The sequence below is a fragment of the Cupressus sempervirens genome, chromosome 8 (assembly GCF_028749045.1).
Source record: "Cupressus sempervirens isolate cs-2001-9-10 chromosome 8, ASM2874904v1, whole genome shotgun sequence".
Lineage (NCBI taxonomy): Eukaryota > Viridiplantae > Streptophyta > Pinopsida > Cupressales > Cupressaceae > Cupressus > Cupressus sempervirens.
This window is the reverse complement of record NC_143125.1, coordinates 592,282,060-592,347,197: the sequence shown is the minus strand read 5'-3', so window position 1 is coordinate 592,347,197 and position 65,138 is coordinate 592,282,060. Positions and strand designations below refer to the sequence as shown.

At 34.5% G+C, this 65,138-nt stretch overlaps 1 protein-coding gene across 1 annotated transcript; it reads left to right on the top strand.

The window, feature by feature from the left end:
* Nucleotides 1-4,557: 4,557 nt before the first annotated feature.
* LOC149543825 (uncharacterized) lies at nucleotides 4,558-34,018 on the top strand. Its single transcript, XM_089795846.1, has 6 exons — nucleotides 4,558-4,639; nucleotides 30,262-30,422; nucleotides 30,552-30,627; nucleotides 31,169-32,595; nucleotides 32,740-33,366; nucleotides 33,853-34,018. Exons 1-4 carry the CDS (start codon nucleotides 4,558-4,560, stop codon nucleotides 31,309-31,311), a joined length of 462 nt encoding a protein of 153 aa, XP_089651972.1. The 3' UTR covers nucleotides 31,312-32,595; nucleotides 32,740-33,366; nucleotides 33,853-34,018.
* The last annotated feature ends 31,120 nt before the right edge of the window (nucleotides 34,019-65,138 follow it).

Genomic DNA, 65,138 nt, shown 5'->3' with positions numbered 1-65,138 from the left:
CCACCCACTACTCCTCGCATTTCTCCATTAATCTCTTCCCTCTTTTATAAGAGAATGTTGAATTACTAAGATTAGAGCTACCATGCTGTGCTTGGAATAGTCCATGGTTGTGGACCCACTTCCAAATGGGTACTTAGCCAACAAAAGACACGTACCTTTAGAGCTTTTAACTACTGTCGACAAAAGATCATTTCAATACAATCTCTATGACTGTTAACATATGTGAAACATAGTATGAGCCCACCGTGAATTGATTTTGCAATCATTAAATGTACAGATTAAAGACTAATGTGTTTCGGTGTGTTGATGGTGTACAGTAAATTTCCATTTCAATCATTTATGACAGTTGTGCAGAACCTAATTTAGACAATGGAATGCCTTCTTTCACACGCAACATAATGTTCTATTCAAGTTTAGAGTAATCAGTCCTTTCAGATTCCCAATTTCCCCTGGAATTTCTCCTCTGAGATTGTTTGCAGAGAGGTCAATAACAGTAAAAGCCGCAGGAATTGAAGAATAGTCCAGCTATCCTCAAACGTAAGAACGAAAGTCTTGGCCATTTAAGGGATTCACAGTTTGAAATATTTCTTCACGGTTTCCATGCATAACAAAGGTGGCAATTTATTAAAAGAAATTGAGAGTGAAAACATCAATGAGAATACGAACGGATTCTTTTTTATGTACATTGTAACTGTCGTGTTGTGGCTGTATAGAACGCCTCTCGGCGTAAATATATACATATATGTATACGTGTATATATACATATATGTACATGTAATGTATATATGTATATATCCATATATGCATATGCATATATGTATATATACATAAATGCATATACACATATATGTATACAGACATATATGCATACATACATATATATACATATACAAATATCATATATGTGTGTATATATATACACAATACATATATCTATCTATACAAAATGCATGTATATAAACAAAAAACACAAAAAAAATATAAAATATAATTAAAAACATTAAAGAGGGTCTAAAAAATGAATTTTTATACCTGATTTGATGGTTGATGAGTCAAATGCCCCTCTTATAGTTAGTTTTGATCAAAATTCCTAACTCGAATTGTGAACATGACTAGTGGGGTCGCGGGTGGGTTTTTTAAATTGCACTTGGCTCATCGTAGTTTCAATCAAAACTTTTAAGACAACTTCTATCGAAACTAGTTGCCTTGTTTAGTTTCGATTGAAACTACCTTCAAAAGTAGTTTTGATTGAAACTTTTATAGTTTATATTAAAACTATATGAGTACTTTTTATCAAAACTTTTGGGGCCAAAACTTTGTCTTGCACTTTTTTGGAGGAACTTCTTCCTCCAAAAAAGTGCAACCCACTATTGTGGCTCTCCTTCTAGATCTCCCATTTAATGATGGAGGAAATAACTTTCCACATTTGAAAGAATATCTCCTAGCTTAATCCTTGGCCAACCCAAAAAGAAACTCTTCAAAGTGGACATCCATAGACCCTACCATCCAAATTTGCCTTGCACCATTTGCCAACACGTGGATGCAGACTCATAATTAAGAAGTAAATGGTCAACAAACTATTCATGCCTATTGCACATAACACATTTAGTTGGGTCTTGAAACTTAATTCTCTTCCTCCTTTCACCTATGAGAATCCTACCTTGCACTTCTAGCTAAGCAAAAGCACTTGCATTTGGGAGGAAATCCTTATGCCAACACAACTCCCTAATCTCAAAAGCTTCCATCCCACCTTTCGAGACCAAACCATAGCCCAACTTAATAGAGTATTCCCCTGAGGAAGAAGCACATTGATGCATTTTATCCTCTCTATCTATCAAGATAACATCCCTACCTTTGAAAACACTCCTCAAAGAAGCTTGCTATTGATTTGATGAGCCTTCAACTCTCCAATTCTTCCATCTCCATTCCCAAAGGGCCTTCAAAATCCATCATATAGTCCCTCACCTTGACACCCTATCTTTCACAGAGGGCTCTAATAAGATCCTCATCCCTAATTTCCTCTTCTAGATTTGGATATTCATTCCAGGGTAAAAGCACAGATTTGTGTCACCATTTAGGATACCAAAACCTGTTTTGGTCAAATCTCATTTCTCTATCAAAACTCAATTTTTTTCAAAAATTAAAAATAGCCTTTCATGGATCTCAGATTCAATATCATCATTATATAAATTTTTGTGTGTTTTTATTAGTTATAATATGTTATAATCTCAAAATAAAATAAGTCAACATTTCAACATTTCAAAAGATGCTCCCTCAAAAAAGGAAAAAAAGAAAAAGAAAATCATATAAATAAAAAATAAAAAATTATATTTATCTCTAAAAGAGAGAATCATTTTCATGAATATGTAATCTTTTTTCAAGAAGGTATAGATTTGATAGGGAAGTTTTTACGAGAGGAAAAAACTGTTGGATTCTGATAAGGTTGAAATTGAGTACTTATAACAAAGAAAATATACATAAAAAAAAATTATTTCTTTTTTTTCTCCCTAGCTATACATGTCATCTATAAGATATTTTCAAATCAGAACAAAAAAAAGATGATTTGCATATACTTGTTTGATGGGAACTGCACCCTATATTTTTTACAATTAAAAAATGGACTTCAAAATAAAATAAAATGAATAAATTTTTACTCAAAAAAATTATTAAAAATATAGGCTTAAAATTCATCAAATTCTACATATTTCATCAGTTTACATCATCTTCATATTCTAAACACAAATACCATTTTTTTTGTCATTAATGTTGAACTGTCGCATTTTGATATCCCATTTCTTTATAAAAGGTGACATAGGTTTGTGCTTTTACCCTCCAGGAGTCCTCCAAAAAATTGCCTTTTTTCCATTCCCTATTGTCCATGAGATATGGTCAATGATCAACATGCCTACAAGACATAATAAAGTTCCAAATTGTTGAGAAATTTTGAGGGTTCCTAATAGTGAGAATCCTATCCACATCACTAGAGTCCAAATATTTAGCTCTTAGAATTTTCACCCATAACTACTCTGAGCTCCTATGTAAATTCCACACTAGATTTGCTCCTAGTGCTATATTTATCAAACTCCAATATCTCAAACATGCTCCACCATACAACTTTGTCTTACAAATTTTCTCCCATGTAAGCAAAGGAAGTTTATCCTACTCTTGTGAAACATTCCCAAAAAATATTCCTCATCTTTTGTTTTGCCATCTTGATCACATTTTTAGGGATGTTTAGACACATCATTGAAAAAATAATAATTGCAAACACTAGAGATTTAAGCATTAGAATTTGTCCCATAGAGGTAAACCAACACCCTTTCCAACCTTTTAACTAACCCCCTCCATAAATCATCTTTATTTCTCCCTTGGAATAAAATAATCCCTAAATATCTAATTGGAAAAGCTCCATTCCTAATGTTTAAATTCAGCTTATAGCCCTTTGTTTACAAAGAGGGGTGTTAAAGAAGAAGATTTAAAACTTATACCAAATTATTTTTTTGTCCTGAAACCCCGCCATACAAATCAAGCATCCACTTCATCACCCAAACCTACCTTTCTAATACATCCCCTATTAAAAAATTGTCATCCACAAATTGGAGATGGTAGATTGCCTCCACCCCTTCAATAACCTTCACCCTCTTCCAAGAGCCATCCATCCATCTTTTACTAATCAATCTACCCAACACCTCTGCCAAAATGATAAATAAAAAGGGGGAAAGAGGGTCTCCTTGCCTTATCCCTTTTTTAAATTCAAAAAAAACCTTGGGGGCTTCCATTGACCAAGATAGAGAAACATGGAGTAGAAATACAACTATTCACCCATGTCACCCATAATGATCAAAACCAAACCTATCTAATGCTTGCAGAAGAAAGCCTCTATCCACCTCATCATGAGCTCGTTTGATATCCAATTTCACCATCATTTTCTCCATCTTCTTTAACTAAATGGAGTGAATAATTTCATGAGCTATGATCACCTCTCACAAGTAGAGTGGTCAGGAGAAAAATCACTTTGTTCAATGGAGATCACCTCATTCAAAATCCTTTTCAATCTATTTGTAATTACTTTTACAATGATCTTATATAAAGTGTTACATAAAGCAATGGGTGTGAAATCTTCAAAGTTTGTCACTTCATCCTTTTTAGGTACCAAGGCTATAAATGTTCTACGACCTCTTTTCTATTTTTCCCCCATCTTGATCTTTTCCAGTTGTTTAGGACAATGTTCTCATTTCAAACAACACTACATTCTTTGTAAGGCCAATCATCTACATGTTCCTCTTCCTCATCCATCTTAGAATCAATGTCTTCTGAATATCCACTACAATCTCTTCCAACATGGAAAGAGCCCTCTAAATTTCTTATAGGATAAATTTCAATATCCCTTACTTGAGCCTCCTTATGTCCATCATCAATTTGCACAAGCATTACGCTGCCTCCATTTAGATCTTTTGCACATAAACAAACCTCCTTCTTTAACTTCTCCATTGTTGTGATGTGGAGCTTAATCATACTCCAAGGTTTATTTGGCATGATTTCTCCCTAGTTATTTCTATGGGGGTTTGGGGACAGCGCCCCGATGGGGTACTGGGGCAACGTTCGAAGTGCGCTCCTTGTCCCAATCCAAGATGCGGAGGTTTTTAGGGGCAACACCCCCAAAGCCAAAAATGACCTTATATTGTAAAAGGTGTCGGCTACTATTTTTCTATTAGACAACTTATCTGAGCCCTAATTTTGTAAGTGGCAAAAGCTTGCATAAAATAGCTTAGGATTAGGAATTCCATAGTGTATGGTGATATTGTAGCTTCTAGCAACAATATTGAGCTATAAGAGTTGCAGATTGTAATTACTAGATAATAATAATATTGGACTTGTTGTTGGTGGACATAGCCTAGGGATTGGGTGAACCACGTTAAATCTTTGTGTCTTGTGTTCTTTTCTATGTGATCTATTATTTTTTGATATTGGTTATATTTGCATGTAACTATTATTTCTATCTATGGTTTATCCTAGCAAGTGGTGTCAAAGCTAGACTGTCATTATTTTTTTTAGCAATTCTGTGTAGGAAGGTCTCATGATTGAGTGGGAGAGATGGAAGACGAAGGTAAGCTGAAGGTTGAGAAGTTTAGTAGGCAAAATTTTTAGTTATGTAAAATGCAAAAGGAGGACTATCTTTATCAGAAAGATTTATGGAAGTCATTGGAAGGAAAAACAAAGAAACAAGGAACTATGATAGATGAGGACAGGGAGATTTTAGATATAAAGGCACTTGGATGCATTCGATTATGCCTGGAACCATTAGTGACATTTAACATTACAAAAGAAAAGACGATGGAAGAGTTGATGCAAACCCTAGTGAAATTGTATGAAAAGCCCTCCGCTTCAAATAAGGTATTTCTCATGAAGCATTTATTTAATATGAAGATGGAAGAAGGTGGATCTATTGCAGATCATTTAAATGAGTTTAATACTATTAATAGTCAGTTATCTTCTATGAATGTTAATTTTGATGACGAAATTAGGGCTCTCTTCATTTTGTGTTCTTTGCCAGAAAGTTGGAATGACATGGTAATGGTTGTGAGTAATTCTATTTCTAGATCTAATACCCTAAAATTTGATGATGTGATTGGTGTTATTCTAAGTGAGGAAACTCTTAAGAAAATCTTAGGTGGATCTACATTAGGAAGTGCTTTGAATGCACAAAGCAGAGGTGGAATGACTAAGAGAGGAAGTAATTCGATAAATCATGGGAAATCAAAAGGAAAGTCAAAGGGGAAGAGATCTCAATCTAGAGGACCAAGAGATTGCCAGTACTGTGGTAAGCCAAGACATAAGAAGAAATATTGTTGGACTCAAAAGAATAATGAAGGAGATGAACTAGAAGGGAGCAATGAGGTAAATTTGGTAAGTAATAAATCTAAAGAGGATGCTTTGCTTCTTTCTTTAGAAAGTGTTGATGATTCATGGGTTCTAGATTCTGGTGCTTCATTTTATGCTACATCTCATAGAGGTTATTTTATTGATTATGTCCAAGGGGATTTTGGGCTTGTTTATTTGGGGAATAAAAAACCCTAGTAGATTTTTGGAAAGGGAAAAATTAAGATTAAGTTCCAGAATGAGAATCATCGGCTGCTACATGAGGTTAGACATGTTCCAAGGTTGAGTAGGAATTTAATTTTAGCAGGGCAACTCAGTGATAAGGGTTGTGCGATTACTTTTAATGATAAAAATTGGAAGGTTTCAAAAGGTTCTCTTGTAGTAGCAAAAGGTGTGAAAGTAGCGCCTTATATCTTTGTACAGGTCATACTGTTCCTTCTACTTTGATTGTTTCAAAGAAAAATGAATGTTCAGGAACAATTGTTGTAGTTGAGCAGGAAGAACAAACAAATGCTATAGATTATGATACAACACTATGACACCACATACTTGGGCACATGAGTGAGAAAGGTATGAAATTACTTCATTCAAAGAAAGTCTTACTATGTTTGAAATGTGTTAATATGAATTTAAGTGAAAGTTGTGTGTATGGAAAATAAAAGAGAGTGAGTTTTGTGATTTGTGGGAAGGAAAAGAAAAATGAGAAATTAGAGCTTGTGCATATATATGTATGGGGACCAACTCAGGTATCTTCCCTTGGTGGATCTCATTATTATATTACATTTATTGATGATGCAACTAGAAAAGTATGGTTTATTTCCTTAGATATATATCTGATGTATTTCAAACATTTAAGAAATAGAAATGCTTGGTTGAGAATGAGATTGGTAAAAAGCTAAAATGTTTTAGATTTGATAATGGTAGTGAGTATTGTAGTCATGAATTTGAAGATTATTTCTCCACTAATGGTATTTGTAGACATAAAAATTTTCCAAGGACTCTACAAGAAAATGGAGTTGTTGAACACATGAATAGGATAATAATGGAGCATACAAGGAGCATGAGGTTACATGTTGGGTTGCCCTTAAACATGTGGTAGAGGCTAGCAATACTGTTGTATATTTGATTAATAGAGGTCCCTCTACTCCTTTGGGTTATGGTATTCTAGAGAAAGCATGGACTGGTAAGAAGGTGAGTTATTCTTTTCTCAAAACTTTTGGTTGTGAAGCATTTACACATATAGATTATGAAAATAGAATCAAGCTAGAAGCTAAGCCAAATAAATGTGTATTTGTTGGATATGGTATTGGCGAATTTTGTTATAGGCTTTGGGATTTTTTAAAATTGTAAAATTATAAAAAGCAGGGATGTCATATTCAATGAAAAAGCATTGTACAAAGATTTATTGTAGCAACATGAGAAGAAAGAAAGAGATTATGTAGTGTTGGATGATACTCCAAAAGATGATGTTCCAGCAATTCCTTATGATTTGCAACAACCACAACAACAAGTACGCCACACCCCAGTGAATGTTAGATGGTCAATAAGGCTAAGTAAACCTCTAGAAATATTTTTTCCTTCTTTGTATTATATTTTACTTATTGACGTTGGTGAATTTTAATGTTATGATGAAGATGTGCAGGTGGATACACAGATTCAATGGGAGTATGCAATGGAAGAAGAAATGGACTCTTTGCTGCAAAATAAGACATGGGATTTATGCAAGTTGCTTGCAAGTAAAAGGGCTTTATAGAATAAATGGGTTTATAAGTTGAAAGAAGAGGATGGAGGTAAGAAAATATTTAAAGCCAGGTTAGTTGTAAAAGGATTTGCACAGAAAAAAGGGCATTAATTTTGATGAGATATTCTCTCTTGTTGTTAAAATAACTTCTATTCACACTGTTTTAAGTATTGTGGCTATTGAAGATTTGCATTTGGAGCAGTTTGATATTAAAAGAACCTTTCTTCATGGTGATTTGGATGAAGAGATATATATGGCACAACCATAGGGATTTGAGGTCAAGGGTAAGGAGAACTTAGTGTGTAGATTGCAAAAAACTTTATATGACTTGAAGCAAGCACCTCGACAATTAATCTAAAATTTGATAGTTTTATACATGAGCATCGATATAGTAGGTGTCATTCAACTCATTGTGTTTATTTTAAGAGGTTAGATGATGACAACTACATTATTTTGTGTTTATGTATTAATGATATGCTTGTAGATGAGTCTAACATGGATCATATTAATGTTGGAATCACAATAAGAAAGGTAAACTTCTGGTGGGGGGGGGGTGTGAATCAACAGTTGAAACTTGGACCCATAAAACTTTCACCACACATCCATCTCATACACTCAATGTATAAATGAAACAACATGTAAAGCATGCATATCTAAATCATGTAAGCAAGTAAACATTCACACACATATAACATTAGATATGATTACCTAGAAACCCTCCAAGTGAGAAGGTAAAACTGGGGTGAGGATGACAACCACAAATCTTCACTACTACAGTAATAAAGTGTATCCAATGAAGGTTATAATGTTTTGATCATGAAACATAGTCTACCCTGTGAAAGGTCTACCCTATTAAAGGCTTACAAAGACTGTTAGGTCTCACCCTGTTAAAGGATTTCAACACCCTATTAGAATTGTGCCTTGCTAGAGGACTTTAACTCACAATTAAGTAAGCACCTTGTTAAAAGATTTTAATACAACCTGTTAGGACTACTCTATTAAGAGATTTTGACTTAAATCACCTGTTAAAATGTCTTAGCATTGATCTTATGGTTACCACTTGATTGCTTGATAATAGATCACCTCTAAATTGATGCCTTCTTGATCCTTCTTGATCAGATGTCTCCTTGTTGTATTCTCTTCACTTTCCTCCATTCTGCTCTAACTAATTCTGCAATGTAATCTCACTTCATAACTCCTTAGCCACCATGTATGCTCTATTTATGCATGCAAACCTCTTTCTAGGCTCCTTCAACATTCTTATAAAGTTTAGGGTTTGTCCTCCTTAAGAAGACTTTGGTGACTTAGGATTAGGTGTGAATCTACGACTGAGATTCATCCATTTTGTTACTTAATCCTTCCCATTTTTTGATTGGTTCCATGTAATTACATTGGGAATCTAACTTAAGATTCATCCTTATCTTCAAAATATTTGTAATTCATCTTTAAGTTGGCTCAAAAATGGTTTACATAGTTGTTTATGCCATTGCAAACAAATATGTCACAATTGTCTTACTCAGCACCTAAAATCTCTGATGCTCGGCATACACTAATCTTTGTGTTGTCACTCAACATCTATATCACTCGAGATCCACTATGAACTCAGCTCTTGATCACTCGGTATACACTACCTACTTGGCACTTGAGTGACTCGGCACATGAGTGGCTCTACACTTACTGTGGACTCAACATGCTCTATAATATACATTTTGTGCTTGACATGTACTATTTTTTTGGCATGAACTAAGTAAATAACTTAAGTGTATTGACACTCACATTTCAAAACCAATATGAGATCAACAATCTCCCCCTTTGACATGAGTGTCAAAAACACTTGAGTATGCATTAATTTCCTTAATCTCATAAGCATAACATATCTTTAACTCGACTTATATACAAAACATCAAAATTTCAAAAGTTTGTAATAACTTGGATACCTCAAAATTTGATAACTCCCCCTGTGTTGATAGGTCTATTTTCTATCCAAAATTCTTTACTCCTACTGAGTAAATATACCTCAAATGATACTCTTTGACTTCATACTATCTTGTGCTCACTCCCCCTTTAGCTTAATTTGTCTTTTCTCTATCTTGTTTCTTCTTTTGTTTTTCTTGTCTTTATGTCTCCCCCTTTGCTTGCTCTCCCTCATTTCTCATTCTCCTTATATCTCCCCAAAATTCTTATTCTCCCCCAAAATATTTCTCCCCGTTTTTGACACTTGTGTCAATGGGATATATACTTATAGTGTGTTTGTCCATAAAATATTTATGGACATCCAATATTATCTTGAAAGTTGCAACCCAATTCTCACATGCTACATCTAAAGACTTGATTTGGATAGCTAGCTCATCAGTAAGGTGGACTAGACCATCTAGTGTAGAAAGATTTGGGTCTTTCTTCATTAGGGTTCCAACATAGCCTAGTTCCTTGTGCAAAATTTTCATATGGGGGGTGAGAGTGGTCTGGATGCTAATCAATTCAGCCCTTATGTTGTCCTCATCTATTGAAAATACAACTAATTGACTCTGGGTTTGAAGCAATGTCTAGAAGTGCTTCTCACTCTGAGCTGGATTCATTGGTAGTTTTGCATCTGATGAATTCATCTAACTTTCCAAGATCAAGATGCAACTTCTAGTTTCTTGGGTGAAGATTTTTGGATTACACAATTTGGTGTACAATGAGAATATATTCTTAAGTACCTTCTTCACATCCTCAACCTTAGTTGCCAATGCAACTTGTGTTAGTGCTATACCACCTGTCATCTTTTCATTTACTTTGCTTTTAAACTTCTTTTTTGACCATTCTAATAATTTTGCATTTGTATCTAGGTCTACATCACTGACCTTCTCCACTATGTTTGTCAACGGTTCAATCAATGTCTTGGTCTCATCTGGAGTTGACAAACTAAATACATCTAAAAAGATGTCTTTGATATCCTGCAATGCCTGCTTCTGTCTGTGCTCCCTTCTAAGCATTTCTTGATGCTTCTTCCTTGCTAGGGCTTATTGGAGTATGCCCATTTGTTCTATGGTCATTGTATCATAATCATAGTTGGGAAAAATGATCTCTTCATCAAGGTTCACATCTCTATATTGTATGACTTCTTCAACCTTTGATGAACTCGAGCTCGTCACTGAGATCTACAGTGGAGTTGCATTTGTGCTTGGCTTCTAAAGAGCTTGAGTGGAAGGAGTGCCAAATGCTGGTAAGGTTACCAGGGCTTGGATGGCAACTTGCTCCTTCACCTTAGGCATCAGCCACAATGACTTGACTTGCATCTTGATTTTCTGTTGTAGGTGCATATGACTCTATCTGACCTGTTTCTTGTCATTCTTTAGTAGTGGCTTGTACTTCCATTGTATCCTTCTCAAAAATATCAACCTTGTCTGATGTAGATTCAGGTTCTTTGACCAAAGTTTGTGCATGAGTGACTTGAGGGATGATAGAAGGTGGTTCTTGTGGATTCGCCTTTTCCCTTGCTATTCTGGTCACTGATTTTTGCAACTCATCCATATTGACCAGTACAGGATTATCAAAATGTTTTGCCTATAGTGTGGATTGATCTAGTATCTTCTTGAGATCTTCCTTAGTAAGGGGATTGATGTTCTGAGCTATGACATCAAAAACATCCTTAAAGGTTGTGATGTGAATATCAGGATTTAACTGTGTGATTTTTGAGTCAAACTCGATGACCCATGTTTCATGAGTAGTGATTCAACATGAATCCATCTCTCATGAGAATAAATGGAACACTTAGCACTCATTGGATCTAGGTGATGCTCACAGGGGTGAAGCACCGGGACTTCCCGGGAGGTCACCCATCCCAGTACTACTCCAGCTTGAGCGCGCTTAACTATGGAGTTTCCTCCACAGTTAAACCCAAAGCTTGCAACCCCATTTGCAAAACCTTCACCAAGTGTTGTGCCTTATGAAACATTCATTAGAAAGCCCCTTAAGCTCATCAATTGATAAGTAGGAGATGATTTCCACAGCTAGTCAAATTGTGATGTGAATATCAGGATTTAACTGTGTGATTTTTGAGTCAAACTCGATGACCCATGTTTCATGAGTAGTGATTCAACATGAATCCATCTCTCATGAGAATAAATGGAACACTTAGCACTCATTGGATCTAGGTGATGCTCACAGGGGTGAAGCACCAGGACTTCCCGGGAGGTCACCCATCCCAGTACTACTCCAGCCTGAGCGCGCTTAACTACGGAGTTTCCTCCACAGTTAAACCCAAAGCTTGCAACCCCATTTGCAAAATCTTCACCAAGTGTTGTGCCTTATGAACCATTCATTAGAAAGCCCCTTAAGCTCATCAATTGATAAGTAGGAGATGATTTCCACAGCTAGTCAAATTGTGATGTGAATATCAGGATTTAACTGTGTGATTTTTGAGTCAAACTCGATGACCCATGTTTCATGAGTAGTGATTCAACATGAATCCATCTCTCATGAGAATAAATGGAACACTTAGCACTCATTGGATCTAGGTGATGCTCACAGGGGTGAAGCACCGGGACTTCCCGGGATGGGTGACCTCCCGGGAAGTCCCGATGCTTCACCCCTGTGAGCATCACCTAGATCCAATGAGTGCTAAGTGTTCCATTTATTCTCATGAGAGATGGATTCATGTTGAATCACTACTCATGAAACATGGGTCATCGAGTTTGACTCAAAAATCACACAGTTAAATCCTGATATTCACATCATAATTTGACTAGTGTGGAAATCATCTCCTACTTATCAATCCTTAAAGGTTACTATTTTTGTGTTCTCACCTGTTACACATTGAGGACTGACACTCAACAAATATGTGTCTTGCACACTCTATTCTTCATTCTACTCTTCCTTAGTTGTTGCCTTGTCATCTATTTGCATTTTAGTTCCTCCCTCAACTATGTTTTCTTGATCATCTTCTTCATCATCCTTGACCTCTATGGGCTCTTGTTCTCCTTCCTTGACTATAGTTAACCCATATGTTACTTTCCACATTTGTGTGGACTTCTTAACTACATCTTCAATATTATTTTGTATAATGCTAAAGGATCTGTAGTTAGGTACAAATCTAACTCCATACTTCTTCACAACCTTAGCAATCTGTGCCTTAGTTAGTTCAGGTATCACTTGTGCTAGAGATGTTTCTCTAATTTTGTCATGCCCACAAATTCTACAAGGCAAAAGCACAACATTTTTTTTTTAAAGATACATTAATGTTTACAATTTAGTCAAATGACTTGATGTTTAATTTGATAAGGTTTACACTTTTATGAGGTTGTGGTTGTACTTGAATGGTACACTATTATAATTGGATGTACATAAGATATACTTAAGGTAATGAGTTACGAGGGAAAATTTGGTCATTGACTGACTATTCCAAATTCTAATTAGAGAGTAGAGAAAATTCTCAACTTCGTTGGTTAAAGTAGTTCCTTGCAAGTTACATCCTAGATATGGGGTAGGGTTATGATGTTCTTATCATAACACATATCTGTGTTCAATTACTTCCAAATTCTATTTAAGATTATTTTTATATTTGTGTCTATTAACTAGCAGTTAATTCTTGCCTAGTGATGGCAATTCGATAGTCTTAATATCGAGGTTTGATCTCGTAAAATACTCAGTGAGTGTACATTGATCAATCAATGATTATTACATGATATATACTAACTACACACAAATTCTTATCATATAAAACCTACTAACTACCATTTCATTACAACACTACTAACCATAGTTAATTGTATATTACTAAACTACCCTATAGTTAATTGTATATTAGTACACTACCCTACTATAACTAAACATTAATTTTATTTTCAACATAATTTCCACTACAATTCTTACACCGTACCCTTCTTTCGACCTTGATCACTTTGATAATTTACTAATTAGGTATTTTAATTATCTATTTGATTTTTTAATTTTTTTTCCAATTGATAATTTATTTATCCGTTTAATTAAAGTCATATCAATTCCTCACTTATAAAAGTCAATCTATTCACAGCATACTTTACCAATTAAATTAACCCTTAATTATACTTCCATTTATTAATATCAAAATTTCTAAATCCTAGCCTTATCTCTATCTAACCATGACAAAAAGAATAACAAAGCAAAAATAACTAACTAATATAAACATATTTAAAATTAAATTGCCTATCTACCTATCTACCCCCAACAAATCTTAATCTAAAACAATATACTTTACACTCCCCAAAAAAAATTTCCTAAAGCTATCCTAAACTTAACATCTTTTAACTTATGAAATATAAAACTATAATTTTTTAAGCCCCCCCTTAACAAAATTTCCTAAGCTACCTCTTTTTCCTAACTCCTATCTACCCTACTCCCTCCTAGCTGACCTAGCTACCATCCAACCCCTTACTCACGTGGGAGAAGTCTAAGGAGATGGCTTGGAAGGGAATGGGAGGGCCCACCCTTGTCTTTTAACTTCCTTAAGGGAATAGAAAGTGGGGAACGCCTGAGGCTAGTTAGGTGGGATTTTTTTCCCAAAGTTCTAAATGCATTTTTTTTTTTGAAATCTCTCCACTCCAACATAATGCTTGGTCGCCCATTTTGGGCTTTTTTTTTATTATTAAAAAATATGGTTGCTGGCTTTTAAGGTACCGTCATCTCCTTCTAGGAGGATGAATGCCATTTAATTTATTTATTATTATTTTTTTCTTGGGCTGACAATGTACCGAGCTCTTTATTTTTTTGACTCCTTGTAAAGGCAACATTATTATGATAGGTGACATCTTAGTTATATATATATATATATATAGTTAAGGAGAAAATGTTTATTTTAATCTGGTTGTATTATTTTATTGACTATATTATGAAAAGAGTTTTTTTTTATTGTCATACATTTTCCAGCAAGAGAATATGCACCTACAGGTCTCATTTTTAGAGTTAAACTTGTTTGCCTAGTTTTCTTCATATGTTCTCTATGACTATTTATAATTGAGTTGATGATATTCTAACATTGTATAATGCATTCCAATACTTATTCGATATAGCAATCTAATGTATTGCACATAACCACTATCATATTGCTATCAAAATTTAGTTTCAAGATACTTGTATATGAAGCACAAATGGAATCTTCTTGCTTGTGATTTCAAGAACATCAAGTATTCCATTATCATTATTACCATCCAACTCATGACTATAACTAAGGTGAATTCATTAGCCATAAATTTTCACATCCTACATTTATCTATATGTTTGTAAGATTGAACATAAAATACATCCAATGGTTTAATTGAGACTTTTGATAGATGGAATGAAAAAGAGATAATCTTCTATTCATTCTTCTAATGTATATCATGATACATGATTCTTTTTCTTCAATACATTCCAATAAAAGTAATGAAACAACAACATCAATACAATGAAAATCTCCTAAATGTTCCTCTCAGGACTTGCATTCAACACAAATATCAAGCAAGCAAATAGGGCGGTGAAATCATCATATCAAGATGCACAATGGAAGGACCTTTGGCAAGCATAGATGATTCACAGTCTCTCTATGGGCATATGTATGAGATCAATAACAAAACTCCTACAATACAAATAAATTCACATAATAAGATGGAGTTGTCTTCCATTTCAATACAAATACAATAGTGTTCTCTCCTTCTATGCAAAGGTAAGACTTCACAATTTTCCAAATGTCCAAAGCCTCAAGAAAAAACTTGCAAATGAGAGACAAAATGTAGAACCATGGAGGCTCACCTCCCATCCTAGGCCTCAAGGAGGCCACCCACCGAGCTTGGGAAAACAAGGCACAAATGGTTGCACATCTTCAAACTCACATATCATGCAAAGCCACAACAACACATCTCAACACAACACAACACAATACAACCCATCCCAAGGCTTGCACAAAGATTCAAATATAGAATCAAGATATAGGGTGAAGGTGGGCTTTCTCCATGAGGAGAATTTCAAATCCATGAATCTCATATATTCACATATTCCCATAAGTAGCATGCCCTTTCAAGGCTTAACAATATCTTCCCTCTTCATACACCTCCTTATACCTCCCAAGAATGCAAGTAATCATGAAGTCCATACTCCATTGAAACACATCAAAATCATCTCCACACATGGGAGAGTTTCTCAGCTACATGGGTGAGCCCAACTAACCCCTTCACCCAAGCATCTCTTCCCTTCCAAGGGTGAGCCATCATGAGTGAGCCATCATGAGTCTCCTCTGTTGAAGATCATGGAACTCCTCAAGTTGCCTCTATCTAAAATGCTTCGATAAATATTTGTCTCTGAATCGACCTACAAGTGACTCCCATGTGAGTTTCTCTATATCTACTCCCCCTATAGTCTCCTCTTGCTTACACCAATTGAGGCATCCTCTCGTAATAGGTATATAGCCAATCGAGCCTTCAGATTGCTCCTATAGGTGCACAATCCAAAACACCTCTACAAACTCTATAGCCATGCCTCTGTACATGTGCCATCTTTGGTACCAACAAATATGGGTGGTTGGAGCCATAGTAACTCCCTAACCTCGTCCCCGATATCTCTAGGTGCTCTCACTGGTGCTCGCTCTAATGTAGGGGGTGGCTCTATCTAGTGTACTGATGCTTCCCCCTGATCCTTTGCAAGTCTAGGGGGGGACTCCTACTTCTCTCCCTGATATCGGCCGCATGCCCCTCTACACCCTGTTGTCCTGGTTGTGGAATGACCACTGGTAATATCTGCTACATTATCCCAATAAGACTATTGATAGCATTCAAAACCTGACCAAGGTTTGGAGGTTGCCTCAGTGGGGGTCCTCCCACATCCTGTCCTGCCCCCTCTTGGCCTATTGGGTTTGCTCCAGGACCTTTGGTCGTCTGATGACCATTGTGGGTGATTGTGGGCATCCTACACAAGGTTGCAGTTCATAGGTTAGACGTAATGGGTTAGGATCCTAGTGTTGAAACTGGTGCTCTGATACCAAAATGTCATGCCCAAAAATTTTACAAGGCAAAAACACAACAATTTATTATTATTTAAAGATACATTAATGTTTACAATTTAGTCAAATGACTTGATGTTTAATTTGATAAGGTTTACACTCTTATCAGGTTGTGGTTATACTTGAATGGTACACTATTATAATTGAATATGCATAAGATATACTTAAGGTAATGACTTACAAGGGAAAATTTTGTCATTGACTGACTGTTTCAAATTCTGATTAGAGAGTAGAGAAATTTCTCAATTTTGTTGGTTAAAGTAGTTCCTTGCAAGTTACATCCCGGATATGGGGTAGGGTTATGATGTTCTTATCCTAACACATATTTGTGTTTAATTACTTCCAAATTGTATTTAAGATTATTTTTATATTTGTGTCTATTAACTAGCAGTTAATTCTTGCCTGGTGATGACAATTTGATAGTCTCAGTATTGAGGTTTGATCCTGTAAAATACTAGTGAGTGTACATTGATTAGTCAACGATTATTACATGATATATACTAACTACACATAAATTAGTATCCTATAAAACCTACTAACTACCATTTCATTACAACACTACTAACCATAGTTAATTCTATATTACTACACTACCCTACTATAATTAAACATTAATTTTCTTTTCAACATAATATCCACTACAATTCTTATACCTCACCCTTCTTCCGACATTGATCACTTCAATAATTTACTAATTATGTATTTTAGTTATCTGTTTGATTACTATTTGATTTTTTTCCAATGAATACTTTATTTATTTGTTTAATTAAAGTCCTATCAATTCCTCACTTATAAAATTGATGCAGGAGCATCCAGAGGTATAAGGGCAATCCTGTGTCACCCAAAAAAATGTACTTAGACTTAGTTTCTATTTCATGTGTTTTCATTTTTGGATACCCATTCGGGTCAAATAAAGGTTCCAACTCTCACAGTTCCACTATCAGTGTGTTTGAAAATCCCGAAAAAATAGGAGCTTGTAAATGGGCCATCATTTTGGTAAACTAGAAGGTGTGAATTGTCAGATGAATGTAATCATGATTTAGAGCATTCCAGAAAAAGAATCAAGTCAAAAGGCCCCACGGTTTGAAAGTTATTGCAATTTTTCGAGTTTTGGAGACCTCCTAAGAATGCTTCAAAGTCAGGTTAGGGGCATTAAATGACCTCAAAAAGGGCTGAAAAATGGGGGACGAGCGCAACTGGTCCACAGGGCTATAGAGCGCTTCGAGAGCTTTCCAAAAATGTAAACGGTTCGTCAATCAAAGCTATGGTTCAAAAGTTATGCCTCCCGGAAGTTCGGTTACCGTTTCTAGATTCTTCTAGATTTGCACCGACTTCTAACACAGCTTCTGGAACCTTCTATTCGATCGGTGGATGCCTACTAGCACTTTCTAGAATGTACTCCTAGTCCTTAACCCTCTGGGGTCTATTTAAGGAGATTCCTGGCATTGTAAAAGGCAGTTCGGAGTGGAGTTTGAGAGGAGGTATTGAAAGGAGAAATTATCTCCAGATTTATGCTATTGTAAGCCCTTAGGGCACGTTTTGAAGTTTATTTTCTCTGTACTGTTTGTACTACCTTATTTTCTCAGTTAATACAATTTCCCTTTTCTATTGTGTCCATTCTGTTCTTGGGTTGTGTCCCCATCAAAAATTCAATCCTAATCAATCCATTCACAACATACTTTACTAATTAAATTAACCCTTAATTATACTTCCATTTATTAATATCAAAATTTCTAAATCCTAGACTTATCTCTATCTAACCACGACAAAAAGAATAACAAAGCAAAAATAACTAGCTAATATAAACATATTTAAAATTAAATTACCTATCTACCTATCTACCCCCAACAAATCTTAATCTAAAACAATATACTTTACACTCCCCAAAAAAAATCTCCTAAAGCTATCCTAAACATAACATCTTTTAACTTATGAAATATAAAACTATAATTTTTTAGCCCCCCCTTAACAAAATTTCCTAAGCTACCCCTTTTTCCTAATTTCCATCTACCCTACTCCCTCCTAGCCGACCTAACTACCATCCTACCCCTTACTCATGTGGGAGAAGTCTAGGGAGATGGTGTGGAAGGGAGAGGAGAGGGCCCACCCTTGTCTTTTCACTCCCTTAAGGGAATAGAAAGTGAGGAACGCCTCGGGCTAGTTAGGTGGGATTTTTTTCCCAAAGTTTTAAATGTAATTTTTTTTGAAAGGTCCCCACTTCAACATAATGCTTGGTCACCCATATTGGGCTATTTTTATTATTATTAAAAAATATGGTTGCTACTTTTTAAGGTACTATCATTTCCTTCTAGGAGGATGAATGCCATTTACTATATATATATATATATATATATATATATATAATTTATTTATTTATTTAATTTTCTTGGGCTGACAATGCACTGGGCTTTTTATTTTTTTGACTCCTTATAAAGATAACATTATTATGATAGGTGACATTTTAGTTAGAAAATGTTTATTTTAATCTAGTTGTATTATTTTATTGATTGTATTATGGAGAAAGTTCTTTTTCGATTGCCATACATTTTCCAACAAGAGAATATGCACCTACAGGTCCCATTTTTAGATTTAAACTTGTTTGCCTAGTTTTCTTCATATGTTCTCTATGACTATTTATAATTGAGTTGATGATATTCTAACATTGTATAATGCATTCTAGTACTTATTCGATATAGCAATCTAATGTATTGGGCATAACCACTATCATATTGCTATCAAAATTTAGTTCCAAGATACTTGTATACGAAGCACAAATGAAATCTTCTTGCTTGTGATTCCAAGAACATCAAGTATTCCATTATCATTATTACCATCCAACGTATGACTATAACTAAGGTGAATTCATTAGCCATAAATTTGTACATCCTACATTTATTGATATGTTTTCAAGATTGAACATAAAATGCATCCAATGGTTTAATTGAGACTTGTGAGAGATAGACTAACAAAGAGATAATCTCCTATTCATTCTTCTAATGTATATCATGATACATAATTCCTTTTCTTCAATACATTCCAATCAAAGTAATGAAACAACAACATCAATACAATGAAACTCTCCTTCATTTTCCTCTCAAGACTTGCATTCAACACAAATATCAAGCAAGCAAATAGAGTGGTGAAATAATCATATCAAGATACACAATGGAAGGACCTTTTACAAGCATAGATGATCCACAATATCTCTATTGGCATATGTATGAGATCAATAACAACACTCCTACAATACAAATAAATTCACATAACAAGATGGAGTTGTCCTCCATTTCAATACAAATACAATAGTGTTCTCTCCTTCTATGCAAAGATGAGACTTCAAAATTTTCCAAATGTCCAAAGCCTCAAGCAAAAACTTGCAAATGAGAGACAAAATGTAGAACCATGGAGGGTCACCTCCCATCCTAAGACCTTAAGGAGGCCATCCATCAAGCTTGGGGAAACAAGGCACACACGGTTGCACATCTTCAAACTCACATATCATGCAAAGCCATAACAACACATCTCAACACAACACAACACAATACAACCCATCCCAAGGCTTGCACAAAGATTCAAATATAGAATCAAGATATAGGGTGAAGGTGGGCTCTCTCCATGAGGAGAATTTCAAATGCATGAATCTCATATATTCACATATTCCCATAAGTAACATGCCCTTTCAAGGCTTAAAAATATCTTCCCTCTTCATACACCTCCTTATACCTCCCAAGAATGCAAGTAATCATGAAGTCCATACTCCATTGAAACACATCAAAATCATCTCCACACATGGGAGAGTTTCTCAACTACATGGGTGAGCCCAACTAACCCCTTCACCCAAGCATCTCTTCCCTTCCATGGGTGAGCGATGCTTCACATCCATTTTACACAAACAAACAACATGGACCAAACAAGATTCAAGGAAGAAATCACATAAAACTTCTCACATTCAAGACACAAACAACAAGATTCTTCACAAAACCACATCTACACCATAACAAATCTATAATGCAATGAAGAAACACCATGGATCATGGATACCAACCTTACTCCAAGCAATGGCAAATGAAAGTTGTTGTAGAGCTCCTTATCCTCTTCCTCCAAACCCTAAATGTCTCTAAGTTAGAGAGTGGGTAAGTGGGTTTCTCTCCAAGTTCAGACAGTAGTGCCATTTTTGTTCAACTCTATCATATAAACTCTTTGGCATTGAGTTGGCAATCTCTAGTGGAGTAGTTTTGAATTTTTCCATCATAGCATATATGGCTTCCTCCACTTGATTCTTTTCAACTTTACCCAAATTATCAAAATCAACATGTGTAAATCCTGATAAGTCTACACTATTCTTAACATTTTCACATAAATTTTCTAAGTCTGATAGTGGATTGTGACTCATCACCTTAGATTGGTTGTTGTCATCTAACTCTATTTTCTCCTCATCAGATTATGCTTGTGCCACATATTTCTTTCTTGGCTTTTTCTGCACTTGACCTCCTTGCTCTGTTGGTTTGGTCTTTTCCTAAGCCTTTTGAGTGATTACACGAGTACTAGCCCTTGTAGTAGGTGTAGTGGGCTTGGGCTGACTTGGCTTTACTACCTTTTTGGCTTTTGTCACTGGTTGGTCTTTAGCCTTCCTCTTCTTTTGCTCTGTGGGAGTAGGTACTTCCTCGACTTTTTCTTCCTTAGCAACTTGAGTGACTTTAGTTTGTTCCTCTTCCTGTTGGTCCTCTCCCATACCTTGTGTTAGTGCAAGAGGTGCTTATGTTTGGGAATCTTCTTCCTCTTCATCCTCCTCCTCTTCTTCTTCCTCTTGCTCGAAACCCTCTTCATATTTAGCTTTTAGCTTCTTCACCAGCTTATCCTTCTTCTCGATAACTGAGGCAGTTTTTAGTTCCATGGTGATTTTGGACTTTGCCATTTCATAATTTCCAACTGTCTTAGCATTTTTATCTACCTCTTCTGCAAGTAAAGTTGTTATAGCTACAGAGGCTTCATCCACATTTATTTCATATCTTAAGGGTCTCAACCATCTCACCCTTGGTGTAGCAGCTTGCACAAAAGTATAGTTGGCATCCACTAGGAAACAAATGTCATCATAGTGTTTCTCTGCTAAGGATATTGGTATTCTTAGTCTCTTCTTCATTGACTACTTGAAGTCTTCAAAGTAGCTTGTCATCACAAATTCAAAATTTTCTCCTAATTGTTCAATGCATTCACCAATTTGCACTGTTACTGATCTATTGGTTTTCCATACAACTGTTCCAAATGTTGGAAAGGTGTTTTAGACATAAAAGAATATACATATCAATATAGAACCAAATTTACATTGTGCACTCTTTGTCTTTTTGATTGCTCCTAGGTTCTTAACCAATTGTTGCAATTGTAGCTCTACTAGATCATATGTATGATCTTTCTTGAAAATTTTGTATCCCACATCCATAGCTATACAGGGCACACTGTTTAATATACTAGATTGGTAAAACTTGTGTGATATAACCCTTACAGAAAATTCTATTAATGGATCAGTAATTGCATCAATTGTCATGCCTCTCTTGTTCCATATAGCTCCAGTATTTTTCTAGAAATCACCTCCTTAGCATCACTTCTCAGTGTCTTAGGCCAATCTAGGGTTGGGTAATGAGTAACCCTATGGATTATCCTCTTAGTAATTTTGATAGGACCATTATCTAGCCATAATGAACTATCATGAATTCAGTTAAGCACTATCCTAATCCACTCGGTCTTAAATACATTTAGAAAATCTAGGGCATGATTTAACCCTTTCCTCTCAACTATTTTGAATTCTTCTTTCAACACACCATTGTCACAAAGTTTGTTGTATGCTTTCTATAATATCCATATCACCAATGCTACCAATTTTACAGTTATAACATTTTCTCACATCTTGCACCATTTTAAAACATTCGGTGGTATCATGGACAACGCATTAGAAGGGTCTTTCTTGTAAGCAGTATCAGGAATAGCTTTGAAAATTGATTCATTAACTTCATTACTCACTAATTTAACATTCAAAACTTCCTTTCCCTTTACATTCTTCAAACTAGAAGCAATTTGTGCAAAACTCGATTTTATGAAAATATAAACTACATAGCTTGGCTCTTGATAAATACCTTATAAGATCTGATGAACTGCTGTAGAATTGCTGCTAAAATCTTCTGCAACTACTTTCAATGGATTTCTAGAATGCCTTCTTCTCTCCTTGCTTTTTCTCAAATTTGAAATGATGTGAAATGAACTAAAATCAATCAAATACCCTTTTGAAAACCCTACAATAAATGTTGAGTGCTTATATAGCTATAAGCTCAACATCAACCAATTTCAGGCTCACTCAACATCTATTAACATTTCATTCACTCAATGACCACTACGATCTTGGCATCAACTAGCTAGTTTGATAGCTCGACATCTTTTAGCATTTATTTGGCACATACAGGAAATATTTCATGCTCAGCAGTAACATGAAAAACTTAAAGATTTATCTTGGATTTCTAATAAAATCTTACATCTTTATTCATGCTAATGTAATATTTTTAGTACTAAGTCCTTTGGAACTAATGTATGATATAACCTTTAAATATCAGTCCCACATACCTCTTGATTACCTAGTTTGATGAGGTGTGATCACCTGACCCATTGGGTGAAGTGATCCCTTCTCCATTTGATGTGTTGCAATCATCTTTCTTCTTCCATGTCTTGTTCATTTCATTTATGATATTTTCAACATTTGCCTTTCCTTTACCTTTATCAAATTCACAACTTGGTGTCTTTGACCTAGTTTGACAATATCTACTAATGTGACCAGTCTTCAAATAGCTAAAACATGTGGTTTGACTCAACCACCTTGTGTAGTTACCCCTGAAGTGTGTCCTAATACAATTCTCAGGAACATGTCCATATTCTTGACAATAGTGACAACTATACCTTGTATTATAATCCTAGTTATAAGAGTTGCTATTGTTCCTTACCTTTTTTTGCCTGTTTGATGACCACATGGGTTTGGATCTAAACTCAAAAGCTCTATATCCATACTTCTGACAGTTGTAGCAATATCCTTCAAATATTTGTTTGTACATGGTCTTGGTTTTGTATTCATGTGCCTAATGACCTTGTTTGTTGCACTTATGATAATGAACCATGCTCTTATGATTAACATTCTAATTTGTGCTTTAGCAGTATGTCTTTTCTTACCACAATTATGACAAGTAGGTTTGGAATTCTTACCTTTGTTGTTCTTTTCTTTAGTACTTTTTGATAACTCTCCTTTTTCAGTGCTTGTGTATCCTAGTCCATAAGTATCTCAATAATTGCTTATAGTATTTGATGGCTTCATTTGGCTTATTGAAACTTTCAAAAAACTCCTTTTCCCTTTTAGGTCACTCTACAATTACTCATTCTACAACTTCAATGTAGTTATCTCAATGTCCTTGACATTCAATTCATAGTTGGCCTTCATCATTTGACTTAGACTATCCAATTGCATGTTGGAGATCTTGATTAGTTCCGATGATTTCTCTTCCAGTCTATTGGCCAAAATTCTTTTATCTTCTTCAATCACAACTTTGTCTTCCATGGATTTTTTCTTTTGTTCAGTCACCTCACATAGTAGTATGACTTGTGATTCTTTCTCTAACTTGAGATTTCTGATTTCCTCAGCTTGGGCTCTATTCTTTTCCATTAGATCTACAACTGTTGCATCAAATTCATTGCAGTCTCCATCAACAAATAGCTTAGTAGTGTCTATCTATTTGTATTGTGTGTCATTCTTTGCAATAGCAACTTCCTTCCTTCTCTTCAAGGATTTCTTTAGTTCTTCTCTTGCTTCATTCAATTGATGTAGAATGAGATGTATCTCAATCTCCTAATTCTCAATAGTCTTTCCCAACTTGTAGACTTCTATTTCAAGATCTTTCCTCAAAGCTGCAAAGCTTCTCTTTCAGAGAACAATGCTTTGATACCAATTGTTGGAATCACAATAGGAAAGGTAAACTTCTTGTGGGGTGGGGGGGTGGTGAATCAATAGTAACTTTCACCACACATCCATCTCATACATTCAATGTATAAACTGAAATAACATGTAAAGCATGTATATCTAAATCATGTAAGCAAGTAAACATTCACACACATGTGACACCATATATGATTACCCAAAAACCCTCCAAGTGAGAAGGTAAAATTGGGGTGGGGACGACACCACAAATCTTCACTATTGCAGTAATAAAGTGTATCCAATGATGGTTACAATGTTTTGACCATGAAACATGATCTACCTTGTGAAAGGTCTGCCTTGTTAAAGGCTTACAAAGACTGTTAGGTCTCACCCTGTTAAAGGATTTCAACACCTTCTTAGAAGTGTGCCTTGCTAAAGGACTTTAACTCCCAATTAAGTAAACACCCTGTTAAAGGATTTTAATACAACATGTTAGGACTACTCTACTAAGAGATTTTGACTGAAATCACCTATTAAAATGTCTCAGCATTGATCTTGTGATTAGCACTTGATTGCTTGATAAAAAATCACCTCTAAACTGATGTCTTCTTGATCCTTCTTGATTATATGTCTCTTTGATGTATTCTCTTCACTTTCCTCTATTATGCTTTAACTGATTCTATAATGTAATCTCACTTAATAACTCCTTAGCCACCGTGAACACTCTATTTGTGCGTGCAAAATTCTCTCTTCGCTCCTTCAACATTCTTATAAAGTTTAGGGTTTGTCCTCCTTAAGAAGACTTTGGTGACTTAGGGTTAGGTATGAATCTGCGGTTGAGATTCATCCATTTTTCTGCTTAATCCTTCCCATTTTCTAATTGGGTACATGTAATTACATTGGGAATCCAACTTAAGATTCGTCCTTATCTTCAAAATACCATAATTCATCCTTCAATTGGCTAAAAAATGGTTTACATAGTTGTTTGTGCCATTATAAATAAATATGTCAAAATTGTCTTACTTGACACCTAAAGTCTTTGATGCTCGACATAAACTAATTTTTCTACTATGAATCAACATCTATATCACTCGACATCCACCGTGAACTCGGCTTCTGAATCACTTGACATACACTGTTTGCTCAACACTTAAGTGACTCGGCTTATGAGTGGCTCAACACTCACTATGGACTCGACATGCTCTATAATATACATGTGCTTGGCATGTGCTACTTGCTCGGCATGAACTAAGTAAATAACTTAAGTGTGCTGACACTCACTTGTCAAAAGCAATATGAGATCAACAATTAAGGGGTTGAAAGAATAGTTAGCATATTCATTTGCTTTGAAGGAATTGGGGGCAACAAAACAAATCCTTGGTATGGAAATTATCTCCTACTTATCAAATCCTTGGTATGACAATTTATAGAGATAGGAAGAATAGAAATTTGACTTTATCTCAGGCTGATTATGTTGCGAAGGTGTTGCAAAGTTTCTCTATGGAGAATGCTAAAGCTGTCAATACACCTTTCCTTGGTCATTCAAAGTTGACTAAGGAGGTGTGTCCAAAGACACAAGAAGAGGAGGATAAGATGTCCAAGACACCTTATGCTTCAGCTGTAGGAAGTTTGATGTATGCTATGGTATGTATAAGGCCAGATATTATACATGCAGTTAGAGTCGTCATCCAAGAATTGAGCATTAGAATGTAGTTAAATGGATTCTCAGATATTTGAGAGAAATATCTAGTAAATATTTACATTTTGGGGGCTCTAGTACTGATTTATAGGGCTATGTTGACTCAGATTTGGCAGGGGATATTGATACTAGGTGGAGTACTATAGGTTATGTATTTATTGTTGGTGGGGCAACAATGAGTTGGGTTTCTCAGTTACAAAAGGTAAATGCTTTATCCACTATAGAGGCAAAGTATGTTGCTGCTACAAAGGTAGCCAAGGAGATGATATGGCTTTAGTTCTTCATGGAAGAATTGGGACACCCATATAGGGGTAATTATTTGTTCACATATAGCTAAAGTGCCATTTATCTTGTAAAGAATTTTGCTCTACATTCAAAGACAAAACACATACAGTTGCGGTACCATTTCATTCGATCAGTTTTGGATGATGAACAGTTAAAGCTAGAGAAGATATATACATATGATAATCTAGAAGATATATTTACCAAGTTAGTAACAAGGGAGAAGCTAAACTCCTCTTCAACTTCAGTTGGTCTTCTAGACTAACATAATAAAAGAACAATAGAGTCCAGGGTCATTTGATATAGTGGGAGCTATAGGTTTAGTAGTGCTATGATTAGTCTCCAAGTGGGAGGTTATTGTTATGGAGTCTGATTAGTCTCTAAGTGGGAGATTGTTGTGATGTGAAGCCTAATCAGACTTAGAGGTTTATTCGATACAGTTTCTCCCTAGATTATTTGTATGGGGGTTTGGGGGTAGTGCCCCTGGTGCGCTCCTTGTCATAGTACAGGGTGCAATCGAGGGACAACACCCCAATAGGGGTTTTCAGGGGTAGTGCCCCCGATGCAAAAAATGACCTTACATTGTAAAAGGCACCGACTACTATTTTTCTATTGGATTAATTATTCTAGCCCTAATTTTGTAAGTGCCAAAACTTGTAGAAAATGGCTCAGGGTTAGATTTTGTAATGTATGGTGATATTGTAGCTTCTTGCGATGGTATTGAGTTGTAAGAGTTGCAGATTGTAATCATTGGATAATAATAATATTGGACTTCTTGTTGGTGGACGTAGCCTAGGGATTGGGTGAACCACATTAAATCTTTGTGTCTTGTGTTCTCTTCTGTGTGATCTATTATTTTCTAATATTGGTTATATTTGCATGTAATTGTTATTTTTGTCCGTGGTTAATCCTAACATCCATCATCTTGAGAGTCTAGCCTCCCTACAAAGGGCCTCTTCCTAGCCAAGCCCCAGTTGTGGGGTTCTCAACATGTTCTCCAAATTACTCTCCTCCATGTGGGTTTGGATCTCAACATCAACATTACCAACTAATCTATTCTCCATTAAACTAACCCCTTCCATGCTATCCTCCCTTGCCAAAAATTCTCTTTGCATATTCTTCCCATCATCATCCCTTTCATCCTTATCCTCTTCTAAAGTTGAAATTTTCCAAGGGTCCTCCATTATGCACTTCTCCATTCCTTCCTCCCACAAATTCCACCCCATCTTAGTTGACCCCATATGATCCTTTAACACTATCACACATTCCCATTCTACTGTCATTCCTAAACTTTCTTTACAAAAGACTTCCTTTTGTTGAGAAAGAGATTATGAAAGGTCTATTTCCCTCTCCAAAGGCTTATCTACCTCTAACTCCTTCCCTTTCCCCATGAGATCACAAGCTTTTGATTTATGATCCTTAGTTAAGCTTCTCACACACACCCGCAATTCCTCTTTTATTGAGAGAGCCTGTCTCCAAACACCTTTCGAGGAGTGTACTTCCACCATATTTGGCAGAGGGTGGCATGCATTCCATTGGATGCAAAGATGGGGAAACATTTGTAAGGAAATATTGTCAATCATTTCTATAGCTCTTACAAGGGATCCTAACTTATTCCTTATAAGATGATAATAGTCCTCATTCCAATCCTCTCGAGGAAGATTACATAGATCAATCCATATTGGGAATGTCTTAATGGCTTCCTTTGTGGGATCAAAGTTTGGTTCCCATTGCTTCAAATAAAAACATTTTTCCTCCAAAAAGTAGGGACACTATTTAGAATCAAATCTCTATCATGAACACTATCAACAATGATCATGCATAAACTATTTTTTAGGGGTTTAAAATCTTTCACACTCCCCAGTTCCTATCACACCAATCTTTAAACATCCTTATAGATAGCCATTCTCCCCCCTTGCATTTGAGACAAAAGGCATGACTTTAAAAAAAAACTTACCAATTCCAACCATGATTGATTCTCAACTTTTAGACTACTTACATTGCAACACACCTCCATAGGATTAGCAATTATTTCCTCCAATTACTTCTCCACAACCTTCAGTCTTTATAACTTTTGAGCCATTATGCTAAAGTCCACTTGACCACCCAAATTCGTTGAGGTAAACCATTGTATAGGGTGGGGCATTTGTTGGTTATTTCTATCTCTCCCATCCCCACACTGACCAAACCCCATCTTCTCATGTTGTTCCACCTTCTTTCTAACACCCCATGCCCCCTTATAAAAGAGTACTTGCTCCTGCTTGAAAAGGGCCATCAAGGTTTCCATTTAGGTGCATAAGAAACCCTTGGTGCCTTTGAAATGACAATCGATTTTTTCTCAGAGAATCATTCTTGAAAGCACCTTGTGCATGGTTGCCATAGATCTACTTAAACCCTAAACTACTTTGCTCCACCATTGCCTCCAAATTTATGTGTTTATTTGAGATTATTTATATGTTATTCACTTCTGATTGTAGACTTGTACTTAAGATTTAAACTAATTAATAAAACTTCTTAAACGTGACTCAATGTGAAGAAACCCTTGAGGAGTGAAATCTGTATTGTATTTGCATATGTGTAATTGATGTTGTGTACACTTAAAAAATATTTTGGTTTAGTAAACATTGTGAAGTATTAGGTTAATTTCTCTTGGGTTCTCGAGCGAGGCGTTACATCTTGAACATAAAGAATGTCTAAGACTACACAATAGTAACATAATATTTGTGTAAGTACACATACCTTTACAATGAATACATTATTTAAAACATCTAAGTAACATTATATGTTGACTAAGATGAAAACAAACATTTGTTTTAAATGGTCACTAACAAAATAATACGACCATATGGCCCTAAAAAATATAAAATAATTCAATATGATTGCTATCACCATTATATGATTCTGAATGATCTTCATCAATAAAATATAATTTTATATAGTTATTGTCAACATAATTATTATAGATCAATGTCTTCATACATTAAATTAAATGTTACAATCCTCCCACAACTTTTCAATTATTAAATGTTGTCACCTAGGTAACTGTGGGTCCCTAGAATACTTAATTTGTATGTCAAAATTTGTCATTTTTTTCGGTGAACCTCCTTAGGTGAGTGAAGAGCTTAAAGTTAACCTTTCAACATTTTTGCATTTACAGAGCTCTTTGTAGAATTCATAGAATTGAAGGTGGTCTAAAAACGTTCACTTGGAACTCGTTATGTTCACCCCCAAAAACCACTCACCCAAAAAATAATATTCTTTGCACAAATGGATCAATCAACAACAAAGAAAACTAAAAAATGATCAACTATTAGTACACATGTGATCGTGTATTAGTACATGTGCTATCATTGTTTGAAACATTTTATGAACAATATTGAGAAAATCTATATCGATAAACATAATCATAGTCTCCCTAATTGTCATCATAAAGCCTTCACAACTCATTCCATTACAACCTTTTCCTAAAAAGTGGACAGCCGTTGATCAATGGGCGCTCTTTCTCAATCTAATTTGAAAAGCTAAAACAAGTGAAACCATTATTCCATAGTTTTCCTTGACCTAATAGGCTTTAATACGGCCTCACTATTATAAAACAATTAGTCCCTCATCTTTAAGAAAAGAAACACTTCTTTATAGAGGTTGGCAGACCATTACTCCTTTGCCCTAGAGTCCCTTTTCTTGGAACCACTTATGATTGATCTGTTTATCCTCTTTATTTTCAGGCAACAATTTCCCATACTTCATTCCTTTCATTTCTTGTGTTATTGGCCCTTCCTATCTCTGTTTCTTTATCCGTTTTCTCCGTGTATTGCTTTCGACAGTGTATTACTGTCAATGGGATTGGGGTTCTGTCTCTTCTACGTCTCACACACAGGCTATCGAGGTACACGCAGCATAGACTAAGAAGATCATTTTAGAATTTAATAAGTTATTTTTCTATTTTATTTTCCTGTTTGTGAATAATTAGCGATGATTGTGCGAACATGATTTTTGGCTGCACACATTTATACAGATCCCATGCTGTGAGCTTTTATGTGTTGGAGAACATCACTTGCGTAATCCAACAGTAGGAGGAGGACCCAAATCAGGTATGATCTTAAACAGATATCTATGCAGGTTTAAGAAGCCGATATTATAATTAATGGACACTTCATAGAAGTAGAAATGAGAAGCCCAAATTTAAACGGCCTGCATATTTGTTAGCCTAAAAATAAACAGCTATCACGTTGTTTGTTTAGGGTTTTCAATTCTTTTAGGGTGCGTTGCTGATTGTCATGCTCTTTGGGCCTTATTTTTCTATGCATTTGGGTCTCCCATTTTTGGGTTAACTGGGAACATTTAACTTCGCATTTGAAAAGAGTAGGTCTGTATATTCCAGATTTATGTTTTCGTCTCATTGCAGGTTTATATAAGTTGATTTTCATTCTTACAGTCTATAACTTTATATTAATAACTCATGTAGAGGAGAGATATATTTTAGGACTAGTTGCAATACAAAGAATTTTCTAATCTATGGAGGTTTACAGATTATACATGGCAATATGGGCTGTATTACTTCAGATTTATCCTATTTCGGCCGTATTCGTATCTAAAACAAGGGTGGTTGTTTGTTTTTGGTTGATTCTTCAGTTGTCGCTGAAATCACCGAAAGAGGAGTAATTAGATCTCTGAAAATGGAACCAACTGATCAATCAAAGAGAGTGGTTCAAACCCCATGGGCTGGAGCTATTGGAAAAAGTAGTTATGACAACTTCTGTGTTCAAATGTTTTAACACTAAGGTCTGCAAATCGTGCAGATTCTGTGTGGATCAGAACTGTTCAGATAATCATGTTAAGCAGCTGCAGCAATGGATGTTGCAGCACTTTTGTGGTCTAAGAATTGGTGAGCCATACCGGAAGGTTCGGAACAATCAACAAAGGATTTGAGGGTGGATCATTACGATTTATTTGCAATCCTTTGCGATCCTCTTCAAGCAAATATCCTCTTTAGGATTGTGTGAGAAGATTTAATTTGGGTTACAATTAGGATGGGGGTTCTTCTAGCCTTGAGAAGGTGTGGACAGATTGACATGCTTTTGGAGAGAGACTATCCGTTTGAGGTAGAATCCCTTTCCTATTCAGACTGGGAAAATCTTTTATCTAAAGTAGCTCTAGACCATGCAAAATTATTGCTCACCCAAGACATAGAGAACGCAGACGCAAACGTGGTTCAAATTTTGGAAAATATGGGTGGAATTCCTTTAGTTTTAGAATTACTTGGGTTTAAATTTAAAAAAAATGATTGCTCATTTTTCTGAGCAAACTTAATGAGTTGTTCACCACTTTCGGCCAACTCAAATCTTTATGTATGGAGGAATGCAACACTTTCACTCTTTCACCAAACAGCTTTGACAATTTATCTTCTTTACAGTTGCCAAAATTAAAGAGGTTTGGTAATTTATCTTGTTTACGATTGCCAATATTAAACAACTTTGGCAATTTATCTTCTTTACAAATGCTGAATTTAGGTGAATGAGAGAAACTTTTTGTATTGCCTAAAAGTTTGACAACATTTCTACTTCGAAATTTGTAGATCTCAATGATTATTCTAATTTAGAAAGTTGCACAAATGTGATTTGGCCAGCTGATTTGTTTGAAACTCACAAATATAAGTGAAAGTTGAGAATTGGCCAAGTCTTTGTAATAGCTTGGCATAGATGGTTGAAATATTTTTTGCACAGCACAAGTCTTCGGAATATGTTGGCATGGATGGTAATGCACATCAAAAGTCTCTAGAATATGGCGTGGATTGATGCAATTATTTGAAGATGTGTAATAGTGATTTTTGTTGCTTGACTACACTATTGGCACTACAGGCAAGAGGAAAGTAAACAACTGACATGTTTGTTATTTAAGCTCTATACTGGATGCATCAGATTGTGAGTCTTCAAACCAAGAGTCTACGTACTTTATTGAGATAAAATGGCCACTTTTTATGAAATGGATGGATCTTCTTCAATGATTCAGTGACAGAAACAACTAGGTTACACTAACTGTTGATTGTGTTCCATGATGAGGTGAGTATGAACATGATAGCCGATATGGTTAATTGTTCAGCCTTTAAAACATATGTTTATTAAGATTTAACTGTCCAGTTTTTGGGTTGAAAGACATTCTTGTGGTTGTAATTGTTATTCTTACTTTCTCTCGTTGGTCCCCAGATTGATGGGCTTCTTCTGCACACTGCTGAGTGGACACGCTTCATGGTGAAAGTGGAATTGTGGGCATTAATGACGATTAATTGACAATTAGCAGAGTGGCCCTGCTCCTGTATTTACCTTATGGTAATGTTCCTCACAGAATTAGAAACAAGGATGGGAGAAATCAATTCTAGCAGAAAGTTCTAGGTTGTGTATCTGTAGGCAGGGGATTCGTTGGATAATAGGAGGAGCAATTGTATCATTCCTTCCTCCTACGCACTTGCACATGTGCCCGCATACTTTCCAACAATGGAGGATGCCAATTATTTGCATTTTCTTTTTATAGCCCAATGGCCCTAAACAAATGTGGATCGTTCACAATTCAGTCTTTTCATACATATATTGTATGATTAGTGCAGGGACAGAAATCGGGTGTAATTTTTATGTCACTTCGTTCCTAGTTATTTCACTGGAGGATGAATGGGAAACAGGAGAAGATATGATTCGGGAACAAACATGGGAAACAGAGGCGAGTTCAAGAGGTTATTCTCAACTGCTGGCAGATATTTAACTCACTTCAAGGAATCGTCCCTTCATGACATGGATGATCGTATATCCATTCCAAGAGGAGCCCATGAAAAAAATAGTGTAAGTTACCAAATAATTGCATTTAGTAATCAAATATAAAATATTTCTTTCTTACGATAAATAAGTATTAGAAATTGTTCTGCCTTTTTCTTATAAGACTGAAGTAGCTTTTAGTTGAGGTAGGTCTCACAAACCTGAATTTTGGATATGCAATTTGGTCTTTTGACAAATAAACTTATTGAATTAAGAGTCTGGAAGCAGAAAAAGAGAATGAGCTGGTTTCTAAAGTCAGTACTTTTCGAATGATTAAAAAGTGTTAGGATAAATTGGAAAATACTGATCGAGTGATGACGTGGTGGTTGCTGGTACTTTTCTCCGCACAAGATTTCATTTATCTGTAAATGTTTCCAACATAATTGCCAAAACAATGATTAATTCTTTCTCTACAGGGACTCTTCCACACATGAGGAGCACGATTTTTTCTTTTATGAATAGTTTTGGGATGTTCAGCAGCTCCTGAATTTAGCTTGTTTGATACTTGCTCAGGAACATCTTATCATCTCGCTCACAGTTTCTTACCAGCAGAGAGGGGCATATAAGCATTGCACCAGTGTTTTCTTGATAAGGTTTCTATGGTGCGTCAGTTATTGTAAAATTAAATATAATGATGGCATCGTTCTGGCGTTAAATATAAGAAGATTACGTTCCATAAGTTTGTTGCGAGGTGGAAATACTCAGATATTTTGGGGGTTTCTGCTTGTAGATTTTCCATTTTGGTTCTGCTTCGCTGCGTTAATAGATTAAAGTAGATCAATATTCTTCACTTTTATTTATGATTCCTGTCATAACCCATGTCTCCAGAACCCGATAGAATGGATAGTTTTTGTGCCACGTAGATTAGTTATGCTGTATTATTATTATTAAATGAACCGTTATGAGAAGTTGGGAGAAAAACATTAATTTTGGGTGGAGACAGTTAGAAGAGATATAACTGATTATTGATGAAAGAGAGGTTAATTATAATTGGGTAACAAACCTACCAAAATTGGTTCTTTTATTAATTTCATGCTTCAAGTTTAGAAAATTGTTTCCAACGGGACAGAGAGCTTAGAAAGAAACAAATCACAATAAGGCTCTTCTCTGGCGGGGGAATTGTTAAAATTCAAAGAGGGACACAGCCGATAGGAAGGAGCAGAAGCAGAGGCAGCAACTGGCATGGCCGGTCATCGGCAGGCTTCCTTGTTCGACACCATGCTTCATAGCTCCCTCTATCATCTATCCAAGCAGTACGGGCCTCTCATGTATCTGAAGCTTGGGACTATTGATATTGTTGTGGCTTCTTCTCTTAAAGTTGTGGAGGCTTTCTTGAAGACTAATGATCTCAACTTTTCTAATATACTGAGAAACGCCTGTGCCACTTACATTGCCTATGATTCCAATGATCTCATTTGGGCTCCCTACGATAGCCGGACGCGTATGCCAAGGAAGGCAGCGTCACAAGAGGAGATATTGACAACCGCGAGTATTACCAGGTTCTAATCTTTTGTTAAAATTTCTAACTTTCCCTTGCAAAATGATGAAATGTGTGTTTTCCAATACAAGATAATGATGGTGTCTTTGATTTCTGGCTGTGGGGATGACTGAATTTATGGTTTCAATTGAGAAGATAGAACATTACCGTTATCCCAACTATTATCATCAAACAACTAAACGCCATTCTTGATGATCTTTTGCCGTATGACTAATGGATTGGATATCATTTGATAGAGTTAGAAATCATTTCTTTATAAATGGCAAACTTGCAGTGTGCATGTAACTTATAGTTCAGTCTAGTACATGAATTGATTGTGTGGCCTATTAATCCACAATACTTGTTATAAATGTTTAATTGAACAGAAATACATTAGGGAAACGGTGAAGATTCTATACTATAACATGAATGTTCCTTTTCTTCCCCTTTAGCCGATTATCTATGAATAGGATATGGGTCATCTAGCTCAAAGAGTATAAATAGGATTATCCTAGTATTGTGTGTTATCCAAACTACTGTGACCATTCTCTCTTTATCGGCTGTCTCATTCGATGCCTAGAAGCAAGTCTTTTATTCATATGAAGTCAGATTTCTTGTTGCTGATGAGTGGAATTATTCTATTGAAACAATCTCCTCAACTATTCTATTCTTGAAAGAGAGGATCACCATTAACTTGGTATCAATCAAATATAAAAATCTAAATTTAGCATTGAAGCATGGTAAATGTTGGATTTGATCTCCAATGTTGTGTTCAATAAGTTGCAGCTACTGTCCCTCTTTATAACAGTTTAAAATATTTTTTTATAGAAAAACTCCTTATGTTTCATTTCCTAGACGGTGAACTTCATCACACACATTTATTTATTATTACTTGTTGGATGTGTCAATGAGCTGGCTATGCATGAACAGTAGAGAACAATTATTATTGAAGTTAGTGATGTCTAAAGGCAACTTAGACATAGAGGAAGTGAGTAGGAATGTCATAGCTATGTATTATTTTATTTGAAGAAAGTATTCTTGCTAGTAGATGAAAACAAATGTTAATATAATTCAAACTTTGGATATGGTGTTCCATAAAAATAAACAAATATTTTCCTAACACTGCATATGTTTTTACTTGGAAATAAAGTTGTTCAAAATGGATGAAAGTTCCTAATGACATAGAAATTGAAAGTATGCTTCCATCTGATAAACCAGGAAAGAAGAATATGAGTCCTTGTTATTTATTTCTCAAGAATATTATGAGAAGCATGAGGAATTTTGATAACATCTCCTTGTCATTTGTATTTTAACGATTTGTTAAAACTAACACTGTACTTAATGACATAGATTAAAATAAATGCATTAAGTGTTACATTACTTTGAACTGATGCAGCATAGTGGAAATACAAATGTGATAGAAAACAGATATGTACATGTTGATTAAGAAATGTTATTGACTTTCTTTCATACACTAATGTAGATATCTATGTGTTAGTGAATGGTAATTAGACCATGAATTTTATTTTAACAACACGAATTCCATTATTCCTCTAAGTTTTACTTGTTTAGACTATCTCGTTGCCGGGCTGGGTATCTTTCATGTCAGGAAAGATTTCGGGGAAGCTTAACAACTTCATGGTAGGGTGGAAAAACACTCCTACAATATTCTCGGCTTGTATTCTTAGACGAGTTTTGGAGCTCTTTTCAACTTGGTCGTCATGGTTTACCACCTGGTATCTGGTATTTGGTATTAGTAATCTAGTAACGAATTTATAGTTTCTTTTAAATTTGAGCATTTATGTAAAGTTAATGATAGTTAATCGACTAATGTTGACTAGTCAATATTCAAAAGACTTTGACTCTCGATGATTTTTCCGCATATTACAGAGATTGCTGATGTGGCATTTGTTTTGTAGGGGCAGTTGTTACAATTCCACTGTCACTAAAAAATGAGAAAATGGAATTTATGACATAAATGTTGAAATACCCGAATCTTTTTGATCCTTTTCACTTGCCCCATGATTCTTAGAAAGTGTAAATCATTGAAGTTTATAAGTTGTACAGTTTCTTGTATAAGAGGGTTTCAAATTTATGACTTGCCTTAGTTTAGTTCTTGCAGATCGATCTTTCCTTAACACAAAACTTGGACATTTTGGAGGTTTTGCAGAGAAATTGCGCTAGAATGAAAAAGGGAGTGAGATTATTTTGAGTGTATTTCCAGTCTTAGGGTTATTTTCTATGTTCCATGGAGTTTGAGGGATGGGACAAGCAGCAGGATGTGTTTCTGGTACGAGGTACTTTGTTAGGGACAACACGACTGCTAAAAAAATGGGGGACAACATTACTGCTTTAAAAAATTGGGATTTTTTTAAAATATAGAGAAATTTTGAATATAAGCATTTATTATAGATATTTTTAAAGTCTACAACATAGCATTAGACTCGAGTTGAGATTTCACATGAGAATCAAACAAAGCTCAAATGCTTTCATTATTAATGCGAATACATACTATCTTGAAATTGTAACAAAAATCTCCAAAGGCTCTAAGCTTCAACTATATGGACCGAGATAAATTGTAAACAATAAACATAAAACGAAGAAAATATATGACTGTAGCTCTAAGCTGCTAAATCAAAATTAGATCATGTGTATGTGTCATAGTCAACATGGGCTGCCTCGTGTAGACAATAAACATAAAACTAAGAAAATATATGGCTGTAGCTCTAAGATGCTAAATCAAAATCAGAGCATATGTATGTGTCATAGTCCACATGGGGGGCTGCCTCATGTAGTGAAATTCCAAGCAAACCCTCATGTCCTCATCAAGTTGCATGATATCTTTAGGAATAATTTCCAAGGTTGGATTCTAACAATATGAAGAGAGTAGTGTTCTTATGGCGGTAGTGATTTGTGCAATTGCTAACTTTGATTGTCTAGAGGTAAGGTTGTTCTCCTCTATTGATATATGAAGCTATATGAAGACCAATTTGTGCATGCAGTAGAGGAATGGGCAATCTATGAAAGAAGATGGATGACAAGTTTTTTCACTTTGTATCATCCTTGCCATGTCCCACCCATCATCCAATTGGGTTGATTTGAGATAATTTAGCTATATCTAACTTCACTTTTAATCTGGTAAAGGTTGGACCATAGAGATGGGTAAATGCAAGCCACAAGTAGATTTCGTTTCATTATAAATTTTTGCATTGGTCTTTAAATAAGCATTCTTTCACCTATTCATCATGAGATGGAGGTACTCTCCCAAGTCTCCATTTATTCATTTAGGATTTGAGAGCATAGGCTACCATATGAAGCGAGAAGCTCTTAATGTTTCACCATCGTCTAGCAATTGGCCTAAGACGTCCCTTGTAAAATCTCAAAGTAGGTCCCTGCTATGAATTGTTTGCTTGATCTATCCAAATGTCCAATCAAAGGTCTTATAAATCTCTTCAAGGTTAGAGTCTATAACCACATCTTATCACTTGAACAATAGGCTTAATGAACAATAGGTTTAATGAAGGAGCTAACATATTTCGAAGTACAAATAAGTTGCAAGTTAGGAGCATATATCTTTATATTATAAAATGATCTATCTTAAAACTTAAATAATCCTTATTGTGGTCCGCTAGTCATCGTCAAGATTTTATTAGCTTCACACTTTTTTCTTTGTTATGCTTGCCTTGCCTCGTTTCCCCCACTTTGCATTGATCACTATGGATTGAGACCTTGCAGGACTTACAACATCTTCTTTAAAAAAATAGAGTAATTATGGGCTTGAGAAATAATTTCCTCAAAAATGTCCAAAATAATGCATGTCAAGTGTAATGGTTGCAAATATTTATTTGCACATCTCTAGCCTTTGACACCATTGCCTTTGCGTATTAAATGTTACCAATGTTTGTTAAGGTGTTGTTCAATGCATGCACACATGGGATCCAAAACATGTGCTTATAAGCATTTTCCACCATCAATCCAACTAACTTACATAGATGGGCCAACTCAATCACTTTCTACACAACATTAGAGCCCTGTACCTGTACAACATTAGAGGCTCTAACCTCTTCTATGGATCCTCTCAAAAGTTTAACTTGGAAGGCTTTATTTTTTACTCTTCCTTGAATGATCTTTAACTCTTAAGAAAATAAGGGCTTGGTGGTTAGTGAGACTAAGATTGATGGGGAGTTGATGTTTGATATTGGTCCCCCAACCATGGTTATGTAGCTCCCATCCCTTATCCATTTTTTATTTAATATCCTCCATCAAAACATTTGCCTTGGACTACTCTTTATTAAGAAGGGTGGTGCATAACTTAGTTTCTTCAAGTAGAACAAATAAGACACCAACAATTACAACATTGTTTGACATTTCTTCAAAATACGATGACATATGAAATGATATAGCATGAGTTTAAATAAACTTAGCCATAAGGATTCAACCACATCTTGTACTTGTAAACTAAACAAATTAGTAACATTCATAGTTCTTTTCTTTCCTCTAGTAGAAGTAGAATCCTCTCCCCATGAGAACCAACACCTGTGAATCTTGTAGTCGTTGACATAACAAGTTGCAAATTTTCCCTTGGAGGTCCTTTGCTCAATGCCTCCCTCTCCATATGTAATTTTGTTGTCTCAGGTTTAAGTTTTTGTTGTTGTTGTAGTCTTTCACCTCTTGACCACCTATTAATAGAAGACGGCAAAAAAATCTAGTATAGTTGCAACTTGCACTTATATTATTTGTGGCACAAATGACACTCCCATACCCAACTTAACTCTTCATTTTTTCTATTCTCTATAGCAAATTGTAATAAATGTTTGTTGGTGTTGGATGGGTCTTTTGCATAAGTTTGGAGGAGTTGGCAAGGACATCCAAATGGGTTTGAATTTGCCACTTTGCTACACCCACTTCTTGAAGACCCTCCAATGGATGTCATACTTCTAGGTCTAGTTATTTGAGTTCTTTCTTCTATTTCAACTTCAACATCCTCACCAACACCACTTATACTGTACCCATTATTCTTCATGATTTAATTTCTAAAAGAATTTAAAGAAAGTTGTAGGTTCATTAAAAAAAGCACACAATGCCCTTCTTATTTGTCGGAAAACTTGATTTTCTTTAAAAAAATCCTAAAATTGCAAGAAGAAGAAGGCAAACCTATAAGATTTAGTTATGGAGATAACCACCCAAGATCTAGAGGCCTGATGGATAATACAATAATCAGAATCCATATGACAATAATACACTGTATTCTCAACAAGAATGCTATACACTAAGTCGAATTAACTAAATTGACTAAATTAATTGAATCGATACATAGGAAACCCCTTGGTTAAATAGGTTAAGGCGAGACATGAGAAGGCATAAGATTACGACAAGTGCCAATATTATGATATGATACATAAAGTGATAACTTATCAGCTCCTTAATTTGGAAATGTGATAAGGTGCCACATCTAGTAAAGATGGATCAACCTTTAAAGATAGAAAAGTGAAAGTTTTACATGTCCACTAAATGTGGATCCCCCTCCAAGGTGATTTTGCAACATGCCCACTTAAGGCGAATCCACTTGTTGGCCCCATTTCAGACTAGTCAATATTTGAACTTTTATATAACTTCCATTATTTAATTGCTAAATACCTCTTCTTAAGACATTTTAAGATTGATTATCATATATTCAATGAAGAACCTTCATTATAAATATTTACAAACTCTTTCATTCAAGGCAAATTGATCGACTCTTCAAAGCAATCCACATGCTCAATTAATTATCAATTCAAACTCAGAAATCAAAAGTAAATCCTTTGTCAGAGTGATTTTGTAATGCCAATTACCTAGTTCCTAGAATACTCTATGCATCAATTTATTGACAAATTCTTGAAGGCATCAAAGTTACCGATGTGCTCATTATTAGATGACTAGACAAGTTAGCAAAGATTTTATGCAAAGATCGATCGATATACTCAATCATAAAAAAATTGGTTATTAAAACTAACTTGACGTAGTTATAAACCATCGCGACATGTATGCAAAGTATATGAAATCAAGGAAAAAATAATTGGTTGGCAGGTTGCTTTGAAGAGATGACATCCCATGGATTTCAATTCTCACATGAACATGCATCAAAATGCTCAATACCTCCCCCTCCATATACAAGTTCGTTGCCTTAGGTTAAGTTTGTTGTTGTTGTTGTTGTACTCTTTCACCTCTTGACCACCTATTTATAGAAGATGACAAAAAAATCTAGTATAGTTGCAATAGAAAATTGTAATAAATTTTTATTGGTGTTGAATGGGTCTTTTGCTTAAGTATGGAGGAGTTGGCAAGGACATCCAAATGGGTTTGAATTTGTCACTTTGCTACACACACTTCTTGAAGACCTTCCAATGGATGTCATACTTCTAGGTCTAGTTGTATCAGTTCTTTCTTCTATTTCAACTTCAACATCCTCACCAACACCACTTACACTATACACATTATTGTTCACGATTGAATTTCTAAAAGAAATTAAAGAAAGTTGTAGGTTCATAAAAAAACACTCATAATGCCCTTCTTATTAGTTGGGAAACTTGATTTTCTTTTTAAAAAAATCTTAAAAATTGCAAACCTATAAGATTTAGTTATGAAGATAGCCACCCAAGATCTAGAGGCCTGATGGATAATACAATAACAAGAATCAATATGACAATAATAAACTATATTCTCAACAATAATGCTATACAACAACTTGAATTAATTGAATTGAGTACATTAATTGAATCAATAGTACATAGGAAACCCCTTGGTTAAATAGGTTAAGGTGAGACATGAGAAGGCATAAGATTATGACAAGTGCCGATACTATGACATGATAGATAAAGTGATAACTTATCATCTAACTAATCTGGAAATGTGATAATGTGCCACGTCCATTAAAGATAGATCAACCTTCAAAGATGGAAAAGTGCAAGTTTTACATGTCCACTAAATGTGGATCACCCTTCAAGGTGAAAAGGCGATTGTGCAACATGCAACATGTCCACTAAAGGGTGATGATAATGTTCTGGAATTTCTGAATAAAGCCAAAGACAGAGCTAATATTGGGATGGCGATGGACAACTGGATGTATAATGAAATTAAAAAGCCTCACTTATCTGTTTCTTCCTTTATTTTTACAGGTTAAGCTGGATGAGGAAAGTAAGAAGTAGAGGTAGCTCGAATCTCTGGTTGGGAACATCCCAACTAAACTTTAGGATTATGAAGCTTCCCTTAAAAAACTGATTTAAGGACAGCGAGATGGGTATGGAGGGTGTTACCTCGTCCATCTTGGCTGCTGCTGCTTCTATTGGTAAAGTTTCTCCAGATGAAGATCACTTGACTAATCATGCTCCGCTGTTGGTTGGTGGTCCGAGTAGAAGAACCTGACAAAGCACGAAGAAAGTGGACCTCCAGCTTCCTGCGAAGAATATTCAAGACTCTCTCAAAGAGGTTGCTATTTTAGGCTTATTTATTACTAGTGCTATTAAAGATCTAATCTAAGTTTTTCTCTTGGTTTTTTTTAGACTTTTGGTCCTTGTTGTTTTGTTGATTTTTGTTGGTTGCTGGTCCTTGTAAAACTAGCTTGACTTGGTTGCTGGTCCCTGTAAAACCAACTTTTGAATTCTACTGTGATATTTTGGGTTGCCGGTCCTTGTAAAACCAACTCTTGACTTTGGTTCTTTTTTGTTTGGGGTTTCGGGTCCTCTTCAAACTTGCTTTTACCTAATCAAAACATGTCCAATAAAGGTGAATCCACTTGTTGGCCCCATTTTCGACTAGCCAAAATTTGAACATTTATATATCTTCCATTATTTAACTAGCCAAATACCTTTTCTTAAGACATTTAAATATTGATATAATCATATATTTCAATGAAGAACCTTCATTATAAATATTTACAAACTCTTTCATTCAAGGTAAATTGACCGAGTATTCAAAGTGATCGACATGCTCATTAATTGTCAATTCAAACTCAAAAATCAAAAGTAAATCCAACTTGGTTGAAGGTGAGGTCCAAAAGTAATTTTGTAATGCCAATTACCCAATTCTTAGAATACTCTATGCATCAACTCATCGACAAGTTCTTGAAGGCATGAAAGTTATCAATGTGCTCATTATCAAAAGATTGGACAAGTTGGCAAAGATTATTGTAATGTCCCGTTTTATATGTACTTTGAAACGCTCTTAGTTTCCAATTTAAGACCTTGTGAATAACTCCAAGTACCCGTTCTATACTTGGAAATATATAGAATTTGTATTTATCTTTAAATTATTCCAATTCTTTGAATAATAAATATATATAAATATGAAATGATAGCTTTGCATATAAAATAAAATATATTTGAATTTAGGAATCTCTCCCAATATATCAATTTTATAACTTATTATTAACACCCTTGATCTTCCTTATAAAACAAGGTTCCTTTCAATTGTCCCCTAAAATCATTGTGATTTATGTAATAGCAAAGTTTATTGTGTCTTGTGAATACGTTAGGATCTTTGCATATGTCTCGGTTTCTATCCCCAATAGGGGAGAGGACCCAGTACTTGAACGCGTTCCAATAGTTGTGAATGGAGTTGTTCACTTGATACTTACACTTGTTGACTTAATGTTCAATTTTTTTGACAACATTGTGCCAATACTTGTGACTTTAAAGTTGTTAGTACAATGCTAACTACCTAAAATTGAATAAAATGTACCTTTAGTTATAAAAATTAACCAATGATGTGATGCCACATCAACTGTTCAACTATGGGTACCCTTTATGCACGACCATTGGTCTCACTTTTTTTTTTTGGGTTGTTTTGGACAACTTGGCAAAAAGCATGTTGATGTGGCATCATAACAGGTGATGTGGACTTGAAACCTTAGTTATAAGTAGGCGACTCAACAAGTAAGCTACTGTAAAAAACTGGGAGCGATTTGAAATTTTTACGTGGGGTTTTGATAAACACAAAATTAGGGTGTTCAAGTACTGGGTCCTCTCCCCTATGCGATATACTTTCTACTTTCAATCGACGTCCCACTTTATGCTAGTGTGAGCTTTGTGATGATGTCTTTTATCGTACTACGTCCTTTCCATTAACATCGATGTCTAGCTTGATGACCGCTTGCAGTTTATACAATAAGTTGGTGTCAACCCACGTACAGCTACTGACCTCTACTTGTTAATATTTATGATGGAAAACCTTCATAATAACGCTGACCCCGATTTTTTAATAGTCGCGACTTGAAGACATTAATCAATTAGTTACAATTATGCTTAATATATATGTTATTTCATATAATAAATATATATTTATGTGTTGCTATTTATATGATATTTGAATATATTTAGACTATTACTTTTATATTTATATACTCATACTTTATTATCACTATTGTATCATATTTATTAATAGATACAATATTATATTAAATTTAGTAATCAATTCATTAAATAGTATTTATATATATTATTGTCTTATTGTAATTATAACATTTATTTACTCTTAAATAAATTGATATTATTATTATGAATAATAATTTCATTATATTCATATGAATAATATAAATAATTAAGTAAAATAAATAGATCATAAATATTTTTTATCAATATTAGTTCTTTTTTGAATGATCGATAATAGAATTATTATTATTATATTTTATCCAGTTATAATTATAGGATTCTCTTTAGGAGGGGTCATGACAATTATGCAAAGTCTGATATAGTCAATCATAAAAAAATGATTATTAAAGCTAACTTGACATAGTTATAACCACCGTGAGATGTATCCAAAGTGTGAAATCAAGGACAAAATAATTGGTTGGCAAGTCACTTTAAAGAGATGACATCTCATGAATTTCAATGCTCACAGGAACATGCATCAAAATGTACAAAGTTAATTTCTTTTTGATTAATGGAAAACAAGTTTTGAAGGGACCTTGAAACTTGAGTACAAAGCAGGTGCAAAACAAGACAACCTGCAAACCAAACCAAACGATATAAAATACGCCCCACAAAGAGAAACATGGCAGAGTAACAACAGAACAAAGACAAAGGAGGAGGTGCCAAACATCTCACAACTCCTAGTAACAAAAACTAGTGGTCAAAGTTAATTTGTTGAAATTGGTTGCATGAGCTTTAGATCATGTGATCGACATTCCTTAAAGTGCAATGGCGGTCAATTTTGTTTGTCAAGATGGTGGAAACATATGAAAAATGTGAATTTGAAGAAGCTGATACAAACATTTAAGTCGGGCATTTTGAAAAGGTGACGGAGTTGTTCAAAAGTCAGAAGAGGGTTTACATAAACTCAAACTCATACGAAGCTAGAGTTCCAAATTTTTTTTAAAAACCTGATAATGTTTTGATTAAGTGAAAATAGGTTTTGAAAGGACCCGAAATCTTGTATAAAGGGACTAGAAGGATATACCAATGAGAATTTTAAAACAACTATGGAAAACCACCCAACAAACTAGAGGGACGCACCAAAGTTCCCACCAAGAGGGTAAACAGCCGAAGAGTCCATGGACCTAATGTTGAAACCCGATAATGTTGCAATCTGAAATTGTCTTGAAGTTTGACCACTTGGACAGTAAAAAGTATCATTCACTTCTTTTATTCTCTATTATTCATTCTAATGACAGAATGTGATCCAAAATTTTGATGAAAAAATAACAATTGAATTCAAAAACACAAAAAACAAAAAGTATCCTTTCAATTTAATTTACAAATCTTTTTGAAGCTCGATGACTGTAGGTCAATGGTAAGTTCAGATAAAGTTATAAAAAAAATGTTGATAAAAAAAATGCCGATAAAGGAAAGGATATGACAGATGGACAAATGCAGTTTTCATAACTATTTTTCCTTCTCCCACTGTCAATTAATGCATCATGAAACATTCATTCCCACATACTTGATTGAGGAGCATGAATACTTCTTAAGGCAACTTCATAATCTTCAAAGGTCTATCAAACAAATTATGAACATCCATCAATTAATATTTGATGCAGATCTCGGTCATCAACTAAAGCTAGAATACAAATGCAAAATGGGAAATAAGAGACAACATCCTCAAACTGCATAGCCAATCACATTGAGCATGGCAATGAACATAATGAAAGGTTGCAGGAAACACATTAAATGGATTTGTTCTAAAGATTTATAAACTTTCAAGAAAATAAGATTGGCAGATAAAAAGCTGATTTAACAAATTTGCCACCATCTTTCCAAATTGAGTAAATGAAGGTTTAAAAAAAAATTAAAGATGCAAGGTTTTGTCAGATATAGAGATTGGAAATGCTCTAATTGATTTGCATGCAAATTGAGAGCCATAAATGCTGCAGTTCGATCAGTCCATAGAACGTCTCAAAGGAGTGTGGTTATCCTCTCTACAAATTGCACCATTGACTAAATTTAAAAAAAATGAAAACACAATGATTTTTTTTGAAATTTTCAGCATTTGATCTTTATGACCTGTATATTTTGTGATCGAAAATAACAAAATTTTTGAGAAAATTTCGCTGTGTTTTCGAGAATTTAAAAAAAATCATGTTTGACTTTTTTTTGTTTTTGGTACATTTTGTCTAGAGATTAGCCAGCACTGTCTCAAAGAAGCTCATCTCAAGGACCGAATTGAAATTATTGTAAGTTCTGCATTGATTAAACAGTTATGGATAGATGGTGAATGCCCATTAAGACATGACGAATTGAGAGGTTTGAGTAAACCTTGTCTTAAAAAAATTTCGTCCCTTGCAATGTTGTCACCTTGTTTGATAATGTTTTAGAGAGAGACAATTTCATGCGATAAAATAAATGGTGTATTCATGATGGATTTTTCAAGGACGATCTCACGGTCTTTAAGTCAATAATGCTCTCTCAAACATGTGTATGATAAGTGTGGAAACAGAGATAAAGTGTGTGCATGTTGGCTTTACCATCTTAATGGATGCAAATTGTTAAAAAATATATACGATGAAGGTAATCAGTTTGACAAAACACAACTAGGAGATGTTGTCTCTTCAAATATATTTATTTAAAATTTCTTTGGTTGGATAGTTTGGCCAAATAAGAGTGATACATGGAGCTCACATGACAAGTAAGCACTTAGGCAGCTCATCCAAGCAACTAACTCAACCAAGAAAACATGTTAAGCACTTCAAGTAGCTGAAGCAGTTCAAGTACCTCAACTAGTTGAGGCTGATCAAATAGGTCAAGCACCACAAGCAGTTGAAGCACCTCAATTGAATTCTCTAATGTTTACACATCTTGATCGCGAGTGTTTTTTTACATCAATGACAAAACATCTGACAATCAGAAGAGAAATTTGGCGAGCTCTTATTAGTACTACTAACAGTCTTGCAAAATGTAGATAAGGATTGTGATTTCCCAGAGAAGAGAACACAAATATATATTTATGTTCATTGTAGATCACCAAAACACTTAATGGCTCCAGATATCTCAGTGGTAGCTTATTCTGTCTTCATTTGCCATGTTCATTCATGATAGGAACTACATTCAGTGACTGGGTATTGTTAGAAGCACAGTTCCAGCTAAACTCATTGAAAGGAACTTCATTTAAATCTCCTTTAGAACAACTATCTTTAACATAACAACTAATAGTTGGGATATGTAGACTTTTGTGTGTTGACAACTGTACATATTGATAGTCCTTGCATGTAAAGACGTATAGACAAAATGTGTCCGAGCAACCAACTGGTGAACATGTGGGATCAATAATTAAAGACTCTCCCATACTGCTTTTCTCCCTAAGCTGCTACAAAAGTTTGAACGAATAGTATCAAAAAAAACAAAAAGAGAATCACAGGAGACAAATACATAATCCTTGTTGAGGGTTGAGCACACCTAAGAGGTCCATATTGAATTCAAATCTATTAGCAATTCTAATTTCTAAAACTTATTTTAATGGATTTTATCAAATTTACTTTGCTTTTTTTCTTGAAGATCATTCAAGAATTCACTCGTTTCCTAGAACTCTCACTATGAACTCATTTCCAACACGTATCCAAGACACAATTTTAGAGCTTTCTCAACTTTAGATTTCTAGGAATTCAAACCTTTTATGATTGGTGTTTGGAAATTCCCAAAGGTTTCCTTTGAATTCAAACCTCTCACTTTTCAATTCTTTGACTTGGATTTGGTCTTTAAATCTGCACTAAATTTTGACATGAATTGCGTCATAAAGGAGGGCCGAATTTCGGTGTCTATTAGAAAGCCACCTACAATTTGGGGGCATAGATTTGGAGTGGTTGAAATTTTCTTTGTAACGAGGGAAAAATATGATGCTTTTTCCGCTCTCTCGAGCAAAAAATTGACATTGCTTGGAATTTGAGTTGATGCTTCTTGGCCTGAAATTTCCCAATGATTGTAAGTTTTTTTTTCAAACCAAGGGATGTTTTTATAGTACATGGAGATCACCTATCCTTTTGGAAAATATTAGAAAGAGGTTAGAATTCTTGTTTTCAAGTAGGGGCAAAGATCAACTTCAAGTAAGGCTTGGAAATTATTTTTCAAGGGTAGGAATTTCGTTCCAAAGGGTGGTCAGAGTTTGATCAACGCTTGGAATTGTCCAAGAGGCTATAAAAATATGTTGCGTTGTATTTTTTCCTTAAAGCTCAAACTTCCCCCTTCTTCAAACATAGTTAATTCCCTTTCATTGGAATTTTTGAAGTTTTGACTATAACTTACTCCCCTTGCGTCATCTTTTCTTCAAGATTTTTAGATATCCACCTCAATTTTGATTGCAATACTTCAAATTTTCATGTGTTTATGCTTAGATTTTGTCTATCATTGCCTTCTTGACTTGCATTCCCATTTTCCTATCATGCTATCTTGTTGTTGGAGTAAACATACAAAAGTCATTGTTAATTTTAAATATGCAATTTAATCTAAAATTCCAAATTGGACACGATTATATTTTATACATGGAGCATGAAGCTTCAACCTTTTTTAATGTACTTTTTGCTTGTGAAAAATGGGATCCCAGGAACAAGATATTGATATGGATCAAAGCCTAAAGGATAGAGCAATATTTTTAGGTGTATTTGCAACTACCATATTACACATGACAACTTTATGTTTATTTATTTTCTCTTAAGTACATGGTTTCTATTTATGGTTGCTCAGTACTTGAGTTGTAGATTCTAGAGGTTGTTGTCAAGGATGTTTTTGCTACTAGATGATTCCATTTAGGTTTGTAATCTAGTGACTTGGTCGCATGACAATTTTTTTATCTTTATTCTTGCTTTGTACTAGCATTTGCACTAGTATGCCCATCCTATAGAAGTTAAATTAAATGATAAGATTATGATGTTTGCAAATAAATTATGCAAAACCAAAGAATGAACATAAGAAAACATATAAAATCAAAGACTAAACACATGAACTATTCTTCCATTCTTTGGTAGGAATTTAGTTACCTTGCAACCCTTTGTTTTTGTTGATAGTAAATGTACTCATTAAACTTATGCTAGAAGAGTTACCCCACCTCCATATAGGACGATGATACTTCTAACCTCAAGAAGGCTTGATTAGACTCACATTTTTTCGGTGAGAGACATTTCGTTTGAGGTAGAATTAGTTTCTTACTCAGAGATGAAAAGCTTTAGGCAGTGCTAAGACATTGTTTGTAGAGAGCATGCATGTGGAGAATATTGTGAAATTCTTTGGTGGAATTCCTCTAGTCTTAGAATGAGTTTGGTTCATATGTCTTGGTGTATATCTTTGTACACAATGTATTGTGACATCCAGGCTATCTAAACTTGCAAATGAGTACCATTCAAATGCATTATCTAAACTTGAACATTATAGTAAATAAAATAGTGTTTGGTTTTTAGATATTCACTTTATGGTAATGCATTGAATTACACCTTTGACCAACGTAAAGATATTATGAATTGTATTCTCCTCCAACTATGGGACACTTAAGTCTTTTTGAATTGTATTTACGAAAGAATGCAATTCATAGGCCACCTTGCCCAACTTGATTTTTTTTTTTTTTTTTTGTGAGTGTTGAATTTAAAGATTTTCATGCTTAATTCTTATAGTTATCAAAGGTTTGTCTATCTACTTCTAATTGAGTAGAAAAACCTTACTATTATATATGGAACAAGTGCATATTATTTGATAGTTCAATAATAATAAAAAAACATTTTAGATAAACTTCAACTTTTCTCCATGTCCATAGATCTGTTGGCAATTTAGCTAGGTTAGATAGTATGAGGTTGTCATTTATGGAAACATATACTCTATATGAAGTGAGGAAAGTATGGAGATATAGTTTTGGTAGTTAGACTTAAAAAATTGTCTATCACAAAGTTTATCTGGTCGTACAGTTAAAGATTTGCTTGGCGCAATTCACAGAGGCAATATTGGCATATGTGCTCTTAGCTACAACAAGTATAGTATATGTTGGGATACCGCATCTATGTGCACAAGGCAGTACAAACAGAGATATTACTATTTTTCCAGTAGTAGTAATAAGCCGACTAAACATGACAGAGATAAGGGATCAAGTATTTTATGTTAAGGAATTGTTTTATTTACCAAAATAATTACTTGACTAATTAGGGACAACATCCTAGATAACCCGAAGTAAACAAGGTATAAATTTGTATTTTGGCAAATGTGGAAAGGTATGAAGGCGAACAATGCAAGATATTATGAAATATTAGGATATAAAGGAAAGATGTTGAAATGCAAAATAGTGTGTAGTAATGTGTGGTAGTTTATGATAAGTATGCAATTATTTTGTGATGCGAGCTTGATGATAAAGCAATATAGAGACAGAGTATGCGAAGTTGGCAAAACAAGCTACAAAGATCATATCAGATATTGAAGATATCAACAGTTGCAAATATGTTTTTGTACATACTCTTTTATGTACAAAATACCATTGTATATTGCATGTTTGGGCATTGGGCTCAGCTTCCATACATTCTGTAAATTGTATTATCGACTCCCAACAAGGTTGAGGCTTCTAACAAGACCTAGTACCCTAACAAGGATAGAGATACTATACAAATGTAATAGACTCCTAACAATGTCAATATCTTTCACAAGATACTTTTGATTAGTGGATCATTTTGTGGGTACTATCCCCACCAGGGTTTTCCCTTGGCCAGGGTTTCCCTAGTTTAAAAATATGGTTTTATGTGTTGCATTACTTATGGTTGTGTTTACTATACAACTGAATTAGTTTACTTTCATATGAAAGATATAAGATTGTTAATAATATCCATAATTGGGCAAAAGTATGTGCAATACTAATTCATCCCTCTCTCAATATTTCCTATTTCTAGCAATTGGTATCAGAGCATAGTTACTTAGAGAAGGCCTAAAAACTTCAGTAAGATCTCTATGGATATGGATAAGTTACAAAAGAACTTAGAACAAGCTCTTGAACAATTTGACGTACTTACAGAAGAGAGAGATACTTTGAAAGATAAGTATGAAGATGGTAAGGACTACATTGAGACGTTGAAGGACAAGATAGAACATATCAAATCTAAGAAAGAGTCTAAAGATCTAACCAAGGATTGCAATGAAGTTTCAATGCTTAAGAAAGAGAATGAGACATCGAAGCATGAGCTAGAGATTACAAATTTAAAGTTGAGCTTGAAGGATAATGACAAGAAGATTGAATCAAATTTGAGATCTAAGAATGCAAATATGAGATCTATACTTGTGAACATGACATCTAAACTTGAGTCCTCAAAGTTATAGTATGCATAACTTTAGAAGTATAATGCAATTGTGAAAGGAGAGCTAATACAATCTAAGCAACATCTTGAAAAATTGTATTCCAATAGTGAAAAATTGATGAGAAGGTCTCTTTGAAAAGACCTTATGATGAAGTTGGTCTTGGATACTTTGAAGGAGAATCATATAAGAAAAATGAGGTTACAAAGGAATGAAATATTGTGGGTTGAGTCAAATCAATATGAAGATATATCAAAACAACCTGAAAAAGTTGAATCACTTAAAGAAGTACGGAACCAACTTAGAGGAAGATGTTATGCATGCAATGAATTTGGTCACATGAAGAAGGACTGTATAGGTAAGTCTTTTAAACTCATTTTTGGTTATTATTAAATTCTCATGGTTTTGGTAATAGAGCTATTGAATGTAAGAAACCTAAATTCAATAATGATAATAGTAGAATGTTTAGAGGTACTAAGCCTCGAACTAGTAGACCTATTGGAGGAACCAATTTTATAAGGAATGTCATTATGTGTTATAAGCCCAACAACTTTGGGCATATTGCTAGAGATTGCAGAGAACAGATCAATTAGCGAGGACTTAGATATGGAAACAATGTTATAGTTTGTTAGATTTGTAACAACTTGGGTCATACAACAAGATTTTACAGGATGAACAATATTAGAATGCCCAACAACATGAGAAACAACAAGAGAAATCCTAATCCTAGAAGGAATATGAACAACAATAGAAGAGATGTGAATAACAACAACAATTAGAGAGAAAATGTGAAAGATCTTGTAGGAAGCCTTGATGAATAATTTGTTAAAGCCAAGGAGCCAACATATTCATATGTAGTGTTGGAAAGTCAATTAAGTGAAGCACTTGAAAACATATTGAAGCTAGTAATGGTTACCAACCAATCCAAATCTAATTGAGCAGTTCATTTCATCAATTATTATAAGAAAATTAGCATTAGAATAACATAGAAACTGTTAGAGATAGGATTGAGACTAGCGTAGTTAATATGGGGCAGAGAGAGATGTAAGGAATCTATGATTAAGGACACATGATATTTATTGTTTATATGTGAGTGCACAAAGTAAAAAAAGTTCATTGGTAAACATAAATAGCTTTTTGTTGCCTGCATACTTACATAATTAATGCAGAAGGTAATGGAAGTGGTTTTAGGATCAAAACTAGATTTTTGAGTGCCATTTGATCATATGAAGAGTTAAGGAGTGACTTAAGGTAAATTGGAGAGAGAATTAAGGTAGTTTGAAGTGAAGTTAAAGTGTGTGCAACAAAAAGCCCTATTTCCACAATAATTGAGGTATTTTAGGATCTTGTGAAGGTTAAAAATGCAAAATTGTCTTTAGTAATTTGTCATATGAAATGGAGAAGTCTATGATTCACAATGTGGAAGATATTCATAGACCTAAGAAGAAGATTCCCATTCATGCCAATCATTGAGATCAATAACAGTGACAAGTGTTCAATGGAGAAAATTACTGATGTATGTAAGAGACATCCCATAGACAAGATTAAAAGTAGTGCAAACTTAATTATGAAGACATTCTAGAGTGAGATGAAACAAAGATTTAGAATTCCACCATCTATAGTAAACAAGTATATGGAAGATATTTGTTTTATGGTTGATACTGATTTTACCTATGTTGAAGCAATTGAGCCAAGAATGTTATATGTTGATCCTCTTGACTTAGAGGTCACAAAAGATAGGACAACATAAGATAAGATATATCTATTAATGTCCAACAAAAGACCACCAAGTGTCTAAGAGACTGAGAGCATACAACCAAAGAAGCAAATCAAGAAAATCTTGAGAAGTCAACCAAGAAGAAAGTAGAGACTACAATGAAGAAGATCATGGAGCAAGTGCAGATGACACTTGAGGAATCCACTGTCATAAGAAGAAATTGAAGGATATGTGAAGGAGATTCTTAAGTCTAATCTCAATGAAGAATTTAACAAATTTGACACTTTTGAAGAGAACATGCAAATCAAGAAAAGCTTGAGAAGTCAACCAAGAAGAAAGTGGAGACTACAATGAAGAAGATCATGGAGCAAGTGCATATGACATCTGAGGAATCCGTTGCAGTAAGACATATAGTATCAGGTTTGAAGAAGATTGGACAAGATAGCATAATGTTTGTGCCACTATTGGCAACAATTCTACCAAAATCCACACCATCTATAGGAGTTATAGTAGTTGAATCAATAACTAAAGCATCAACCATTCCATATTAAATAGTTTCACAAGTGCAACCACAAGTCATTTCACCACCAATAGTTCAGACCAACAATGTAGAAGAAGAAGTAAAGATAGTGGAAGTAAAGAGGAAATCTGTGAGGTTAGTAGAAGTGAAACAAGAAAATGTAGAGACAAACAAAAGAGAGTAAAACAAATAAAAAAAGTCATGATGACCTATGAAGGGAAAAAGAAAATGAGAGGATAGATTGAGACTCCTGAGATCATAGGACAAGAAGAGCAAGAAAAAAGTAAAGTAAGGCAATGAGAAAAGGCAAAAAATAGTAGAAGCCTATAATTGAAAAGCTGAATTGTGTAATCATTAATCATGGCAATTTTGAGCAATTAAACAAATTTTATGATTTGTACAAAAACTTTGAGAAGTTTGAATTAGAAAATGGAGTAATCAAACACATGATCCTAAATAGAAAGAGATTCACTAATATACAATGACTTATTCCTAAGTACTTGTGCACAAAACTAATAAATAGAAGACAAAGAGTGCAAGAAGAAGACAAGAGAATTAGAGAAAACATGATATGAAAATTGTGTGATATAGATAATGAAGAGCACCTAAAAATCTTGATGAAGAGTCTTGAACCTTACTTTAGGAACAAGACTAGAGCTATTTTAATCATGGCAGGAAATTATGTGGAAGGTAATAAGGAAACATAGGTAGCCATAGTAAAGATGATGGAATAACTTAAGTCATCTAGCTCCTAATGGTCAACACAAACAACAACATCAGTCACAAAGGATAACACAATATTAGGGGAAGCAACCCCAAGTGAAACTTCTCTAGCCAAAAGTGTCATCAACAACAACAATATTGTCAGAAGTGCCTACTCGAGCAGAGGTAGAAACTAAAATGAAATAGGAAAAAATATCAAGTGCTCCATAAGTCATCATTGTTGTAGACACGATGAATGTAGACAACACAAGCATCACCATTGATATATCTGAAGATCCTTTTAAGGATTTTGTTCCAAATGTTGACAATTTGGTAGGTTACACAAGTTCTGAAGATGAAGAAAAGGAGGAAGAAGAAATAAAGCAGGAAGAAGAAGGAAAGGAGGAAGAGGAAAATAAAGAGGAGGCCAAGAAACAGAGTGCACCGGATCAACGCGACCAAATGCAGACCCCTCAAAAGGAAATCAAGGCAAGTGAATCTAGTTCTTCAAGGTCATCACTTGAATCAACTTTGGAAACATTATCTATAGATGATGATAATCAAGTTGGATTGATATTATCTTTGAGCAAAATCATTGAGAAGAAAAAAAGAGTGAAAAATATGCAAGGTTCATTACATGAAGTAACAAAGAAATTGCAGAGTATTATATCGGTAAGAGATACTGAATCATATCCTTAGGAAAGAGCAAAAGAAGTAATCAAGGCTTTTGGTAATGAGTTTACTCAATTATTAGAACTCAAAGGTCTAAACTCTCCATGATGCTAAATTTTTTTGGAAGGTTTGTGAGAACATTAGAGAAATTTTGAAGATTCTTGATACATGCATCAATGAATTGAGGAGATATTTTATAGAAGGAAAATAAGTATATGGTAAATGTGCCCTATCACATACTTTAATCAAGGACATCACAAATGAACAAAAAAATAAAATGGAAGAGTTGAAGACTAATGTTAGTGAGCTACAAAGTCCTAATGTATAGACCATGACTTGGAAAATAGAATAGGAAGAATTCATGATGATATTGGGTTATTAGAGCTAAAAAAGGAAATGATTCCGAAAACGTTTTTTCTATTGAGATAAAACCTTACCTTACAGATAGACCATGTGTAGAGACAATTGGATGAATGCCTTTCAACTAAGGCATCATATGGGAAATTTGCATACATAGTTTTGGACATAGTAGAGATTGCATCATATAGGTTATGTGCATTAATAAGCATATCAGATGCAGTCAAGGACAAGTTTGACAAGAAATTCTCTATCTTGAAGAAGAAATTTGCGGATTGCATTACATAGATATCCACCCAACCATCTTAAAGGTAGAAATTCAAAATTTTAATTTGTATATGGGTTTTGACACCATCTTTGTCATTGATGTCAAAGGGGGAGTATAGTAAGGAAAAAATATATAAGGGCCCGTTTGGCTGCGGGAATAGGAATAGGGGAATAGGAATACATATTCTGGAATACGTATTCTGGAATAGAAAATGGGGCTACATATTCCTATTCGCTGTTTGGTTCAGCCAATATTTGATGGGAATTTGCGGACCCTAAAATTTATGTTTTCTAAAATTAAAAAAAGTGGAATAGGAATATGTATTCTAATATCACCTATTTGGGTGGAATTGCAAAACCCCATTTTTGGGCCAAGATTGGAATACATATTCCTATTTTACTTCGTATTCCAATTCCGTTTTGGTGCATCCAAACAAGGAATTCAAATTTTTTTGAATTTACATATGCCTATTCCACTTGTATTTCGCTCGCCAAACGGGCCCTAAGGGATTTATAAGTAAGAGCATAGTCAAAGGGGGAGTATCCCTATGTAAGATGGTATAAATAAGAAAGTGATCTACATTTTGTAAATTTTGTATGGCCATGTAACATATGTTACAAGTTTTGAAATTTTGTATTTTTAAGTTTTTGGGACTTAGCCAATTTTTTCAATATGTATAGGTTAGATAACATGTGGTTGTCATTTATGGAAACATATACTTTGTATGAATTGAGAAAAGCATGGAGATATAGTATTGGCAGATTGACTTAGAAAATTGTCTTAAGTATCACAAAGTTTATCTGGTAGCTTAGTTAGAGATTTGCTTAGCACAGTTCATAGAGGCAATATTGACACATGTGCTCTTATGTAAAACAAGTATAGTATGTCAGGATACTGCATCTATGTGTGCAAGGCAGTACAAACAATATGAACATAGATATTATAGTTTTTCTAGTAGCAATAATAAGTTGACTGAACATGACAAAGATAAGGAATCACGCATTTTATGTTAAGGTATTACTTTGTCTACCAAAAAAATTACTTGAATAATTAGGGATGACATCCTAAATGTTTTTGATTAAGGAAAACAAGTTTTGAAGGGTGCTTGAAACCGTTTACAAATTAAAAGATATTTAATGAAGCCCATACCAGATAAAACTACAGCCCAAGGTGAAACAGGTCACCAACCAAGACCAGGTGACCAGGGTGGCATCACAGATAACACAGTACAATACAACCACAAAAATAGGTTTTGACCAGGCACTTGAAACCCCATGGTGAAAAGGGGAAAATACAATAAGTCCCTACCCTACAAAGAACTATAGGCTAAAAGAGCCAGGAGAGCCAAAAATAGGATAGCCGCATCAAGCTTTCCCTTTTGGTCCCATCTTTTGAGAACGTAATGCCATATCAAAAGAGGGAGTGGAGGGCTTGATCTTTTTTCCTTTTACTGTGGTCCATTTGTCCTCCACCAAACTAGCATCCTTCTGCCACGCAAAGTTAGCAACACCATAGCCGACCTTCAAAACCCTTGAAGCTAGGGAAAAGACCATAACAGAAGAAGGTACAATAGTATCCAAGGACTGACCGGCCGTAACCTGAGAAGGAGCCATAGGAGGAGTCACCATCGAATTGCCAGTAACAGGGACAACAACATTTAGAGACGGGCCAACAACAACTTGAGAAGGAACCACAGGAGGATCCGACGTTGAATCTCCAGTAACAGAATCTGGAAGAGGGTGAACATACAAGGTCACCACCATTGGGGCAATAGACGGGCTATCAGAGACAACAGTCGAATCTGCCAGCAAAGTATCCTAAGAAGAGTCACCATCCCCCGCAGAAGGGACCTTTTGGACCGTGTAGTGATCGTCCGAGACCCCCTTCCACCAAGAAGGGAACTTTTTCAGTCTAGATTTATAAGAGGAGCAGCTGGCAGCAAGGTGGCCTGTCTTGTGGCATTTCCTACAACGAAAGGGATACCCTCATAATCAAGATGTTGAATCCAAGATCCAAGAGGAGAGGCCAACTTAATCATTTCCTAGAGTCCCTTGGAAAAGTTGATCTCAACCAAAATGCAAGCATACATCGTCTGAAACACATTGGACAAAGTCGTATCAACCATCAAGAAGTCCCCAAGGGCTTCCCCCATCACCTCTAGGACAAAATCTACCGAAAGGTGAAGGGGAAGATTTGACAACCTAACCTATAGAGGGATCTTATTAAAAGATTCTATCAGTGGGTCAAAATCCTTATACTAAGGTTTAGCCATCAAGGGAAACAATGACATCCTAAATGTTATGGTCAAGGTATAATTTTGTATTTTGGAAAACATGGAAAGTTATGAAGGTCGACAGTGCAAGATATAATGAAATATCAGGATATAAAGGAAAGATTTTGAAATGTGAAGTAACGTGTAGTAATGTGTGGTAATTTATGATAAGTATGCGATTATTTTATGATGTGAGCTTGATAATAAAGCAATATAGAGGAAGAGTATGCGATCTTGGAAAAGCAAGATGCAAAGATCATATCTGATATTGAAGATATTAACAGTTGTAAAGAGGTTTTTGTATATACTCTTTTATGTACTGAATACCATTCTATAAATTCTATTATCAACTCCTATCAGGGTTGAGGCTTCTAACTAGTCCTAGTCCTCTTACAAGGATCAAGACACTATACTAATGTAATAGACTCATAACAGGGTCAATATCTTTCACAAGATACTTTTGATCAGTGGATCATTTTGTGGGTACCATCCCCACTAGGTTTTTCCTTGGCCAGGGTTTCCCTAGTTAACAAAACATGGTGTTATGTATTGCGTTACTTTATGGTTGTGTTTACTATTCAACTTAATCAATTTACTTTCATGTGCAAGTTATAAGATTATTAATAATATCTATAATTGGGCAAAAGTTTGTGAAACACTGATTCACCCCCCTCTCAATTTCCTATTTCTAACAAGATCTTCCACTACAACTTGCATATTACCAACACTAATTTTCTCCAAATTGAACCAACTTCCAACAATTCATGAAATGGGTGGTGATGTTCGTATGAGTGCAAATTAAGTTACCAAGATTTTCCGAGTAGCTTGAGACAACAGATTAGAATCTTTACAACATTCACAACAAATAAGGAACATGAAAACTAAAAGACGACACTGTTCTATTTAGAAAAATAGACTTCTCTATTTTTAAAATGTTGAATTACAACATAAAGAAAAACCATAAAGAGATAAATATATAAGTATATGCGCAACATATCATATCCTTCATGCATCACAATACTCTTTAGATTGAGAATAATAATGAAGAAAAATACATTGGGGGTCATTTCCCAATTTATATCTTCGAGTCAAGTGTAACTCAACTTACAAGATGAATTCAAGACTTTATTGTAATAAAAATGTGCTTAAGCTTCTACAAATTGACCATCTATTGTTAGGGTTTCACACAAATGAAATCATGGCTAAGTTTTTTTGAAGTGAGACTGCCATCTTTATTGCCTCAGCTATACTTATGACTTTATCATCTAAACTTAGATTTAATAACCCTTTTCTAAGATAATTTGCATAAAATATTTTGTATGTATGCATGTGTGTGTGTGTGTGTGTGTGTGTGTGTAAACTCATATAACAAATCAAGCTTTTTCCTTAATAACTATCGGGCATCAATTTATGATTTGTGATTTCCTTGGTAGATACAGGTGGCAGTATGATTTGTTAAGGGAGAAAAATGAATGTTAAGGTCCATGTAGGTGTTGGAAACTACAATTGGAAGAATTGTTGTTTTGTCATTGATGTCAAATCTACTGATCAGACATGTTGCTATCTGATCTAAATGTGATATCTATTTTGATTGATGAAGAGGATTTGAAAAGTTATTTATAACAATAGCACCTAGAGGAAAGGTTGAGTTATGAAAAGGAAGTTACAATGGACATTTGATTATTTAGGCCGTGACAAACCAAAGTGATTGTTTATATCATGTTGATGTTCAAGTCTTTAATAGTATAAATCAAGATATATCATTGATGTAAAGCTTATCCGAGCAATAGAGTGAAAGACTAGGGAATACTGAGTGATGCTAGTGTCAACCGAGCCATAGTAAGTGCCGAGCAAATTCAATGTTGACCAAGCATCAATATTGACTGAGAAAGCTAGAGCCAAGAGTTCTACAGACCAAGTGTTTAAGTGATGACCAAGTGCTAGAATTTAGTAAATGTTGACTCACAATAATTTGAATGCATAAGAAGAATCATGATTTGTAGCCAACTCAACTGATTTCTTGGGATATGGAAACCATGTTGAAGATAAGATTTATGAGTTGGATCATTTAATTCAAGTTGAGGATCATGTATAATACCTAAGATTGAATTCGATGGATGAGAAGTTTCTAGAAAATTAGGAACATATATAGATACAATGAACCTAATGAACCAAATTGTAAACCTTAAGATCTAGGTGATCATGGAAAAAGGGCAAAGCTAGAATTACCTATTTAAGGAGGCATAGAGTCAATAAGAAAGTGTGAGTGTGAGAGCGAAGTAAGAGAAAGGAAATGCTTGTGCAAATGCTGCTGAAGTTAATAAGTGAATATGAGCAAAAGGCTTAAGTTTGTTGGAAGAAGAAGATTGACTGCTTGAAGGATTGCCAAACATGTTAAGAGACAGAGTTGACAAAGAGGGACTTATCAATGAATCAATACATGAGCCGAACAATGATACAAATCTACAAAATTTAGTTGTAAATCATATAGATCAAAACCCTATTGTTTTCTTTCTAATAATTGTAAACAATTGTATTGAAATCCTTTTAATTAAAGGTTGACCTAATAGTCATTGAAGGACTTAACAGTATGTGTAAATCCTTTAGCAACGTGACATTCTATTGGAATGTTCTAAAGTCCTTTGACAAGGCAACTCCTAACAGGGTGATTAAATCCTCTAACCAGGTCACATTTAACAATGTGTATTGTAACCTTTAACAGGGTTGGCTCCTAACAGAGCTCACTTCAAAAGAGTGAAAAAGTGGTAATAATTTGCTAGTGGGTTTTCCCAAATTGGGTTTCCACGTAAAATCCTAGTATCAAACTTGTGCTGAATGTTTTATGGTGTTTTGCATTTACATGTTTTACATTCAACAAAGCCTGTTATAATAGGACAATAAACTACTAGTAATTTTGTTTATCAGTATTCAGTAGAGATCGAGCTACAATAGGATAAGAATAATAGTGAATGTTTGATGTTTGATTGTTCAAATGGTACTCATAGGCCTTGAGCAACTGATTCACCTCCCCCAGTTATTCTAAACATTCCAACACTAGGGACATTACTTCATATTAATATAAATAAGGATACCTCTTCTTAGAAAAAAACATCAATCAATAACAATATCGAGTATCAACCACAACAATCTTTCACGTCAACATATTAACAAGTTCACCATATTATATGCATAGTTTGAAGTATTAACTGTTCTCTATTTTATACATATTTAAATTTATTCTCTCACATCAGATTTACAAGTAAGTGAAATTAGACAATATATATATCTCACCTTATCAAAGATCCTATTTACATTTACATGGTATTAGAGCCTAACTGATAGAGCAAAACACCCAGTTCAATTATATCAAATTTGCAACTAGGGTGAACCATGTAACATTAGAAGATATATTTGAAGGTTCCTCCAACTTTGCATCATGGAAAACACAAATAATGATTATTCTTCGAGAGATGTAATTAGAAGAATATGTAGAAGAGAATAAGTCTATGCCTGAAAGTGATCCTAACAAAACAATGTGGAAAAGACATAATAATAAAGCTATGAATATCATTATAGATTTTGTAAAATGTCATATGCTCCCATCAATACTAAGTCTCAAAACAACATATGAGATGTTCACCTCTATCAAAAATACATTCAAAATAAATAATACTAGTAGACTGCTAACATTGAAGCAACAACTACTTTACATCAAAATGAATAATGAAAAGTCTATTACATCCTTCTTTTTAAGAATTGCAAAATTAAAAGATGAACTTGCTACCATCACAAATCAAGTAGATAATAAAGAGCTATGTCTAATTTATCTAAAAGGTTTAACTTTATCTTTGGAATCCTTTTTTTGTGGATTGAGCTCTTGACTTGATCTACCAAATTTTGAGCAACACAAGAATGACTTCACTCAAGAGGAGTTAAGACTAATCACAAGAGGAATTAGTCCAAAGCAAGAGGGAGAAATCCAACCTCTCCAAACTAATGCAAACAGTAAGGGAAAGAAGAGTCAATTCAAATGAAAAAGAGGAAAATGAAACTAATCATACAAGAAAAGAGCCCAGTCTAAAGTACAATGTTATAGATGTGATAAATTTGGTCACACTTACAAAGTTTGCCTAGAATAGAACAAAATACAAGCTGATCTAGCAGAAGTCAAGGACAAAATTTGGCATTTTATTTATCCCTCTCAAGTGAACTAAACTCCAAATAAAATACATGGATAATAGACAATGGAGCATCTTGTCATATAATAAGATTCTTAGACATTCAAAACATTTGAAGATTGCTCCTCTAAAGAAGTAACTATTGGGGATAATTCTACATGTCTAGTAAAATGAATTGGATCTTGCTCATTAGAACTAAAAACAGGAATCACTATTTAGCTAAAGAATGTATTATTTGTACTTGGCATAAAAAGAAACCTAGTTTCAATATTTGGTTTTGTAGATCAAAGATATTACATCATGTTCCAAGAAGATAAAGTTTTATCTTGGCCTAAGAACTCCAATATCAAGAATGCTATCACCATTGGTTTCAGAGATGGAAGCCTATATAAACTTTGTAACCATCAAAATCTAGTCCTAAATCATGAAATTTCAAAATCTAATCAAATTTGGCATAGAAGACTTGCTCATCTTCAATTTCGAGCCTTACCATCTATAGAAAAGATTGTAATAGGCTTACCTAGTCTTAAAGATGATCATACTAGAACATATAAAGGATGTGCCTTACAAAAAAATACCGAAGGATCTTTTCCTAAAAGTGAACATAAATTTAAAAACCATACTTGAACTTATTCATACTGTCCTGTGTGGTCCTTATGCCGGTCCCTTCCCTAAGTGGTTGTTTGTACTATGTAATTTTTATATATGATCTCTCTAGAAAAACTTGGATTTATTTCTTAAAACTTAAGGAATCAAGTGAAGTACTATCCAAATTGAAAGAGTTCAAGGCTCTAGTTGAAAATCAAACTAGGAAGAAAATCAAAACTTTAAGATCTAACAATGGGGGTGAATACATTTCTGAAAACTTCAAAGAATTATGCACCTCCATTGAGATTGAGAGGGAGTTTTCTGTGCCGTATAATCATCAACAAAACGGAGTTGTAGAAAGGAAAAACAAGTCTATTATAGAATCTGCCAAAGCCATGATGTATGACCAAAATATCCACTTATCATTCTGCGCTGAAGCATAGTTTACATTCAAAATAAATGTGCTAATGCAATCTTAGAGAACATAACTCTCGAAGAAGTATTTACAGGAAATAAACTAGACTTAAGTCATCTATGAATCTTTGGATTTCATATATATATACATATATTCCCAATAAAAGAGAACTAAACTAGAATCACCTGGAAAGAAAGGTATACTTGTAGGATACAATCAATCATCCAAAGGTTATAGAGTTTATGTCCTTGGATAGAGAACCATTGAAATTAGTAAAGATGTAAAATTTGACGAAGTCTTTTCTTTTAACTTCTCTAAGAACATTGATGAATCAAACACAAAATCAATGAGTGAATTAGATGAGTATTCCATAGATAAGAATAAGAGGGAGAATAGTTTTGAAAGAAATGAACACCTTGAACTATTACGGGAAATACTGAAAACCCCAACAACAAAAAGAGGCCACTTTGGGAAAGGAAGATGATTGAGGAAAATCAAGTAGAACCTGATGAAGTTTTCAAAGAAAGAAAGAGAACTAGAAGCCATTCATGCTATGTTGCTCTAGTATCTGAACTCATCAAAATAGAATTTTCAAGTGTTGAAGAAGCATTATCATGCCAACATTGGAAAGATGCAACGATTGAAGAATATTAATCCATATTAAAAAATAATGTTTGGGATGTTGTACCTAGACCTAAAGATAAATCAGCTGTCTCCTCCAAGTGGTTATTTAAAATCAAACATGCACTAGATGGTAATATTGAAAAATATAAAGCTAGATTTGTAGCTTGGAGATTTTCTAAGAAGGCCTTAATAGATTATGAAGAAACATTTTGTCAAGTCGCTAAATACACATATGTTAGAACCACTATAGCCCTTGCAACATCCAAAGGGTGGAAAATACGTTAAATGGATGTTAAAACCACATTTCTAAATGGTGTCATCGAAGAAGAAGTGTACATAGAACAACCATAAGGATTTGTCAACCATGACAAAACTTGTGTGTAAACTGAAGAAAACACTATATGGTCTTAAACAAGCCCCCAAGACATGATACAAAAGAATAGATATTTATCTTTCAAAATTTGGATATTCTAAAAATGAAGCTAATCCTAATATATATTTCAAAATAGCTGATGGTGAGATGATTATTCTTGTATTATATGTTGATGACTTACTAATAACTGGCGAAGAACATCTTATAGTAAAATAAAAATAAGATTTGGCAGTTGAATTTGACATGGAAGATCTGAGACTCCTTCACTACTTCCTAGACCTAGAAGTATGGGAAAAGGAGAACTACATTTTCCTAAACCAAGGAAAATACACTGTTGACATTCTAATAAAATTTGGGATGATGGGTTGCATACCTTTGAGTACACCTATGGAGGAAAACCTTCACAAACTTAAGAATGATGGATTTGAATAAGAACCTACTAATTCCACATACTACAGACAAATAATCAAATCACTAATGTACTTGGTGAATACTTGTCCCAATATATGTCATGTAACCAATACCTTAAGCCAATTCATGTGTGAACCTAAGAAGATCCACCTCATGGAAATCAAGCACATCTTACGATAATTGTGCGATACAATTGGACTTGGTCTTAAATATGATCAAGTTGAGCTTCAAATTCATTAATACTATGATTCTGATTGGGCCAAAAAATCCATTAATTGTCAAAGCACTACCAAATGTTGTTTTAGTCTTGGTTTTGAAATAATATCATGGTTTAGCAGAAAATAATCATCAATCACCTTAAGTTCCATCGAAGCAGAATACATAGCTGCCTCCATGGGAGCTAGAAAAAAAATATGGTTAAGGAAATTTCTAGTTCGATTATTTGGAAAGTATCTAAAGCCAATATCTATGCATTGTGAGAATCAAACTTGCATCAATTTTTCAGTA

Bases quoted from the DNA above. Each gene is read 5' to 3' on its own strand.
- LOC149543825 (XM_089795846.1), top strand. From the start codon at position 4,558: ATGGGGGTTTGGGGACAGCGCCCCGATGGGGTACTGGGGCAACGTTCG. The intron at 30,423-30,551 runs GTACACGCAGCA...ACATTTATACAG, and splicing joins CTCACACACAGGCTATCGAG to ATCCCATGCTGTGAGCTTTT. The intron at 30,628-31,168 runs GTATGATCTTAA...TTGATTCTTCAG, and splicing joins AGGAGGAGGACCCAAATCAG to TTGTCGCTGAAATCACCGAA.